Source organism: Sapajus apella, unplaced genomic scaffold, assembly GCF_009761245.1.
Source record: "Sapajus apella isolate SASKATOON/1434 unplaced genomic scaffold, GSC_monkey_1.0 scaffold160, whole genome shotgun sequence".
NCBI lineage: Eukaryota > Metazoa > Chordata > Mammalia > Primates > Cebidae > Sapajus > Sapajus apella.
In genome coordinates this window covers 589,258-659,961 of record NW_022437100.1, presented here as the reverse complement: position 1 = coordinate 659,961, position 70,704 = coordinate 589,258, and the positions used below count along the sequence as shown (strand labels likewise).

At 48.6% G+C, this 70,704-nt stretch overlaps 2 protein-coding genes across 9 annotated transcripts in view; both read right to left on the bottom strand.

Annotated features, from left to right (window-relative positions):
* Nucleotides 1-14,502: 14,502 nt before the first annotated feature.
* Nucleotides 14,503-38,726, bottom strand: CSF2RB (colony stimulating factor 2 receptor subunit beta). 6 transcript variants are annotated; one of them, XM_032266659.1, is made up of 14 exons: nucleotides 38,626-38,726; nucleotides 30,890-31,137; nucleotides 29,799-29,922; nucleotides 27,122-27,315; nucleotides 24,862-25,019; nucleotides 24,615-24,783; nucleotides 23,925-24,060; nucleotides 23,617-23,774; nucleotides 21,972-22,111; nucleotides 20,877-21,039; nucleotides 19,458-19,689; nucleotides 19,213-19,270; nucleotides 18,257-18,360; nucleotides 14,503-17,526 (listed from the first exon to the last, which is right to left on the bottom strand). In XM_032266659.1, exons 2-14 carry the CDS (start codon nucleotides 30,963-30,965, stop codon nucleotides 16,401-16,403), a joined length of 2,838 nt encoding a protein of 945 aa, XP_032122550.1. In that variant the 5' UTR covers nucleotides 30,966-31,137; nucleotides 38,626-38,726; the 3' UTR covers nucleotides 14,503-16,400. The 6 variants fall into 6 exon arrangements, with proteins under 6 accessions (XP_032122550.1, XP_032122553.1, XP_032122552.1 ...); XM_032266662.1 differs by having other exon boundaries at nucleotides 19,458-19,548; XM_032266661.1 differs by having other exon boundaries at nucleotides 27,122-27,312.
* Nucleotides 38,727-64,569: 25,843 nt separating this feature from the next.
* The window catches only part of NCF4 (neutrophil cytosolic factor 4), a 21,130-nt gene continuing 14,995 nt past the window's right edge, over nucleotides 64,570-70,704 (bottom strand). Inside the window, exons 8-11 of one of the 3 annotated variants that reach the window (XR_004265046.1) lie at nucleotides 68,092-68,222; nucleotides 67,782-67,847; nucleotides 65,951-66,257; nucleotides 64,570-65,379 (exon numbers count right to left, since the gene is read on the bottom strand). Coding sequence is in view for 2 of the 3 variants with exons in the window: in XM_032266651.1 (XP_032122542.1) it covers nucleotides 66,062-66,257; nucleotides 67,782-67,847; nucleotides 68,092-68,222 (393 nt within the window). In the remaining variant the exon portion in view is untranslated. Of the gene's footprint in view, nucleotides 65,380-65,861; nucleotides 66,291-67,781; nucleotides 67,848-68,091; nucleotides 68,223-70,704 lie in introns of those variants that run through there. The other 2 variants (XM_032266651.1, XM_032266652.1) reach the window with 2 other exon arrangements.

Genomic DNA, 70,704 nt, shown 5'->3' with positions numbered 1-70,704 from the left:
ATAAAAATATATTATTTATTATCCTTTTTCCATTCCTCGTTTGGTTTTTGTTGCTGTTTGCCCCAGTCCAGGATCCAAATTGCCATTAAGCGGAAGAGTCTAAGTCCTTCCATGACACTTTTTTTTTTTTTGAGATGCAGTCTCACTCTGTCACCCAGGCTGGAGTGCAGTGGCACAATCTTGGCTCACTGCAACCTCCACCTCCTGGGTTTGAGCAATTCTCCTGCTTCAGCCTCCCGAGTAGCTGGGATTACAGGTGCATGCCACCACACCTAGCTAGTTTTTGTATTTTTAGTAGAGATGGGGTTTCACCATGTTGGCCAGGCTGGTCTCGAACTCCTGACCTCAGGTGACCCGCCTGCCTCGGCCTCCCAAAGTGTTGGGATTACAGGCATGAGCCATCTCCCTGGACTTCCGTGATACTTTTAAGACTACTGTTAGCGTTCAGAGGGTGTAGGTCTGTTGGTGTCTTCAAAGTGAAACAGCTATAAGAGAAACCATCTAGCTATACAGGATTGTGCATGTCAATTTCCTGTTACCACCATTCCCTTCACAGGTTCCTCTAGATGGCAGAGACTTCCCAGAAGCCCCTTCCCTGTGGTTCTTTGCTCCCCAGTGAGAGGCTCTAGAGAAAGATCTAGAAGACAGGAGAGAAGGAGAGGACAGTGTCTTCTGAAGGCGCCAGTGGCCAGGCGTGGAGCAAGTGAAATGCCCAGCTCCTCCCTTGAGAGCTCTTGAAAACCATCCTTGCCCCTCTCCCATGCAGCGGTGGCTTCTCTGGCATTTGCTCTGCAGGCTCTTTCCATAGTTGTTTTGGTTTTAGGAGGGGTTTTTGGAGAATAAATATTTAAATATAGGAATCTGGAATTGTTCCTTTCATCTTTTTAGATGTGAAGACCACAGTGACATCATTGCCAGTAGAAAGTGAGACACTGGTTCATGACACGCTTTGACAAATCAATTACCTAAATTAGCATCTGTAATTGCTTGGGGTCAACTGCCTCTGGCAAGCAAGGCCTTGGGACACCAAGAAGCTGTTGTAATAAAATGTTACAAGATTCTTAGGTTAGATTCTTCTCATAGAACGGGCTGGATTTTACCGGAAAAAAGTGGAGGAAAAAAAAAAAGACAAATTTAGGACTGCAAATTTCCTGCTGGAGGCAAAGATAGACAACCAGGGAATTATTAGATTACTCTGAAAGAACTCCTTATTTCTTAGGGTCACAGGGCCAAGATTTCTTTTCTCTGTTCCTCTCTCTGTTGTTATTTTTTTGAGTATGGTGGTACAATCACGGCTCACTGCAGCCTTTACCTCCCAGGCTCAAGCGATCCCCACCTCAGCCTCCCAAGTAGCTGGGACCTCCAGGTGTGCACCACCACACCTGGCTAATTTGTAAAAAATTTTTGTAGAGATGAGGGTCTCCCTAGGCTGCCCAGGCTGGTCTTGAACTCCTGGGCTCAAGTGATCCTCCCACCATGATCTCCCAAAGTGCAGGGATTACAGGCAGGGCCAGGATTTCTAAAAACCAAACTCCAAGTAAAATACAATCGAAATCGATTCATGACCTTGCTAGATCTCTTCTGTAACAGTTAAGGGATTACTCGGGAAGGAGAGAAACTCTAAGAGTTGGAATGTGGACATGTGGGCAGATTTTGATCAATCTGAATACCTTGAAACCCCAAACTTCGTCTCCCTAGTCACCAATAGCAGCTCTTTTTCCAGGCTGCAGGAAGTCAATCTTCTTTTGCCTGAGACTTTCATTAACTCACCTGAGGCCACTGCCTTGAGGAGTCTGCTGATTCTACTCCCACCTTTTATTCTTTTCAGAACCACAAAATCCTGGCAGACCCTCGGGTGATGACGGCAAAAGCCGATCTGGGAGGAGGCGTCCAAACAATTGCAAGACCTCTGCCAATTTGTTGGAAACCTGGGAAATATGTGGACGAATGAATTTCAGGCTGTGAGACCAGGGCAGAAGGAACATAATGTTGAACAAACTGAACTGATGAATATGGAAGCAGTGGCTAGAGAGCCTGGCTTCAATCTGTCAGATGGAGCAGCTGGGGGCGTCTCTCTTAGCTCACTCAGTGCTGTAACCTGGGGCCCGTGGTCCATTAAATGCAATCAGGATGCAGGCATTCACCTGGCTATATTACAGCAGAGGGGCTCCGAGGCGGTGGCAGATAGGAATGTGGAAACGTATTTACGGCGTGTAACCTGCTCAGCCTGCCGGGGGGATGATACAGAGGATGCTTTCTTCATTAAGCCTTTTAAAAAATACTTTGGTGTGATGAGACATAGTGAGGCCTATTGGGGATGGAGAAAGCAAGTTCCAATCGGTCACCTGGGGACAGGGAGCTACACTATGGCGCAGATGTGCAGCTGCACAGAGACAAAAATATTATGTAACGAGCATGCGGAATGCCTGCTCAGAGTGAACGGTTGTTACAACAAGTTCGTAACAAGACATAATTTATAACAATGTGCAAACACTTGCTGACTGCTGGATGAAATACACAGCCTGTAAAATATCTTACCAAAACCAATAAGGAAATGAGGCTGAGCACGATGGCTCACACCTGTAATCCCTGCGCTTTGGGAGGCCGAGGTGGGCAGATAGCTTGAACCCAGGAGTTCAAGACCAACCTGGGCAACAGAGTGGGACTCTGTCTCTACAAAAAAGAAAACCCCCAAAAGAGATAATTAGTCAGGCTTGGTGATGTGTACCTGTAGTATCAACTACTCAGGAGGCTGAGATGGGAGGATTGTTTGAGCCGGGGAGGTCAAGGCTGTAGTGAGCCATGATCATGCCACTGTACTCCAGCCTGGGTGACAGAGAAAAAGAAAAAAAGAACAAAAGGAAGTAGAAATGCTAGTGAGAAAGAAAAAAGGTGAGAATGTTTCTGATGTTTATTTTAACCTGATGGCAATTTAATACTAAGCCTTATAACCCCAGGTGGAGGTTGAATGATAGCAGAAACAGGCCTGACTTTTTTTTCTTGAGACAGAGTCTCACTCTGTCACCCAGGCTGGAGTGCAGTGATGTGGTCTTGGCTCACTGCAACCTCCGCCTCCCGTGTTTAAGCAATTCTCCTGTCTCAGCCTCCCAAGTAGCTGGGACCACTGTCGCACACTGCAACCTCCGCCTCCCGTGTTTAAGCAATTCTCCTGTCTCAGCCTCCCAAGTAGCTGGGACCACTGTCGCACGCCACCACACCTGGCTAATTTTTCTATTTTTAGTAGAGATAGGGTTTCACCATTTTGGTCAGGCTGTTCTCGAACTTCTGACCTCAGCTGATCCGCCTGCCTCGGCCTGCCAAAGTGCTGAGATTACACGTGGAGTAGCATTTGCCTTGGACATAGACCCTTGAGAGGTGAATGCCAGCAGTCACATAGAAAAATAAAGTGTTTTCAGAAAGCAACAAGCCTCCTTTTAAACGGTAAAATACTAAGAAATAGAATAATTACAGAAAAAGTGGAGACGTGTATTTAATAATTAATCACTTATAAATTCATCAGGCCCAGACAGTTTAACAGACAAGCTCTTTTGTTTTTAAGTTCATTTAAAATTTTGAGTTCTTACAAGGCAGATTACTTTTTAAGTAGCAGATAATCCTCATGTTATTTAAATAATACCAGTGGAAAGATAACGATGGAAGGAAAATCCCCCAATCCGTTCAAGGTAGCTATCATATCCTTAAAATATGGGATGAAAGCACACAAGGCCCTCTTTAGAAAGAAAACCCAAGATCAGGGGGATGAAGGCTCTTTGTACAGTGAAGGTCACCTCGCTGCTAATCAGAAACAGCCTGCAGGCTGGAGTTTAAAGCTAGAGAAAAGTCTCAAAGCCAACAGAGGGTTGCTTTACCTGAACTTAAACTCCTGTCTCCCAGAGAGAAAAAAAAAAAAAGAGCTCTGCTGATGTTAAAAAAAAAAAAAAAACACGTGAATTTACTCGTTGTTGTATGTATTAAGACTCTTTGAAAAGTTTAATGATTTCAAATGCCTGCGAAACATTGCTCAGGCTAAATTACATAATTCATGAAAATGGATGATGGCTCAAAAATTATGTCAGTGTACATAAATGATTCACCAGTAAGCTTAGCAGATTTCTACAAAAAAGGCATGATATTCACAAACTGTGAAACCTCAGTGGATACGGCAGCATTAAGAGATCCCTGCTGTTCTCTTTTCACAGCACCAGAATTTTTGAATATATGGTATTTGACAGCTTTTAAAATCTTGAAATCTAAGTGTACAGCAATTCTTTTTATTTTTTTCCCTTTTTATTTTTTAGCGATAGGGTTTTGCTCTGTTGCTCAGGCTGGAGTGCAGTGGTGTGATCACAGCTCACTGTAGCCTTAAACTTCTTTTTTTTAAAATTTGAGACAAAGCCTCACTCTGTTGCCCAGGCTGGAGTGCAGTGGCGCGATCTTGGCTCACAGCAATCTCTGCGTCGCCTCCTGGGTTCAAGTGATTCTCCCCCCTCAGCCTCCTGAGTAGCTGGGATTACAGGCACGCGCCACCACCCCGCTGATTTCTGTATTTTTAGTAGAGAATCAGTCTGATTACTCCTGTAATCAGCCACCTCCTGACCTCAGGTGATCCACCCACCTCAGCTTCCCAAAGTGCTGGGACTATAGGTGTGAGCCACTGTGCTTGGCCTGTAGCCTTGAACTTCTGGGCCGAGCCTCCTGCCTCAGCCTTCCCAGTAGCTGGCACTACAGGTGCATGCCACCACGCCTGGCTAATTAAAAAAATTTTTTTGTTGCCCAGGCTGGTCTGAAACTCCTCTCACCTCAGCCTCCCAAGTAGCTGGGACTACAGGCTGGCACCAACATACCCGGCAGCAATGATTTTTATTATATTATTTTTATTTAAACCCCCTCATGTTCTGTAAATCTGATAAAGGTAGCACAAAAAGCGTTTTATAGACTTAAAATGCAAACACAAAACCATCAATAAAATATTGGAAAATCAAATCTGATAATATTTTAAAGGAATCTGGTCGGGTAAAATTCATATCAACACCACCAACTTAGGACATCAATCAGCACAATAAATTGAAGGAAAAACCCTGTAAATAAACCCCATAACACTAGAAGTCCCCCTATAACCCAGGGCAGTTGTCTCCCTCAAGAATTTGAAGTTTCAAGGGATTGTCCGAACACTGAGGCTTCCATGTCACCAAGCTGAAAACCGTCAAAGCGAAAATTGCACCAGACACAGTTAACAACAGGAAAGACTTTATTCAAGCTACTACAATAAAGGAGAGAGACCAGAACTAAGTCTGGCCTCAGCTTTGTAGAAAGAAGAGTGGGAGGGTGTTTTAGCACTGGGGTGAGAGGGAGATCATGGGCCATTTCTGTTTGCCAATTGGCTTTACCCAAAGGAAAAGTAAACTTTCTTATATCTTTATGACAGGGGTAGTTTCACAAGTACCCAGCAAAGTTAGGTTCCTGCCCTCCCGTGGGACTGAGAGATAGGGTGATGACCTTTTCCTTGATGATTACTAAACTTTGAAGGGATGGCTTTCATGTCCTTGGGAAAGACAGTCTTGGATTGTAACCTAGCAAGATGCTTTTTTTGTTGAGACGGAGCCTCGCTCTGTCTCCCAGGCTGGAGTGCAGTGGTGCAATTTTGGCCACTGCAACCTCTGCCTCCCAGGTTCAAGTGATTCTCCTGCCTCAGCCTCTTGAGTAGCTGGGATTACAGGCATGCACCATCACGGTTGGCTAATTTTTGTATTTTTAGTAGAGACAGAGTTTCATCATGTTGGCCAGGCTGGTCTTGAACACCTGACCTCAGGTGATCTGCTGCCTCAGCCTCCCAAAGTGTTGGGATTACAGGTGTGAGCCACTGCACGCAGCCAGCAAGAGGCTTTTAAAGAGATTTATTGACACCTCAAAGGTACAGAGAAATCATTTTCAATTACCGGTTTTCTAAAGAACATGCTCTAAAATAAGGGAGGTCAGGACCTAGAGTCAGTGAGAAGCTGTCTAAAGTCAAACCAAGCGGAGGAGGACATTCAGGCCATTTTGGTGGGAGCTTCCCGTCACCTGCCACTCGTGCCCAACCACAGGGGCCTTCTGGTGTGGTCTTAGTCTGAGGCTCATTTTATTAAAACGCCTCCTATGGCCTCTTGGAGATGGAGAAAGAAGCATGTCCTTGGACATTCGCCTGGAGCGGTGAATGCCTGCTGTCATGAATAGAATATTTGTTTCAGTGGGATAAAGAGGGCTTTTCAGGAAGCAATACTCAGTCTCTCACATGGTGAAGCATTTATCATTCCCTGTACGATCCCACTGAAGACAGGTGTGTACACCACCAAGAGTTAGTCAACATTGTTTTGAACTTCCTCGCAAACGCGACTGAATAGGAACAATAAGTAAAATAAGTATTAAAAATAAAAGGCAAAGCTTGCTTGTATGTCTAGAAAACCTGTACGATTTAAATAAGAATTATTCAACAAACAAGACTTAAGGAGGAGCTAGGTATAAACTCATTATACAAATATCAGTAGCTTTCCTTCCCATTAATAATAATCATTTGCAATAAAATAGTTTGGGAAGATATTTGCCACAAGAGAGAAAAATGAAGAATGAAAGAGAGAAAGAAAGAAAGAGAGCAACAGAAGGAAAGAGAGACAGGTGGGAGGAAGGTTGGGGGGGGAGGGAGAGAGAGAGAGAGAGGAGGCAGGCTGGCCCTAAAATCTTAAAAACCTGGAGATGAATCTAATAAGAACCTAGGGAAAAAACTTTTAAAATTTGCTGAAGTAGAATTCCCAGCATAAGTGGAAATCTATAATTATTGGATCAAAAGAGCCAGTATTATAAAGTTGTCAAAACTGTCAGATCTTCCCAAATTAAGAATTAAATTTAGCTCAATTCCCATAAAAATTCTAAGAGGACATTTTTATGACTTGATAAATTGATTCTAACGAGAATTTGGAAGAATAATAGCATAATCACATCCAATAAAATGTTGAAAAGGGAGACTAATGAGTGAGCATGCCAAATATCAAAAGGCGCCATAAGTTACAGCAATTGGAAAAGTATGACATAGTCATGGGAATAGAGACGTGTTCAGAGGAACAAATAAAAATTGTCTTAGTTAACTCTCATTATGCATCAAACCTAAGACCCCAGGATACCAAAAGCATCAGAATATTCTTCTTGTGGGAAGAGGGAATCATTCTTTCTTTCTTGTTCCCTATTGTCTTTTTTTTTTTTTTTTTTTAAGCAGACTATCTCAAGGTCTTCATGTCCCTTCCAAGAAAAGCTTGCTTCGACTTTAACAAGAAAGAATTGTACCGCGTTTGCAAGTTCTTTGTTCAAAGCTGCCTTCTCAAAATTATGCCAAAAAGCTGTCCGTGCTTGGAATTCCACTTGCTTGCTGTATATGTATGAATATACGTCTCTTAAAAATCAGAGAAAAGTGGCCGGGCGTGGTAGCTCATGCTTGTAATTTAAACACTTTGGGAGTCTGAGGCATGCTGATGACTTGAGGTCAGGAGTTCGACACCAGCCTGGTCAACATGGTGAAACCCCGCCTCTACTGAAAATATAAAAATTAACTGAGGCAGGCTGAGGTGCACGGATCACCTAAGGTCAGGATTTCGAGACCAGCCTGACCAACATGGAGAAACCCTGCCTCTACTGAAAAATACAAAATTAGCCAGGTGTGGTGGCACATGCCTGCAATCCTAACTACTCTGGAATAGGTAGGCGGAAGTCTCCTAAGGCAGGAGAATTGCTTGAACCTGGGAGGCGGAAGTTGTGGTGAGCCGAGATCTTGTCATTGCACTCCAGCCTTGGCAACAAAAGTGAAACTCCGTCTCGAAAAAAAAAAAAATTAGCTGGGCACGGTGGCACACACCTGTAATCCCAGCTACTTGGGAGGCTGAGGCAGGAGAATCACTTGAACCCAGCAGGTGGAGGTTGCAGTGAGCTGAAATTGTGACTGCACTCCAGCCTGGGTGACAGAGCCAGACTCTGTCTCCAAAATATACATATATATGCACGTGTGTGTGTGTGTGTGTGTGTGTGTGTGTGTGTGTGTGTATGTATGTATATATGTGTATATATATATGGGCCTAGAGACTTTCAGAGCCTTGCTGGCAGCCTCTACCACCCCAAATTTTATGTTTTAAGATTTGCTGGTAATGGTGGTGTGGCTCCCTCCCCTCTATTCCCATTTTAGGATGAAGGGGATCTGGAGAGGTGTACCTGCGCCTGGCCCATAGGGCAGATGCCCGCTGGTCCCCTTGAGGCTTATGGAAGTCCTGGGTGTTGTAGGAAGGTAGTGACCCCACTTAGAATCTGAACCATCTTCATAGGATGTGTCCTAGCACAGGTGGGAGGGGGGTGGACTGCTCGTAAGAGAGGGGCAAGGTGGACGGAGCTTCTAGGGGGCTGTGGGGAGCTGGCTGTTCTTTGGAGGGCTCTGGAGAGTTTCCCCACCCAGCTCAGCCCCTGGGCACTGGCCATGGCTCCTCATTCGATAATGGGGCTCTTCCCCCAGGCTCCCACTGCATCCTCAATGGTCTGCAGACACAAAAGCCCCTTTTCCCGCCAACTTCTCCTCACCCTCCAGACAGTCCCCAGAAAACAGCTTAATACCTTGTGGAAGGATGATTATCCTAATCTCACTTAATCTTCTTGATAGCTTTATGAGGTAGAGAAATAACTATTATTGTTACCATTTTATGGATGAGAAAACTGAGACTCAGAAGCTGTTTAATTTCATTTAAGCCAGGGGTCCTTCAAGCAAAAGCACTATTTAAAACTTCTTTGCATTTTATGAGGAATACATTAGGAGCAAAATGTCAACTTTGTCATGTCCAAATTTCCCAAAGATAAAACAGCTCAAAAATCAAGTACGTATCCCCGATAAATAATCTTTGAGTCAGACATAATAAAGACAATGAAAAGAATGAAGAAAAGGAAGACATCGCTAAAAATAAACAAAGCACACATGTTTTACTCTGATTATTCAAATGTCAAAACAACAGACTTTACAAGAATGCTTTAGGAAGGCAATTCCTCACAGTTTTGAGTCTCTGGAGGCCAATTTAAACAAAATGATTCTAGAAATGACTGCTATAGACTGCCAAACATTTTTGGAAATTGAAGATGAAGGCGTTGGGAATCCCCCTGAGCCATTAATCCTAAGTGCAGCGTTCCCTCTAGGAGCATATTACCAGATACACTGATCTGAATAACGTACCACTGTGCCCTGAAAGATGAGGGCTATTATCCAATGGGATCGTTGAACAGGAGTGTTTATTAAGCATGGCGGGAGTGTGGGAGAGGAAACCCAGGGGCTATATGTAGCAAGCCGTGCTGAGAAATTGGTATTCTTACCCAGAAAAATGTCAACATTTAAAGTTTGGATATCAACATTGGTAATAATGGAACTGTGGCAAGTTTTCGTCTCTGGATTGATGGCATTTCTGATTGATTCTTGTATCCCACAAGTGTGTTCTATAATGATGATGGTGCTTGGAACTTAGAGTCCTGGGCTCTGGGCTCTCCTTATGAGGATGTCAGCAGAACAGAGAGGGCTGGAGCACACCCCGCAGGCTCGGAGGGGTGCTGGGTCACAGGAGGACCAGGCATGGAGGTTGAAGGGCTCCGGGCAGGCACACAGGGGCTGGGGGTTAGGGGCTAGGATATAGACTGGAAAATGCCTTCCAATGCCCAGATTTTACAGATGAAGGGAGCTCAGAGCCAGGTTCAGAGACAGCAAGGAGCGCACCTAATGTTGGAAGTAGTAAAGTTCCTTTTTAAAGTTTCCTTTCTTGTTAAATCATAAGTTTGCTAATAATTTTTGTTAAGCCCTATCCTATGTAGCTGTTAGACATGCCATGCTCACAGGAACATAGGACATTCTATGTCCTTGTACTTTAACCAAGATACCTGTGCTGGACGTGCTCACAGGCATGTCCCAGCTCTCCATTGCTTTTACCTGTTTAGAAAAGTTTTAAGTTGTTAGCCAATTGGGTTTTAGTTTAGATTGTGAGGTCTGGCTCCAGTCAATGGAGATCAGACACAGCAGTAAGGACGACTCCAAATACGTAAGGGATAAATTTGTGCATTTTCCTTTGGTCATTGTACTCTTGTGGAAAGATGGCTAGCGAGAGTACCCCTCCTGCAGTCCAGGAAGTAAAAATTGCATTGCTGAAAGATCTTTTGTCTCAGTGCTAATTTTTCTTTGCAGCACTGAACATCCATTTCCAACACCTAAGTTTACACAGCCAACCAGAGGATAAGTTAGGCTGGAGCTCATCTCTCTTGGGAAAGAGAACATGGGTCCTTCCTGATGCTTCTAAGGTGTTTCTCATCATCCTCTTTGGGGCTCAACATTTCTACTGTGAGCTCATCATCTGTGAATCCACCTACGTCTCATCATTCTATTTTTCAGCCTGAACTCACCCTCCACATGTGCCTGCCCAAATATGAGAAGGTCTCCAAGGCAACTTTCCTAAGAAAATGGCTACGTCTCTATCTGACGCCCAAATACTCAAGCACAGGGTCCTGCAATTCCCTTTACATTCGGTTCCCTTCCACCAAAGAGGCTTTCTATTCTGCCACCATCTCAGCCTCTGGGAGGTTCTCCAGGAATCTGTCTGGAAACCAGGACTTGGCACTTATCAGGAAGAAACTGGCATCAGCTTAGAAAACCAGCAAGGCAAGTGGAATGGGAATGAGGGTGGGTTCGAGATTCGCCCCTTCCAAAGAGAGAGTAGATTCCACTCCATCACCCCATAGTGTTTTTTAAGGACATACAGGCCAGGAAGCTTCTCATCTCAGGATAGGCTTGGAGCAATTCTCAGACCAGGTAGCCTTGGCACATGAATGAAATGAGGAAGCATGACTGGGACCCAGGCGAAAGGGACATTGTTGTCCAGGGATTGAAAAATGGGGAGTCCCAATGCTATTGGGGTGCCCACCAGCATCCTCACTGATAAACTAAGTCATGTAGACTAAACACCTACATGCTGTGATCTGCCCAAGTGCTGGGCTTCATACATACCTACTAATAAATCCTTATAATAATCCTGAGAGTGGGGGGCTCTTATCATCTCCCTTGTACAACTCCATTTTCTACTTTGCATCTCCGGTTCTATCCAGCCGGGTGTGAGGCTGTGCACACACACTGGGTGACCTCACTTGATGACATTAAGACTGGGTGCCCTGTGTAGTCCACAGATGCGGGTACCACTGAGTCCTGATGTTTAGAATTCAGACATTGGGGTCCATCTTTTCTTCCTGTGTTTTTCCTGTGTTGGGGAGAAGGGCAGTGAGGAGGAGAGGGAAAGGTGGGAACCACTGGCATTCTGCCTTGATGATTCTTGAATTACTTCCTGCTAGGAAGGGGACCTGGCTGGGAACAATGCAGGACACCCTTCCCTGGAGGGGAAAGTCCTGCCAGGAGTGGGGGACTAGAGGGTGCTCAGGAAATGCCTGAGTCACCCTGAGGACGCTGAGCTCTCCTTGGCACCCCTGCATGTATGTGAAATCACGGTGCTGGCATGGAGAGGGATTCAGAGGACACAAAGGGTCTGAGCTAATTCCTGTCCCCAGCCTTCTTTCTCTCTTGGGTGGTCCCACTTGGCTTCTTTGAACCCCTTTACTGCACTGAGAATGCAGACAGGCACCGGACCCAGGGCTGGCCAGGAGGAGATGAGTCTGGGGCGTGCATAGAGTGGAAGTAGGAGGATGCTTCTCAGAGGGTCACTGGCGCCGGACTCATCCTTCGTGCCCTCCACCCACGGCTCAGCCCTGAAACATTAGGTCCTATGATAGGTCCAGTGATGATAGGACCTGCCATGTTTGTTTTCCTTCTCTGAGAGATCATATAGAAGGAATCCTCTTTTCTAACAGCTGAATACAGGTTTATAATATCTTTTGTCCAGTGTTATACTTCTAAAGTAGAAGGCTAAACCTGGTCCTGGTTATCCTCGTTACTCCATCACAGCAGGAAGGAGAAGCCCCTCCTCCAACCCATGCCTGTCTTTTGCCCCTCCTCCTCCACTTGGAAACTTTTGGCCCATCTGGGTGTTGACTCTGATGCAAGTCAGGGGTGCCTGCATCGGCGTCTGTGCGTGTGGTTGTGGTTTGCGTGTTTGTGTAGCGTCTGGTTATGCAAGAGTCCCTAAGGTGGAAGTGGGGCGTGGGAATGGAGTGCAGGGGAAGTGGAGGTGTAAGGGAAGTGAAGAGGTGTGACATAGCTGCTTAGGAAGGACAGAGTTCTTCCTAGCGACTGGGAAGTTTCATTTGGGGTTCTGGCAGCATTAAGAGCTCCTCCCCCACCCCCTGGATGGTAATTCTGAATTTAAGTGAGACCAGCTGGTGTGGTTTTGTTCAGCTGAGCATGGGCAGGGCAGGAAGACTGAGAGTTTGCTATTTTCTGTCCTGAGAAGCCGCTCTGCCTCCTCAGGAGCTCCATCCCTACCCTGTCCTCCTTCCTAGCTCCTTCCCAGGGTCCTCAAGATTTTGTAAGCACCCTCGCAGGGGTGGTCAGGTCCCATCAGGGTTGTCTGGGCATGTGTGTGCAGGTGTGTGTAGGTGTGTATGTGGGTGTGTGAGTGGGTGGAGGCTTGTGTGTTTCATAGGTTTCAGAAATTTTGAGGAAGAAGAAAGCATAAGACATCTGACGTCTCTTGTGACATCACGAAGAGCAAGAAACTAAGAAATGTCTCAGGCTCTTGCAGGGAAGAAGAGTTGGGCAGTAATAGATTGGGGCAGGCGAGGAAGGACCGTGGAGGGTTTGGTGTTGAGTGAGGTGGCCCAGATGGTGTCTGTGCATCCTCAAGACCTGGGAGGAGGAAGGCTCCATCTGTGGTGGCTGGATCCACAAAGCTTATCCGCCAGAATCACTTGAAGAGCTTAACACAGTCTAGTTGGGCATCAGCCCAGTAGCAGCCAATACAATCACACAGAATCTACAGCAGCACTGCAGGGATGAGTGACAGTGGCAGAGGAGATCCATGCCAGGTGAAGAGGGCACAGGCCCAGGATCCTCGGACTCCCAACATGGCCTTCTCCCCCCTCATCGGCCATGTCCCTGGGGAGATGAGAGGGGTATGGGACTTATGCTGGCCCATATCTCCTTTCTCAGGACCTGGGGTAGGATGGCCATTCATGAATGGAGGAATAAGAAGATCTGGTGAGATAAGCTTAGCCTGGCTCTTAGCTGGGCAGGAACACAGGACACCAGGGCATTGAGGACCCCACTCCCACTTATGGCCAGTACCAACTTGACCTGGCGCCTGCCTGTCCAGAGCCGACCAGGAAGATGGCACTGGCCTGGGATTGGCTCCCTATGGCCCTGCTGGCCCCCACTGGTCCTCAATGTCACCAGTGGCATTGGCCCCTAACAAGAGAGCCCGCCTATCCTTTGAAGCATTGAAGCTTCAAATAAAAGGCATCTTCTTCCAATAAAAGGCTGTTTTGTCTACACTGAATATCTATGTTTAGCAGCTACTCAGGGAAGCAGCCCCTTCATTAATCGTCCTGGCTGGATCTTCTGGATAACTTTGTGTAGCTTCTCCATCAGCACTTGCTGCTTCACCTTGCTCTTTATGTTACAGAGATGACTTCTTTCCATTCAGTTTTTCACTCTCATCACTAGGGATCAAATACTGGATGTTCAGTTATGTTGGAATTTCAGATTATAATGAAGGACTTTTAAAAAGTGTGCTCTTTACCGTCCTTTCCCTCACCATCTTTCCTCTTCCTCATCCCTCCTGGCCTTTCCCAAGAGCACCCTGCGTCTCCCTCCGTTGCATGGTGTTCCACAGGCCGTCATGTACCCACTGTAGTGCCCCAAAGACCAAGGGCCCTTCTGTTTAACAGAATTCATTTCCTCAAGTTATAAAAGTTATTAAAAAATTATTTTAGGCAGATAGGAAAAGGGGTCCTTGGGAAGTTTTTGTTCCTTTTAAAACAGCTCCAAAAAATGTTTCTTGTCTAGCAGGAAAGCCCCAGCTCTTGGAGTCAGATCTGCAACCTTTGATATGCAAATGGAGGCCATTAGAAACTGGGTCCACTCAACGCGGGGATTCCCACCATCTTTTCCTTGCTCCCATATGTGCCTGGCAACATGGCCGCCCCCACATAGCCCCACATGTGTAGAACATCTTGGTGCCCTACATTTGCATATTAAAAAAACTAGGGTGAAAGGGCCAGGTTTTTCAGGGGTTACATGAATGACATGCCTGGTCAGAACAGTGCCCTGAGCCCTATGCAAATAAGACACTGCCTCCTCCAGCCTCCTTATAGAACTGGCTGATTTCCAAGGCACTCAGGGTTTCTTCTCTCAACTTTGGAGTCCCCCCTCCCTCTGTCTCTGTACAGAGGAGCTTCTTCCTTCTTTCTTGCCTGTTAAACTCCACTCTTTAAAACCACTCCATGTGTTTCCATGTCGTTTTATTGGTGCAAGACTAAGGACCCTGGTGTTCCTCCAGTCATCGGAGCCATATCACTTATAATATATGCAATCTTTTCCCCTTTAATAATGTCTGGATATTTTGGAATTAATCTCTCAGACTTCTTTCTAATACATGTTGTTCATTATGCCATCTTGTTTGTTATGAACAGACGATTCTACTTTATGATGTACTAAAATGTTGTTATGAATTTCAGCACTATTGAACATTTAAGTTGTTTATCATTTTCTTTGACCACCAACATTGCTGTAATGAACAGGGATTTAAGAGCAAAAATAACAAGAACAGTTGCTTTAGCACTTATTAAAACATATCATAAAGCTACAACAATCAAAACGGTGGATGCCAGACAGACAACAAGGTAACAAAACAGGGAGCCTAGGAATTGATACAGTATATATACAAAGATTTCCTATATCACAAAAGTGACACTTTAGATACATAGAAAAATAATTTCAACAAATACCAAAGGCACCTCTAACATCCACCCATTCAAAAGTAATTAAAATTTTACATGAAAAATTTGAAACACAAACAGAACTAGAAAAACATATATAAATTACAACAAACGCTGCTTTGCAGTGGGAAGACCTTTGTAAATTTGGCAGTAAAAGTGAAGAAGGAGTTTACTAGGGAGCTCTTTGACATCACAGAAGCATTCACATTTGTATACCAAAAAGCCTCATATACAACATTATAAGACAAACCCACAGAGTTGGGGGAAAAACACTCCACCATCTGGCCATATGTAAATAGTTGAAAAAACTTAATGAGAAAATGATAGCACCCAACAGAACAAAGACCGTAATGGACTTAGCCCAGTTAAAAAATACTAACCAATGCCTAAGACACCTATAAAGATATGTGCAAACTGGATAATTAAAATAATGCAAATTAAAGCAATTTAATGCCATTATTTTTCATGTATCTGAAAGGGAAAGATTTAAAAGAACCATAAGCACTGATGCAGGCCCAGGCATAGACCAGCAGCCCCTCATCTGTGGCCCGTGGAAGTGAGGGTTACAGGGTCTGTCTGAAAGAGTGGCCACTTGGACTAAAAGCCTGAAAGCATATATGCCTTTAGGAGAATTTTCCCTTGTTTAGCAGTTTTTCCCCACTTTTCTGCAGTAGATGTGGGTTCTGGACTCCCCTCCTGATGTTCTCCAGGTCTCACAAGCCTGCCCATCACTTGGATCTTAACTTCTCTACATGACATGGGGTCTCAGGGGACTGGAGCCCCACAGACATCACTGAGACAACCAGCAGGGCTCCCCAAAAGCTCCCAAACAGCCTCTCATGTGTGTGCCTTGCACACACACACACACACCCCATTACCATGCCCATTTCTCGGAGTGACAGTCGAGGCTAGTCTGAACTCAGAGCCCCACTGAGCACGCCCAGACCTGTGCCACTCTTCCAAGCCCTAACCCCCACAGTGCCCACCTGGTACCTCCCGCCTCTGCATGTATATGAGAATCATGTCATGTGCATCAGTGCCTGCCGGGGACAGGCAGCCCCCACAAGTCCTAAACACAACCAGACGCGTCTCAATCTGACAAGGCTCAGCTCAGACCTCAGCCTCACTCTCATAATAAATCAGTGGCAAAAGAAGGAAGAAACATGGCAAATGCAAGGAAACTTGATAAAAAAGAAAATGAAGGGAAGATGGAATGAGTATGTCTAGAAAGCTCTAATAATTCAGAAGCTAAAAATAACCGGAAAGAAAAAGTGGGCGTGTACGTGTGTGCGCGCGCATGCGCGTGGGAAGACAAGTGATTTGCTGAAGGTCAAGGGGGCCGGAGCAAGGCTGACTCCTTTCCCACGCCTGCCTCCGGCCACCTCAACAGGAGACGGCCCCTTGACTTTGCAGAAATGACTGAGGAAGCCCGGGCGGGAGGGAAGGCAAGCCCTCTCGGTCCCCTCGCCTGTCGAGGTCTGAGGGTCTCAGCACACCTCCCCAGGCCTGCTGACCTCCCAAGGGGGCAGCGACAGGTAGTCCTGCTGCTTCAGGGCTTTGAAGAGCTGAATGACGGGCACCTGGGGCATGCCCTGGCCTGGGGGCTTCTTGACTTGCAAAGCCTGGTCTGAGTCCCTGATCTCAGGAGAGGGTCCCGGGGAAGAGGGCTTACTCCGGGGTGAGACAGGGCCAGCCCCCAGGCCGGGGAGGAAGCAATACTCGCCCACCTGCTGCAGGACAAGTAGGCCCTCGGAGTGTGGGGATGTTGGGGATACATCTGCCCGGTGCTCCCCTGGGTTCAGGACAGGGCTACTGGCCTCCGGGGGGACAAGATTGTTCAATGGGGACCTGGGGGACTGGGCCTCAGTTGGAGGGAGCGCCACATAGCCCTCAAACCCTGACTTCACAGGGCCTGGGGCTCCAGGGTGTCCACCGGCCAGCTCAGGACAGAAGCTGGGGGTCTGGTCTGCAGGGAGGCCCAGAGAGGGAACCTGGGAGACAGGTGAGGCCCCTGACTGTGGGGGGAATACCAAATCTGCAGAGCAGACGTAACCAGAGGCCACTCCAGGGTCCTCAGGGTCCTTAGAGCTTGTGGGCACAGCCACAGGGCTGTCCTCTGGGTCCTGTCTTCCCACCCTTGTGGTAAGAGCAGGAGGGGCAGGGCCTCCCCCGGACTCCAGGGAGGGGCTCCCCTCAGCCCCCCGGCTCGGCCTCCTCTCCACATCCATGGCCTGGCCCTGCCCGATCGACTGGGCCAGTGGGACCAGCTGCACCTGCCCCCCAGCAGGCAGACATAGGTACTCCAGGGATCCTGGAGGCAGGGGCTTCTGGCTCCCACCTGCCTGTGGGGGCTCCGGCTGGCACAGGCTGTCAGGCAGGGAGTGGCTTTGGGGCGACCCCAGGTAGGGGCCATTGAAGTCGAAGCTGGAAGCCTGCTTTTCAGGCGTGTGGGAGGGGGCAGGTGGGCCTGGCCGGGGACTGGGGGGCTGTTCTGTGGGCAGGTCTGAGGCAGCTGGAGTCGTGTCAGGCCCAGATGGTGGATCACAGACATGCTTGGGGTCCTCTGTGGTGAGAGGTGACACCTCACTGTCCTTGAATCCTACAAGGAACACTCTGTGGGGAGAATATGGGCGGAAGAGTTGGGACCACCCTGAGCAGATGATTTGGCTCAGGTGCAAGGGTCTTGGCAGGGTGGGGGTAGTTCTCTAGAAGCCCTCATGTGCCCCAGAGCTTGCAGTGAGAACCTGAGCAGGGCAGGGTTGAGGGCTCAGGGACCCCAGAGAAGGACACAGGACATGGATTCAGTCTCTCTGTGGCTCAGGACCTCCGTCCTCTGTGTTGAGCTCAAGGTCTTCCTCTGCAAGGCTGGAGCCCTCTCCCTTTTGACCTTAAAGTCCATCCTCCTTCAGCACCAGGTTCATGCCCAGCCTGTGCACTGGGCAACCCCTTCCATCATTCTACCAACCGTGCCACACCCCGCTCCCGACCGAGCCAGCGGTGAGCTGCCGGCTGAGGCGCTGAGGCCCTGGGAGTTTGCAGTCCCAGCTACCCCATGAGGCCTCTGCAGTGTGATGCCTCCCGAGGCAGCAGGGCAGGGGAGGGCCATCTGCTCCCCTCTTCCACCTCTGGTCAAGTCTCTTGTCTGGGCCTCCCTAACCTGGGGAGAGGAAGTTCTTCCTCACATCCACCCCAGGTGCCTCCTGCTTTAGTGCAAACCAGCCTCCTTGGATCTCTTCACAGTGAGCCACAGGGAACCTCACTTGAGTCCCTGATTGGCACCATGGCGTCAGCCCCCTATTTGCTCCCCACAGGTCAGGAGCGATCCACAAGCCCAGACACTCACCCCTCCAGCTCAGAGAAGTGGCTGTTCCACGGCCCCTGCTCTGGGGGACTCCTGCTGGTGAAGGCCGCCACGCTGCCTGGAGGCCGCCGCTCTGCAATCCCGTTCTGCAAGAACAGACACATTCCAGCCTGTGGGCATCAGGAGGCCTGGAGGTGGGGCAAGGCAGAGGGTGATGGGGGTACAGGGGATCCAAGGAGCCCCCAGATAAGAGAAGATTCCCCACTTCTTTAGGAGTGGCCATGGCCTTTTGACACTGGCAAAGTGAAGCCCAGAGAGGGGCTGGGACTTCCCCCCCATCCCTGATACCTGAGGACAGGGCGCTGTTCCTGTGATTTTTCTTACCTGGGGTGTCGCTGTCTCCACGCTCACCCCATTTCTCCTCCATACCAGCCAAGAGACCCCTCCACAGGCAAAGCTGGCCGTGGCTGCCTGACCGAAGGGCTCCCACCACCCACATGCTGGTGTTCTCCCCATGGTCATCTCGGCCTCCTGTCCCACCTCCTCAGCTCCCTTCCTGAAGGGTTTCTGTCTCCACCCTCGAGATGCCCTGAGGCTGAGCAACCTTTGCCACCTGGTACCACTGGCACCCTCAAAGCTTAGCCCAGGTGTCCTGTCCTTGGGGAGCCCTTCTGCCTGACACCCATCTGTCTTGGTAGCAGGAACCCCCTCTGTGAGCCCACCCTGTCCCGGGCATCCCCACACTCAGTTCTCTCCATTGGGGTCCTTGCAGATCTCTGGCAAGCAGGGCCAGGCGTGGGCAGTCCACGTGCCCAGGGAATCCCAGGAAGGGATTTCCAAGTGCTGGTCCCACTCCCAAAGCTTCCAAAACCCCTCTCCAGTCCACTTACCTCCTGACCACCCAAAACCCACAGGAAGAGATGGAGGAGGTGGGGACAGAGACAGGAGAGGCAGGAACAGAGAAGCCCCCCACCCCACCCCTCGAAGCCAGTTCCTACCTTGAACAGGTGGCTCTTGCTGGGGTTGGGGATCGTCTCCTCCCACTTTCTGCTCAGCCTGGAAGACACCAGGGAGGTGACAGCCATCAGAGACCTCAGAACCAGCTGCTCCCATGCTCATGCCCAGGGGGGAAACTGAGGCCCAGGAAGTAGGTGGCAGAGTAGGGCTTGGAGGGAGCTGGGTGGGATTCCCTGGTGCCCTCTGGGGTCTTGGTTACCACTCCAGCCCCACAGAGTCCCCTCACCTGTACCCATAGATGCCACAGAAGCGGAGGGCCACGAGCACAGTGAGGGTAAGGAGCACCACGACGAGCGGCAGCACCCACACGGGCAGCGCTTCCAGCAGCCAGGGAGGAAGAGCAGCATCAGCATCAGGGAGGGGAATGGACCTTGGGGCACGGAGCGGGGTTGGCGCAGTATCCCCCAAGACCCTGCTCCTTGCAGGCCTAGGGCTCTGGAACTTACTGCCTCGGGGGACTAGGGGAGAGAGGCCAGACTCATGCTGAGAAGGGCATTGGCCCCTACCCCCACAATGTTCAAAGAGCTGGGAGCACACAGGAAGGTCAGATCCTTTCCAGTCACAGGAGGTGCTATGGGGAAGGCAAGAACTACAGTTCATGGCAATCACAGGGGACTTCGTGAAGGAGGTGGCATAGTAGCTGGGCCTTGTTAACAGGAAGGACTAGAGAGGTAGAGATGGGGAAAGGCATGCTGGCAGAGGCACCAGCAGGTGCAAAGGCCCATCCGGAGGCCCCGATACCTCCTGTTGCCCAGCCCTGAGCCTCTCGAAGGCCAGGTTCCTCCAGGACTCCCCTCTTCCTCCTCCCTTGGGCCCATTGGTCAAGCCTCTTTTCTGTTTGGTTGGGGCCCTGTCCCTGGGCCCCTGCAGCTACCAAGTCTGGCTGTGGACTTGGGCTGCTCGCAGTATCTCCTGTGTCCTCACTCTCTCTGAAAGCATCCGTGGTCTTGTCTTGTTCTACAGGAGTTCCCTGGTGGCCACTATGGTGAAAGGTGAGGGGTAAGTGCACGCAGCAAGAGCAGGGAGGTGGGGAGATGAAGGGATCACAGCAAAACCTTCCAATCCAAAGACCCAGTCTGCGGCTCTAGATTTACTTGCTTCCATGGTGACAGGGAACTCGGAATGAGCAATCACAAAAGCGTGGTAGACCCCAAAGCTAAGAAACCAAAGGCCATATTAACAAAGGCCTAAGTCCCAGTTTAAAGGAGGAGTGTTGGTGAGATCTGTTCTCCTCTGCTCCCTCAAGTCCTCACTTGCAGTCCGTATTACACACCAGGTGTCACTTTCCCAAGGGAGGGAAGGGGGCCTGAGTGGGGTGGGGTCTGGAGCCCCACATCTCTGTACCCACACAGTCTGCATCCTCTGCCTGGCTGTGCTGTCTCATGAAGAGTGGGTGGAGAACTGACTCCATACCCAGGTTCTGCTTTCTTTACCCTTTGCTCTTCCATCGTGCGGGTCTGCCAGCCAGGTGGGAGGTGCTGCCTGCAAAGGCCTTCCCTTTCTCTTTGGCCACCACCTAACTGGGAAGAGGGCTCATCTACAAGTCATGGCAGGCCTGCTACTGCTGCTGCATTGGGGATTTTCTGGCAGTGAGAAACTCTGAGCTGGTCCCGGCCAGAAGCTGTGGACTCCGGCCTGCACCTACCCCACTCGGTTTCCCAGGAGCGCTCCTCACTCCACTGGCTCCAGATCCCATCGTAGCCGCTGCGGGAGGTCCTGACCCTCACCCTGGCCCAGTACGTGGTGGAGGGCTCCAGAGCTGGCAGGGCCATGCTGTGGGCATTCTGGAGGGTCTCAGTCTTGCTGTCCTGTGGGTTGGCGCTGAGGGTGAGGCCTGGCCCTGTGGCCCATGGGCGTGGCTGCAAATCCCTCCCACCTGGACCCCCAGTGTTGCGGGCTCCCAGCTCCTGCCCTGCTCAGGCCTGCTGCGGCTTCTCTCTCACCACCATGGAGCCTCCCCAAGGGCCACCCAGGGACAGCACAGCGGATGGGACTGGGGACTCCGCAGCCCCCGACATTGACAGCACTGAGGCCCGGAGTGCTGAAGCCACCTCCCCACCCTCTTTTAAGCCTCCTCAGCTCCCAGCCCTTCTGGGGCAGCCTGCACCCACACTGTGGCCTTTCCAGGAATGTAGTGCAGGCCGGCTGGACTCTGGACCCCGAGATGGGGATTCAGGAGCCCAGGGCCCACTCCCAGCCCCACCACTGGCCCACCGCTGGCCCACCGCCCTCCTGGCCTCAGTTGCTGCATTTCTAGGCTGAAGGTCTGGGATTGGTTCTGTGGTTTCTTCTCTGGCCTCTGTGGAGGCAGGGGACTGAGCCCTGGCCTGGCCCCCCGACCCCCGCCACCAACTCAGAAGCAGCTCTGTCTGAGCCTCAGTGTGTGTCCAGATGAGACTCCTCTGAAGAAATACCCCCAGGATTTCATGACTTTTGAAAACCTTCTTCCCAGTGGCCTTTCAACCCCTCCCTGCCCAGAGGGTCCCCTGTTCCCTGGGGACTCAGGTTCAGCTGTTCATTTTGGCCAAGCCACGCCACTTTCCCGAACCTCAGCTACTTCACAAAGAGATGGGACAGTGACCTGCTGACCACACAGCCCAGTGATCACCACGTCCCAGTGGCTCCCTCTCACTGGTCACCTGCCAGAGGCCCAGCGCCTTGCAGATGGAACCCCTCTTGGTTACTTCCCCCTCTCCTGCCCTCCCCAGTGTTTCTCCCCTCCCTGGGCGAAGGCCCTCACCTCCCACGTGGTGGAGTTTTTCCTGTACTGGATCTCGAATGCGTGGTCTATGTGCTCGTATTGCATTTTCATTGCTTTCCAGCGCAGGCTGTAGCTGTCTCCATCCTTGCTGACGGTGAGGGACGGAGGGGCCATCTGGACTGGAGGGAGGGAAACTGTCAGGAGCATCACCCCCCTCTGCAAAGGAACATTCCCTGTGTCTCATGCTAGACAGTGGGGCCGTCTCCACTGGCACAAGACCCCGCTTCTTGAGCTCCTGACCTCATGTGATCACCCGCCTTGGCCTCCCAAAGTGCTGGGATTACAGGTGTGAGCCACTGCGCCCAGCCTGATTACGTTTTAGGCGCTGTCACACATGCTTATTCAACAAGAATTATCGTGCTGAATTCTAACAACCCTATACGGCAGGTACTATTAATCTTCACATTTCACAGACAGGGAAACTGAGTCACAGAACCATTAAGTAACTTACCCTAAGGAAAGGCAGCTAAGCAGTGGCAAAGACAAAGATTACCACCCTCCCCCCCACCCAGTGTGATGGACTCTCGTTTGACACTCCCAGAGGTGTAGGGAATTGGGTAAAGGCTAGGACCGGATCGCACGTTCTCACTGCCAGAAAGTCCCCAATACAGCAGCGGGAGCAGGCCTTCAACAACATCTAGATGAGACCCAATAGAAGGTGGCCAAAGAGAAAGGGGAAGCCCTTTGCAGAAAGCACCTCCCACCTGGCTGGCAGACCCACACATTGAAAGAGGCAAAGGGTAAAGAAAGCAGAAATTGGGCATGGAGTCGGAAGTTCTGAACCCTAATCTTTATCTGCCTACTCATAGCTGTGCAATTTTAAGTAAGTCACTCAACCTCTCTGAGCTTCAGTCTTCCCAAATGAAAAATGAGAATGCTTATAACCTTGATGCCTTCACAGTATAAACATAATACGAATGCCCGTAATTTGTTGAGGTCACTTATGTGCCAGGCATTATATGAGACCCTTAATATATGTGTGCATTTGAACAATCAGAATTCCTTTTTCCAGTGAGGATCCCAAGAGAGTTAATGATAAATTCAAACCCAGGTAACTAAGACAAATTGGCCTCTGCTCTTCATATATACTAAAGACTGGACAGAAGAACTTGGTCATCAGGAAGCAACGCGAGAGGTTCCATTGCACTGGGGTCCTTGCTACGTCATAGAAATGAGGGATATTAACCTGGGAGGCTCAACGCTATCTGCATACACCACAGCCCCCAGTTGAAAAGTACATCCTGGATCAGTTACACTGAAGATAGAACATCAGTCGGAGGGGAACTTCGGAAATCAGAAAGAGGAAAATCCGATGAGGAATGAAAGGGCAGGTTTTGGTGGCAGGACCAGGAGGGGGTGGCCAGCAGTGGAGCTTTGGGGAGCTGCAGGGTAGGAGAGGGAAGCAGGAAAGTGGACAAGAGATCAGAGGTTTCAAAGGCCTGCTTTCAGCCACTGCCTTTGTTGTTTCATTGCTTCTCTGTTCACTCGTGGTCACTGGACTGCATCTCTTTGAAAGTGACAAACATGAAGACCGGGCCAGGAGGAGCCCTGAGCTGATTCGGGTTACACAGTGAGGGCGTGCTGGTCCCAGACCATCCCCACAGAGGGCTGGGAGTAAACTCACTGTGCTCTGAGCTCTTTATGTGTTTCTCTGGCCTCCTTGGCTGAACGGAGACGACGTACCGGCCGTGGGTGCTGGGGTCGGGCACGGGAATCCCACAGTGGTGTCTGATGTGGAGGCTGCCGAACTCCTCCCTCAGCACTGGGGAGCACTCTTTCTCCCTGAGGAGCACGGTAGAGCTGAGGGAAGGGGGAGGGAGGGCCCATGGGAGGGAGGAGGGTTGGGGGTAGGCTGGGGCCCCAGGGACAGGAGGAAACCTGTAGAGAGCAAGGCCAAGAGGAGGAGAGGGGACGGAGAAAGGAGATGCTCACCCTGCTTCTGGGCTGGGCTTGTAGAAGAGGCCAAAGGAGACGGAGCTGACCACCTCCCGCCTCACCTCCCAGGAGCAGCTGAGCACGGCGGCCCCGTCGAAGAAGCACTGCAGGTTCTGGGGCTGGGCCTCGTCCCCTGGGAGGGAGACAGGTCCTCATGTGCTCCCCCTCCACCCCTCCCAGAGCTCTCAGCGGGTGCCCACCGTGCGATTCATCACCCAGAGGTCATGGGCTCTGGGGCCAAAAGACCAGGGCCGAGACTTCAGCCTGAACCTGCCAGCTGTGTGCCCAACAGCTCTGAGAGAGAGATCTGTGCCCTGCACACCCTCCCGGGAGGATGGAAATAGCATCTAAGTCTCAGTGTTTGGGGACTGAACAGAATAACCTGGGTACGCCCTGCACACCCTGCAGCCTCCGTTAACACACAGCTGCTAATAGCGCTGTTGTTGTTATTGCAATTGCCACTGGCAAAGGGTGAGCAGAAAACTGGAAGCCCAAAGTAAACAGATGCAGAGTCCCACCAGGCAGCGGTCACAGTAGAGGTGGGACGGCCCAGGGACGCTACTGGATAAACGGCAGCAGGAGATCCGGGAAGCCCCCACGTGGAGCCCAGGACCCCTGCTGTGCCAGGAGCCCCTGACGAGCCTGCCCTTCCACCATGGGGCATTTCCTGGGCTCTGGCTCCATTACCTGGCTGGGAGTCCCACTTAAACTCTGGGCTCCACTTGCTGGGACGTCCTGAGAGCCGAGAACCTGGGGCCAGGCGGGTCCGCACTCGGGCCACATAGGTGCTGCTGGGCATGAGGTGCTCTGGCCCCAGGGTGGCCTGGGAGGCATTGGAGAGGAGGGTGGCCGCATCCTGTGGGAGACAGTGGGAGCTGGAGGAGGGTGCTATCCCGTCCCTTTGGGCTGGGGCAGCGCTGGCTGTGGTTCCTACCTCCCAAGAGTCCTGGAGCCGTTTATAGACCACCTCAAACTCCAGGTCCCCCTGAGACAGCCACTGGCTCTGGGGGCCCCCCAGGGCCACACTCCAGGTCAGCAGGAAGTGGTCCTGGTGACTGCTGATCTGCAGGTCCTTGGGCGCAGGAGGCTGGACTGGAGGGAGGAAGTGAACGTCACCTCAGGCTGGATGGCTGGGGCAGTCAGGGCCTGCGTGGCCTTTTGTGTGGACACGGGGTTCCAGGCCACCCCTGCCTCATCAGGTGAGGGACCTTGAGCAAGACCCATCTCCTCTGCGGGCCTCAGCCCTTCAGCTGCAAAACTGTAGGGTTTCAACGTGAAAGCCATGGAAAGCCATGCCTCCCACTGCATCGCCCCAGAAGCCTTCCTGGCTGCCAGGCTGTCATCTCCAAGGTCAGGGTTGCTGAGCAGTGTGTTGACCGCTTTGTTGGTATACGTAGGTGCTCAAGGAAAGAAGGCTGAATGAATGAGTCATGTGTATATCCTAAGTAGGATTTCCATGCCCCCATGTCCCCATCCCCCGGCCAGTGTGGCCTTGTCATTTCTAAGGATGAGCGTTTAGGTCACATTCTGGGCTTCAACATCTTCCCTAACTCCTGCTCCTCCAATCCACCCTGTAAGTCCCTGTCCCTAGCATTCGCACCCCCACATCTGATCATGTCACTCCCTCAGTGCTCTCCATGCCTAGAGGACACATGCAGTCTCCCCTCTGCCCTGAGACTGCAGGACACAGCGGCCTCTCCAGGGCCAGCCCCTGCCTGTGTCTCCTGCTTCTCCCCACTGCTGTCTAGCCCTTGAAGCGGATGCTCCCTGGACACAGTGGTGAGCGAGTTTCCCTGCTGCCCATGCCTTCCTGATCCCCCAGCATCTGCATAGCTCTTACCCTGTCAGGGAGGCTCTTCCCGCCCTCCCCTCCTGTCTACCCTTCAGATCTGAGGTGCAAAGCTCCTCCCTCTGGGAAGCCTGTCCTGATCTCCTGGGGGCCTTGCTCTCTGTCCCCTGCATGAGGCACCCACCCGCCGCTGTCAGTAAGTTCTCACGGGGGACAACATCCAATGTTTCCCCTCCCTCCAGCCTGGGCTCTCTGAGCTCTACTTGGGAAGGAAGGGACTCTCATATCCATCAAACCCATGTGTGGAAATATTGCTTCAGATGGATTCCTGGTGGTCCAACCCATCCCCTGCTCTGGAAGCTGCTTAATGATGCTGTGGCAGAAAGGGGCAGGAAGCCTTGGCCAGAGCCCCTCCGGTGTGACCCTTGCCAAGAGAACCAAGTGGCCCAGTGGTTAGGACTAGAGACTCGGACTGTCCTGGGCCGGATCTCAGCTCTGCCAGCAGCAGCAGAGAGGCCCTGGACTAGTCACCTCCTTCTCTGTTCATTTCAGCAGCAGCCACAGACACCAGTAGCAGCACCAAGCCTGCTGTGGCTCTGCGTGCGTCTCTAGTGACAGCCTGCAGGGCCTCCCACCAGCCTGCCACTGGGGTGGGCTTTTGCCACATCAACGAAAACTTTCATAAAACGCCTCCCCTTCTACGTGTAGTTTCATTCTACAATGAATGAATGTAATTTTCATTCTACAATTCAACCGTTTCCTTGAATGCAGGACTTTGAAGTGCACGTTATATTTCTTTCTAATACAGAGTCAAATAAAACCTCAAGATGTAAAATCATCATCCACCCCTCCCTAGACCACGGACAGCTTCATGGGCACTGTGAACTCGCAGCCCACCCTGGAGCCCCTCCTCTAGGGCAGTAAGGAGACGAGCTCCTTGTCTACAGGGCAGAGCGCACCCGGGAAGACTGACCCGACTCTGTCATTACTGCTCAGTGTGGACTTCAGAGGAGGCATCTGACCTCCTGGGCCTCAAGGGCCACATCCAGGAAATGGGTTGCTGCAGAAATGAGATGAAGCAACTAAGTTGAAAGAGTTTTGAACCAGGTGGGTTTCTAACAGGGTGGCTAGAGCGGTTTTCTTTAAGGGCAGCCTGCAGAGCTGGAAGCGCATGGCTTGGTGGGAGGTGGGCGCAGCCAGGGGCAGGGGAGCTGCCTTTGTCAGGAGCCCCTCACACAGTCCCTGCTCTGATGCCTCCCTGTAAGCAGACCACACCCTCATCCCTCAAGAGACCCTCACCCAACCCCAAGGCACAGTCTCCCACCTTCAAGACTACCCTGGCCAACCCTGGTATCCCCCATCCACACAGGACACCAAGCCTAGGGCAGGGCCTCCAGCCACTCACCATGCTGGGTCAGAGTGACGGTGAGCTGGGTGCCCAGAAGCCTGTCTGGTTCGAATGAGAAGCGGTCAGTGTCAGAGCTGACAAAACTCTGGTAGGGAATGACACATTTCCTGGGCACGCAGTGGGGATGCGGGCAGGCTGACCAGGGCATGTCATCGCTGAGGTCGCAGGACACTGGCTCCGAAGGGTCCCTGCTGGGAGAGGACATGGCTTAGCGCAAGGTGCGTAGGGACTGCTCACTCCTCAAAGGTGCATTGAGTGCTCACCACATGCCCGGCTCTGTCCAGAATCAGGGACCAGGCAGAGGCAAAACACACACAAATCCCGCCCACAGAGCTGCCATCCCTGGAGACGGGGACCCGCATGGAACAAAGTGTATAGCGTGTGCAGTAGAGAGAACTTCATGTGGATAAAAAAAGCAAGAAGCGGGTGAGGCAGGAGGAAGGGCTGGGATGAGGATGCAATTTGAAATATGGGACAAGCAGGCCTCTCTCAGGAGGTGACCTGCGGGCAAAATGCTAAGGCGATGAGGGAGGGACTACGCAAATCTCGAGGATTTCAGGAAACGGAACAGCACGTGCAAAGGCCCTGGGGCAGGCAGAGTTTATGTGTTGCATGGCTTGGCCTGAAACCAGTGTGTGAGGAGTAGAGCATGGGACAGGGAGGTCGAGGAGACCCATCCATCAACGTGACGGGATTGGATCTCACTGTGAGTGAGTGGGCAACAGTTATGAGCAAAGGCGTTGTAGATTTTGATGAATGCTTTGAAAGGATTCCTGAGGGTCATCGGTTGTGAACAGATCGAGGTGGGAGTGCGGCCATGTGGGAAGCAGGGAGACCAGTTAGGCGGCTTCTGGAATACCCAGGTGACAGGAAGTGCTGTGCACCAGGGCAGTGGGGCTGGCATGGGCGAGGTTCAAGTTCTGTTTGAGGTAAGGTTGGCGGTGTTTGCTGGTGGGTCGGACGCTGCAGTTGGGAAGGAATGGTGGCACAAGCGCCTTAAAAACAAGACAAAATCCTCCCAGTTGTTTAGCTTGAGCCACTAGGAGCTCCCATGTGGCAAAGGGAGGTGGGGAGGACGGAGGCAGCAGAGCCCTGGGTGAGGGCGGGACTTTGGCTGAGGACGTTTGGAGTTGGAGTTGCCTGTTGTCTAAGTGACGGTGGAGAGGCCAGTGCACCTGGAGGGCTGGAGCTTAGGGGAGGTGTGGGCTCAAGGTCGCCTTTGGGAGATGCCCCCGTGGCCGCAGGGGGTCTCTGTTGGGTGGATGCAGCAGAGAGGAGGTCCACGGACCTGCTCCGGGGTGTCTCATCCTTGGCAGCCAAGAGAACCAAGAGATAGCAGACAAGGAGAAAAGGGAGGATGGGCAGGGCCCCGGGGGTGCTGGGTGAGCTGTGGGCAGAGGCAGGTGCAGGAGGCCAGGTGGTCCTCCTTGTCAGGGGCTGTCCTTGGGTCAAGTAGGAAGAGGGTTGAGGCCCGACTGTGAGATCGTGCTCCCTGGGACAGTGCTGACTTGGACCAGAGCAGTTTGGGTGGCCTGGTGGGGGCGGCCTCCTAGGGGATGGGCTCAGGAGGAAATGGCTGGAAAGACACTGGGTGTGGTGAGTGTGGACAACTCTTTATGGGCCACTGCTGTCAAGGGAAGCAGAGAAAAGGGGGCTGTAGGGCTTTGGGGTCAGGAGACACCCGGGTGCTGTACTCCTGTGCGCACCTGTGAGGGGGTCAGGGCAGGTTTGCAAGGCAATTGGGAAGGATCCCGGGGTGGGGCACGGTGGGTGGCACAGGGCGGAGTGGGGACTTGGGGCCCCTGATGTTCCTGAGCAGCAGGACCAGACAGGATCCTGGCTCAGAACCAGGCCCAGGCCCCAGCGGTCGGCAGAGGGGGTGGTGAGTGTGAGTGTGGGTGGGCGGGGAGCTTCTCCTGGTCCGCTGTGTGTCACAGCAGCAGGAAGCAGGTCACAGCGAGGGGCAGGATGGTCTTTGAGTAAAATGGAGAAGGCCCGATGGAGGCACCCCGGGGAACTGAAGACGGTGGAGGGGTGGGGAGTGGCAGAGCTGGGCCAGTCGGTTGTCACCTGCCTCTCTGGTTCCAGCTGTTTAATTATTTCATTTAAGGCTAATTTAGATCCTGGCCAACACCCCAGAGCGATGCTGGTCCCCTTCCCGTGTGACACGTGCCCAGGAGAGCTTGGGTAGAGGGGCAGCAGCCCATCCTGTGGCCAGGGCTGGTGCCTCACCTCCGGGGCCTCAGTTTCCCCATCTCTGAACTCGCAGGGCAGCTCCCAGGCCAGTGCCATCTCCCTGGTCAACTCTGGACAGGCAGGTGGTGGCACAGCTGGGGCATCGTGGCCTGGCCCTGCCCACCTCACAGTGAAGAGGGAGTAAGGTCATGTGGGGCAACTGCGTTAAATTGGGAAGGAATAAGAGAAGATTGTCACCACTGTCACCACCACCCTTATCAACAACATCAGCATAGAAGGGCGCTTCCCAGAAACCCCACGTCAGATGACAGCACCTGGCCTGGGCAGGTACCTGGAGGGGCAGGACAGGTTCCTCTGTCCTCTGTCCGCTCCCACCCCAAGGCTGAACTGACCTGTCCTTGTCTACACCGCCGTCCCACACCAGGCACAGAGGACACTGTAGCCCCTGCCCATGGACCCTGTGCCCGGCGTTACTCACTGATTCACCCTGCGAATGAGGGTCACATTGACGAGCCGCTGGGCATCCCACGTGTCCGCCCACCTGCAGGTGATGTGGCTGGTGTAGTCATTGTAGCAGCGAAGCGTCTGCATCGGGACGGTTTCTGACAAGAGGAACAGGAGGGGGTCACCTCTCTCCCCTGCAGGGTCCCTTGTCACCACCACCCCCCTCAGCTGCTTTGGGATGCCCAGCACTGAGGAGGGGGTCTCCCAGGTCCCTGCAGAAGCCCCAAGTGGCCAGGCAGAGGTGCCCTAGGTTGGGAAGGGGGTCTGCCGGAGTGGGCTCCTGACTGTGGACCCTCTTCTCCTGACAGAAGTGTGCTATTCTGTTAGTTCTCAGCACACTTTCTGGGCCTCTTCTGTGTGCTGTTCCTGGGCACGGTCCCCTCCACCATCCCTGGACAGAGACATACACCAGGCACAGCCCTGGCCTAGCCCCACTGTGCAGCCTGGGAGGGGCACACACACAGCTCTGGGCTGCAGCATGGCAGAGTCCTACCCTGCGCCCTCCCCCTGCCCTCTAGTCCCCAGCCTCGGGAGCCTGGTGTTTGTTAAGCAGACTGTGGTCCCAGCATTGCCAAGAAGCCAGATCTCTGGGAGCCCTTAGGAGGGACCTTTTCACCCCAAGAGCCCGGGAGCATCCCAGCAGGGCCTTCAGGCACAGGAGGGCTCTTGAGGCTGAAGCAGGGAGAGAGGCCCAGGCTGAGGCCCTGCAGGAGCAAAGCCCTGGAGGTGGGAACCACTGAGGCTCGGCGAGTGTCTGCTGGGGAAGGAGGGGCAGGGAGACGGCCAGAGCAGCCAGCCTGGAGCCTGGAGCCTGGAGCCGGGAGTGCCTGGCTGAGAAATGTGGGCTGGGAAGCCAGATGCGCTCAGCTGCACTTTCCAGGACAGGGTGAGCAGGAATGTGCGGGAGGTGGGAAGCGAGGGAGGCCCAGGGAGGGCCAGGGGAGAGACAGAGGGAGGGGAGCAGAGGAGCGTGGGTGGGCAGGGTCCTGGGGACATGCTGCAGGCCTCCCTGAGGGTGCAGCAGTGATGAGGGGCACAGGGAAGGGGTTATAGCCACAGACTCACCTTCTTCCCCTGCCAGGCTGCGCCCCCAGCACAGGGCCAGCAGGGCCATGCGGAGCAGCCCCCGGGCCAGCGCCATCTCCCTGGTCAGCCCTGGACAGGCAGGCGCCAGCACAGGTGGGTGCTGGCCATGGGCCGGGCGAGGTCCTCAGTGTCCTGGAGTCCTGTGCTCCTGCCCAGCTGGGAGCCAGGCCAAATCCATTTCACAAGCTCCTGGGACCTCTCCCTCCTGGCCTCTGCCTCCTCCAGGCCTGCAGGAGGAGATGTCAGCAGTGAGCTGCCCCTCCCCCTCCACGTGCCCCAGGGACACCGCCCATGATGTAGGGACAACCCAGAGAGGTGGCCCTCATGCATGGCCCCTCAGTCTCCTGGGACATGCAGGTGATGGGCGTGGGCTGCATGGCCTGAGGCACTGTGTCCCCACTTGGGTCACTGACACCTACCACCTCACAATGCACTAGAGAGCACAGCAGCAGGGCTGGGATGTGACTCCTACTAAGCTCCCCATGGGCTGCTGGTCCCTAGTCGCTCCGGGGTCTCTGGGTGTGGGATGCCACAGTGTCATTCCCTGGACATGATCACATGTGCACACGCGTCCCGGCTTACACACAGCTGTGCTCTCCCCACCCCCGCTCCATTTACCGTCACCTCCCCACCCTCTGCCTGCCGGTTCCCTTTTCTCCTTGGAGGCTGGGGGTTTCCTGCCTTTCATTTCACGGGTCTGGGAAGTACCCAAGAGAGCAGAACAGACGACTGCGGCTGCTTTCCTTCTGTGAGATTGTTGGAAGCTTCACTCAAGATGCACACACACACACACACACACACCACACATATGTACAACACATATATACAGACACACAAAGATACATATATACACATAAACATGCACACACACATATATACACACAAACGTACACAGACACAAACACACACATACACAGACACAGGCACAGAGACACACACAGACACATACAGATACATACAATATACACACATATACACACAAACATTCATACACACATACACACAAATACACACACAGAGCCACAGACACAGACACATATGCACAACACAGACACACAGATGCATATTCACACATATATACACAAACATGCACACACATACACAGACACACATACACACACGCACAATACATACCTAAACATATATACACATGCATATACCATCTACACACAGACATATGCACATACAGATACATGCACATACACACACACACACACACACACACACACACACACAGAATCTACCAATGGGCATATTGGCTGGGAACAAACTCTACTTGACCCCAGAATGTACTAATATATGATGAAAGAAGAATCAGGAATCAATGTGGCATGATGAAATATTCAATTACAAAATGCTAAAATAATTGAGTAACAACATAAAAATGTCCATCTAAAACCCCATTTTACACCATTCCCCAAATAACAGGTTAATTATGCCTTTAAATATAAACAGTTACATTCTAGGAAACCTGCAAACCATAGGCGTGAATGCCTTTGAACTTTGTAAGCTTAAAAGCATAGGTGACATCACAGAGACAAACGCTGGCAGCAGGACATAAAAGTGAAATCGTCTGTATTTTGTCAAACTGACTGAAGCATAAAAGCAAAGGACAGAGTACAAACAGAAAACATTTGCACCAACGTATTAATCTGTTAGGACAACTGTAACAACTTTCCATAGAGTGAGTGGCTTACAAGAAACAGAGTTTATTTCTCATCATTCTGAGGCTGGGAAATTCAAGATCAAGGTGCAGGCAGATTCGATATCTGGGGAGGGCCTGTTTCTCACCGTCTTCTCACTGTAATCTCACATGGTGGAAGGAGCCAGGGAGCTCGCTGGGGTCTTTACAGGGTGCCAGTCGTGTTCTACAGGCACTACCTCCAGAGGGTCTCACATTGGAGATTAGTTTGTGACATAAACTTAGGAAGACTCGAACATAAAAACCATAGCGACCAGAATTATGGAGGACCGGTTAGTGTCTTTTACCGTAAACGGTTAAAACAAATCAGTTTTATCAAAGAGCACAAACAATATTCACATACGCAGAGAGAATTCATGATGGTGGCTGACAGTATTTCAGTGTTTTCCGTGAGCCAGGCATTGTTCAAAAGGCTTTACAGATGCGAATGCTTCTATGTATAGGATACCACTAAAATCTCCACTTTATAGATGAGACAACAAGGGTGGGACGTTATGTAATTGGTCCACAATCACATGGCTGGTAAGGAGCAGGCTGGGATTCAAGCCCATGGCAGGTTACCTTTAGATGCTGTCCCTGACCACTAAGCCTACAGTGGCTCCATTTCCCAAACATCAAAACAGCGCACGTCTATTCTGACATTTACTGACCCAGCAGACGCTTCTACAGACATGCACAGATACAGCAAAAATAAAAGAATACATTATGACATCTAAATCAGCATTCTCAGGGAGATTTGAGAAATGATAGCCATTTGAGAGAAGACACGTCTATGCAAAGAACAGAGTTCTTGGAATTTGAAGATAGGAGAGCCATCATTTAAAAAAGAATCAATCAAAGGCCGGGTGTGGTGGCTCATGTCTGTAATCCCAGCAGTTTGGGAAGCCAAGGCAGGTGGATCACTTGAGGTCAGGAGTTTGAGACCAGCCTGGCCAACATGGTGAAACCCTGTCTCTACTAAAAATACAAAAAAATTAGCTGGCCATGGTGGCGCGTACCTGTAATCCCAGCTATTCTGGAGGCTGAGGGAGGAGCATTGCTTGAACCTGGGAGGCGGAGGTTGCAGTGAGCTGAGATCGTGCCACTGCACTGCAGCCTGGGTGACAAAGAAAGACTCTGTTTCAAAAACAACCAATCAATAATGGGCCAAACCACAGAATGGATACCACACATGCAAAAGATAGATACTGAAAATAGAGCAAATGGTCAAGAAGATGAAAAGGCTTGGGAAAGAAATCCAAGAATTCCAGCATCCGGAAGCAGGCGGTGGAGAGAATTAAGAGCACATATATCAGACGGCATTAGCTACCTAGTCTGAAAGACAGTGGAAGACCTTGTCCCTTTCCTCCTGGAGGCAGAAGCCAAGGTTTTAGCTGAGTTTATTGCTACACAGAATAAAAAGTTATATTTCCTATACTCTCTTGCTGCTAGGTGTAGTCAAGTGACTAAATGTGGTCCAAGGAAATGAGAGTAGAAGCATTGTGTTTGTCTTCCAAAAAAGGCTGCTTAATGGCAGTTGACTCGGGTGGGAGGGGTCCATTTTTGTCCCTGTCTTTTTTCCTTCTTCCAGCCTGCAACTTGGAGGTGACAGCTGGAGCTTCAGCAGCTATTTTGGACCATGAGGTTACCTTGAGGATGGAAGCCATATGTGAAGATGATGAAAAGAAAGAGAGGAAGCTGGATTCCTACTGCCACTCTGGAGCAACCACACTAGCCTGAAACTGCTTCTTCTGGGCATCTTTTCTATGCCGGGAAAAAGAAACTTCTATGTTGTTATGCCACTGTTGCTTGGGAATTTTCCATGTGCAACCAAACAGATACAATAACAAATGGGAGAAAAAGTCACAGGGGTTTCAAGCAGACAATAGGCCACTCAATAAAGAACAAGATTCCTTTTCAGAATATTTTTTAAAGACAGTAGGAATCTGTATTTAAGGGAGGCTACTACAATGGAGTTTTGAAGTAGGGGACAGAGATCCGGGTTCACTCCCAAAATTCCTTTTAATAGACCCATACCCAGTTCTCACTGGTAAATTTTCCATCTTGCAAGAATTTGAGGACAAGCCTAGAAATGTTTCCAGAAGAAAGCATATAGGATACTTCGAATGGAACAAGGGTCAGATTGGCAAGAGATTTCACGTGAGAGACCCTGAACTTTAAATCGAGGTCTTGAAAATACCAACGGAAAATATGTTTAAACCTAGAATCACAAAATGCCAAGTTTTCTTTGACATTTAAAGGACACAAAAAATGTTTGCTGCCTAAGGACAAAGAAAGTTTTTCAGATCTTTTCTGAAAAAGAAATAGTCGAAGTTAGATTTCAGGAAGAAACATCCAAGAAAGGCTGAAATATTGAGGCAAAGAAACCAACACTTATAGGTAAGTAAAGAAGAATATTGAACTAAAACTCAGATGATTTTAACAAGAGAGTTGGCCATGAGGCTGGGGTGGAGAGTGGAGGAGAACTGAAAACTTGCTGAAGATCTCCTCTTGTTTTGGAAGGCATATATGTGCTAAATAAATCCAAATGCTGGTGGCCTCCCAAAGTGCTGGGATTGCAGGCATGATCCACACGCCCAGCGCAGAAAATATAAATTCAATACATTTTAAATACAGTTTAAAAAATATATTATTATTATTTTTGAGATAGAATCTCACTCTATCACCCAGGCTGGAGTGCAATGGTGTGATCTCAGCTCACTGCAATCTCTGCCTCCTGGGTTCAAGCGATTCTCGTGACTTAGCCTCCCGAGTAGCTGGGACTACAGGCATGCGCCACCGCACCCGGATATTTTTTTGTATCTTTAGTAGAGCCAGGGTTTCATCATGTTGGCCATGCTGGTGTCAAACTCCTGGCCTCAAATGATCTGCCTACCTTGGCCTCCCAAAGTGCTGGGATTACAGGCATGGGCCACTACGCCTGGCCTTGGCAAACTGATCTAAATTCTAACAAGCCAAAGATGAGAGACTTGCTCCATTCGCTAGAAAAGTAATACAGAATGTGGTGGTAGCCAAATGAACAGAAAACAATAAGGAAAATAACCAGCTGCATATAGAATCTTAGGAAGTAAGAGGGGCATTTCAAGTCACTGAGGAGAGGAGAAACCGCACACTCATAATTAGCAATGTTGAGACAATTAAGACGGTAATTATTTTTAAAAGTTACTTTACACATTATTTATCCCTCTAAATTCTAGCTGGACTAAAAATCTAAAAGTCAAAACCAAAATAATAAAATGATTGTAACTCTTTCTATAATCTTAGAAATTGAACAAGACGACAAAACCAGAAACCATAAACTAAAAAGTAATGACAGGCTTGACTTAACAATGAAAACATTTTTATATGACATAAGACTTATCTTAAACATGATAAAGAAAAAGATAAGCGATAACCTGGGAGAATACATTTGAACACATAGAAATGGATTACTAATACACATAATAAATGAGTCACTCCAGAAGTTAAGATGTAAAAGACAGAGAACTCAACAGGTTAACAAAAGACTTCTCCACATCCACCATAAATGAAATCCAAAAGACTAATCTACATATAGAAAATATAAGATTTCACCCATTATCAGGGAAAGAAAAAAATCAAGCAACAATGAGAATTTTCATTTATAATATTGGGCAAAATTAGAAGATTGATAATTTCTCTAATGGTAAGTTGCCCCCTCCCCTTTTTTTTGGAGATAGAGTCTTGCTCTTTTGCTCCGGCTGGATTGCAGTGGCATAATCTCAGCTCACTGCAACCTTCGCCTCCTGGGTTCAAGCAATTCTCCTGCCTCAGCCTTCCTAGCAGCTGAGACTACAGGTGCACGCCACCATGCCTGGCTAATTTTTATTTTAGTAGAGACAGTTTCACTGTATCGCCCAGGCGGGTCTTGAACTGCTGAGCTAAGGCAATCTGCCCACCTCGGCCTCCCAAAGTGCTACAATTACAGGCATGAGCCACCACACCCGGCCAGATTGGCCCTTTTATGCATTACCTTGGGTGTGCCAGCTTAGCTCAGTTACTTTGAGGCTGATTTGGCAATACCTATTAAAATTTCGAAAGTACAACCTCTTGCACAGTAATTCTGCACTTAGTAATTTAGGCTACAGAAACACTTTCATAGAGGTGGAAAAACTAAAAAAAACCTAGTTGTCTATCAACATGAGATTAGGTAAATTGTGGTGTTCCCATCCTAATAAATGCCACAGATTTCTTAGAATTACATAACGAGTTCAATCTATATGTATCATTGTAGAAATTTGGAAATATTCATACACACACACACACACACATATTATAATCCCATTTCTGTAAAAAGAAAAACTATCAGCTAGGTGCAGCGGCTCAAGCCTTTAGCAATTTGGAAGGCTGAGGCAGGCAGATCACCTGAAGTCAAGAGTTCAAGACCAGTCTGGCCAACATGGTAAAACCCATCTCTACTAAAAATACAAAAATTAACCGAGCATGGTGGCAGGCACCTGTAACCCCAGCTATGTGGGAAGCTGAGGCAGGAGAATCGCTTGAATCTGGGAGGCAGAGATTGCAGTGAGCTGAGATCATGCCACTGCACTCCAGCCTGGATGACAAGAGTGAAACTCAGTATCAAAAAAAAAAAAAAAAAAAAAAAGAAAAGAAAAGAAAGAACAGGAAAGAAAGAAAAGAAAAACTATATGCTTATATCATGCTTAGAAAATGTTCTGGAAGAATACACGTGGTGGAAAGAGTAAGGTATGGAGCTAGGGAAAAGAAATTGCCGGGGACTTTGTCTCTTGTGCTACGTAATTCTAGATTATTCTAATTTTCCTTAAGGCCGGTTTCTGTGTAGTTGCATGTTTAGCATTCAATACATTCCTTATATGACTCATGAACTACCCTGTGGTGTTGGTGTGTCTGTATCCTGGAACAATATAAATAAAACTGCTGAATGAGAAAAACAGTGACCAAAAGCCAATTAGAAATGTTTACTTATTATAAAATGATTAAAAAGCAGGAAAGATGATAGAAAAAAATTAGAACTTGGTTATACAAAAATATAACAGCAGGGTCTTTGAAGACTAAAAATTGCACATATGCAGCTCGTCACCAGCACCTGTCTGACAAGGTCCCAATAAAACACCTGCCCTCTCATTCTCAGGGTCAGTCCACACACCTGCACGAGCCCTGACACAGACACGCCGGATGTCCGCCCACCCGGCCGACATACTTGGGTACAGAACACACACGCCTGGGCCCCAACCTAAAAAAGCAGGGCAGAGTGTCATAACTTAAAAAACAGAGAGAGAGAGAGAGAGAGAGAGAGAGAGAGAGATTGCTGGATGTGCCTGCTATGTCTCTGGGCAAAGGTTGGGCTCTTAAGTTCTAGGTGAGTTTAAGCCACACCATGCCCAGCACTGGGCCTCAGCGCAGCAAAGTTCCAGGTTTCACCCTCTGCCTCTCAGTCTCTCTGCTCTCTTGCGTCCCCAGGGATAGGCACATGCACAATACACACACCAGCACACACACAAATGCACACACCGGCACACACACAAATGCACACACAGGCATACACACAGGCATCCATTCTCTCTCTCTCTAAACCATGCTCCCCATTCCACAGACGAGGAGACAGAAGCCCAGGGTGGGGAGGGGGTGCTGTCACTATCACCAGAATCTTAGTGACAAAGCCAAGACAGGCCACCGGTACCTGACACGCAGGTCTGAGCTCTCTCTACCTCACTAGGCGTCCTCCCGCCAGGACCAACCAGATCCCGCTGGTGACGCCGAGTCCTCCCCAAAGCTTTTGTCCAACCCCCAAGCAGCTCGGCACCCCTGGCTGTCTCCCCACCCACTGGCTGCCCCAGGAGTCTGGACTCAGGTCATGCCAAGAGTCCAAGCCCTAACTCCCCTAAGTCGCCAGGGCACAGCTGTCCACAGGATGCCCCCCAGGCTCCCCCTATCCTTTTCCATCCTGGACTCCCCACATTCCCCCCTGCTCTGACCCCACCCCTCAGCCCTGCTCCTGGACGCCGGGCCATACCTCTGTGTGGCGGGAGAGATCAGCCTTCATCTGGAGCCTCCAGCCAGACTGAGCCTCCCACACTTCCTATTTATGTGTCGTCAGAAACAAAAGCAGAAAGAGGAAGCAGTACCAGTCCAGGCCCATTTTGCTGATAGTGCACGTGACTTTGCTGACTTCCAGAAGGCCTTCTACGCCAATTTATCTTTCTATAAACTCCTAGGGCTGCTTCAAGCCTTAGCTGACGCAGGGCCTCCTCCATGGAGCCTTCCCTGACTCCCTGATGGGGATGCAGGTGGAAGGGGCTGCAATAACCACAGCTGGTTTGAGCCCAGAGCCAGACAGACCCCGGTTGGACTTCCAAGTCCACTGCTTCTTAAAGCGTGTCCTTGTGCAAACCACCTGCACGTTACTTCTCCAAGCCTCGGGACATCCATCTGTCTGCTACTTTCACAGAAGCATCTGCAAACCTGGAAGGACTGTTGAGGGAATCCAACCAGATGCTGTGTAGAAAGACCTTAGCTCAGAGCTGGGCACATGAGAACCCTCTATAAGTGGTAGCTGGTGGCATTTTGATTTCCCTGATGTCCTCTTTGCCTGCCACCCCAACATGTGCAGTATGGTCATGTGTGTTCATGGCTGTCTTTCCCCTAACACTATCTTCAGGGCTGGCTTGTGTCCAGCTTGCATTTCTCTCCCAAATACAGACTAAAGGTCTCCTCTGTACCTAGCACATGGCCTGGTACAGACGAGATCCTTAGTGACTGTGTGCAAATGAATGAATGAATGAATGAATGAGTGAATGAATGACTAGCTCCCTGAGCACAGTAGGGCTGACAGAGTTAAGGTAAGGTGAACGAGGCACTCTCTCAGGCTCAAAATGTAAACAGGCATCTCAAAATTCAGTAATTGAGATGTCATATTTTAATGCAACATGGTTTAAAAAAAATCCCAATGAATGCAAAAAATATTCACGGTGAACCAAATATGAAAAGCCTGAATAAAGACAGGATGAGTCACAGTGCCAAGACACAACAAAATGCAACCATGTGCCTCCTGTGTGGGGCTGCCTTACAGGGGAAAGGGTAGCCAGTAGGAATGAGGGGAATGGAGGGCAGGAATGAGGGGAATGGAGGGAATGGAGGGACAGGAACCTGCTCTGAAGCCACTGGAATTCTGGCTTGATTGTTCTTTGCTTTCCTCCTACCAGGAAGGGCAGGGTTGGCCAGGAATAGCTGGTGGGGCCTCACCCTAGCAGAGAAAGCCCAGGGTGGAGGAAGGCATGGGTGGTTCTCTCAGGTACTTCAACCAGACCAGTGTGACATCCATACCTGGCATGAAAAGGCCCTGCAGGGGTTTCTCTGAGGCTGGAGAGGATGGAATTAAAGCAACATCACGGCCTTTCTTCTCTCCCAGGTGTCCCCACTCTGCCTGTCTTTCCTGAGCTCCTCGGTGGGACTAGGAGGCTGCGGGGCTGGAAGCCCGCAAGGGCACAGAGGATGCTGTCTGCTGGAGAAATGAAGACCCCGAGACTCTAAGTCAAAATGACTCCGAACACCAGACCCAAAATATGAAGAAGCCTTAGGAGCACCTCAAACAATTCACTTGACCGATCCATTCCTTTTAAAAGTCATCAGAGCAGCAGAGGATAAAAATCTACATTTGAATAAGTCTAAAAGACTTCTCTCAATAAGTATTAAAAGTTCTAAGTGAGAAGAATCACGCTGTCAGGAATTCATTGAATCTTTTCCCCCTCAGTGGTATTTAAAATACCATGTCTTGCAATTGATGATCTTTTAGAGACTAAGAAACCCAAGAAACTGTTGGCAAGAACGTAGGAGTCGTAATCCAGGGCTTGAGCATTTATGCTGTGAGTAGATCCTGGATTCAGTGCTTCTCCTTCTCTCCCCAATAACCTTCATGTAGCTGTTACTGTCCTCAACTTACAGAGGAAGAAAGCGAGGCATGAAAAGGAAAATCACTTGTCAAAAGTAGTATAACTAGTATATGTTAACATAGCATTTTTTTCCATTTCCATTTTCATTCTGAAACTATTTCAAAATACACAGAGTGTTAAAAGGACAGTACAGAGAACTTTCACATACCCTTCATGTGGAAACCCCTTTTGAGTTTCACTAGGTGTCTCAATAATGTATTTTGTAGCAAAGGGTCCATCTGGGACAGTGCATGGCTCTTAGCTGCCATGTCTTTCTGGTCTCCAATTTGAAAAAGTTTTTTTTTCCTTGACATCTTCAAGACTGTAAGCTAGTTGTTTTGAGTAATGTCCCTCGATTTGGCTCTGTCTGATGATTAGACCTGGGTTATACTTTTTTGGCCAAAATAACATAAAAGTGATGCTGGATTATTCTCGATGAGTCCTATCAGCTTTCATTGTCAACCTGTTCCACCACTAATGTTGTTCGCTCTGATCGTTTGATTAGCTTGACATCAATCAAGTTTCTCTACCGTAAAGTTACTTCCCCTTCCAAAATTTACAAGCATTTGGTAGGGAGATACTTTTTAGCTTTGTCAGCCCACTCCCACACTCCAATAATTTCAATATGCAATGATGCTCTTCATTTAACAAAACATCATGATGATCATTGCCAAATGGTGATTTTTAAAAATTCTGTCATTCAGAAGCCCTAGCCAGAGCAATCTGACAAGAGAAAGAAATAAAAGCCATCTAAATAGGGAAAGAAGAAGTCAAACTTTCTCTCTTCCTTGATGATATGATTTTATACCTAGAAAACCCTAAAGACTCCACCAAAAGTCCCCTTCTGTAAAGTTGGGAACAAAATCAATGTGCACAAATCAGTGGCATTTCTACACACCAATTAAGTTCAAGCTGAGAGCCAAATCAAGAATGCAATCCCATTTGCAATAGACACACACACACACGCACACACACACACACTTCTCAGGAATGCAGCTAAACAAGGTAGTAAAAGCTCTCTACAAGGAAAACTACAAAGCACTGCTGAAAGACATCACAGATGACAAAAACAACTGGAAAAACATCCCACGCTCATGCGGTGGAAGAATCAGGATCATTAAAATGGCCATACTACCCAAAGCAATCCACAGATTCGATGCTATTCCTGTCAAACTACCACTGCTGTTTTTTACAGAATTAAAAAACACTATTCTAAAATTCATATGAACCAAAAAAGAGCTCAAATAGCCAAAGCAATCCTTAGCCAAAAGCCCGAAGCATCACATTACCTAACTTCAAACTATACGAAGGCTACAATAATCAAAACAGCTTGGCGCGGGAACAAAAGCAGGCACATAGACCAATGGAGCCCACAAATAAAGCTGCATACCCGTAGCCATCGATCTTCAACAAAGTTGACAGAAATAAGTAATGGAGGAAGCACTCCCTATTTAGTAAGTGGTGCTGTCATAGCTGGCTAGTCATACACAAAAGAATGAAACTGGACCCTTACTTTTCACCATATACAAAAACTAACTCAAGATGGATGAAAAGTTTAAATATAAGACCTCAAACTATAAGAATCCTAGAAGAAAACCTAGGAAACACCATTCTAGACATCAGTGTTGGGAAATAATTTATGACTAAGTTCCCAAAAGCAATTGCAATAAAAACAAAAATTGACAAGCCGGTCCTAATTCAACTAAAAAGCTTCTGCACAGCAAAGGAAATGATCTACAGAGTAAATGGGAACATGGAGACAGACAGCCCTAAAGATGAAACAACTGAGGACACACAGGAAGAGTCATGTGACTGGCAGGATCCCCAAAGTTAAGGATCACTAAGGATTGCCAGTAACCACCGGAAGCTGGAGAAAGGCAGGAAGCATTTTCCCTAGAGACATCAAAGAGGATGGCCATGCCGGCACCTTGACTTTGGACTTCTAGCCCCCACAACAGTGAGACAAGACGTTGCTGTTGTTCTAAGCCACCCAGTTTCTATTATGATAACCCTAGGAAATTGACACTCTCTCCTTGTTTGAGTCCTGGCTACCCTTGAACTGCCTTCTGGCCCTTAGCCGGCCTGCCCAGTGACTTTGACCGAAAAGGAAGGAAAAGAGAGAGGGAGTCTGGAATCAGAATATTCATGCAGACCCATCTGCATCCAAAGGCTGTGTTCCTAATTCGCCTTTTCTTTTTATAGACTAATAGGCGAGACCAAAATAAGCCTATTAGCAAGCCGATCTTAGTAAGCTCTCTAGCAGGTGCTGGTGCACTCTGGTCTACACACTAAAATAGAATGCAGTCTCTTTTAGTTCAGCCCATGAGCTAAAATTTAAAAAAAAATTTTTAATAGTTGTAAAAATAGCAAAATAAGAATAATATTTTGTGATGTGGAAATTATATGAAATACAAATTTCAGTGTCCATAAATAGTTTCGTTTCTGTTTTTGTTTTTTTTGAGACAGTCTCACTCCGTCACCCAGGCTGGAGTATAGTGGCATGATCTCAGCTCACTGCAACCTCTGCCTCCTGGGTTCAAGCTATTCTTGTGCCTCAGCCTCCCGAGTAGCTGGGATTATAGGTGCCCTACCATCACACCCAGCAAATTTCTGTATTTTTAGTAGAGACGAGGTTTCACCATGTTGACCAGGCTGGTCTCAAACTCCTGAGTTCAACTGATCCGTCTGCCTTGGCCTTCCAAAGTGCTGGGATTATAGGAGTGAGCTATCGCACCCAGCCCATAGATAGTTTTATTGGAACACAGCTACATTCATTTATGTTCTCTGTGGCTGCACGATGTTTTTGTGCTGCAATCACAAAGTAAAGTCAAAAACAAGAGACTTTATGGCTGACAAAGCCATATTTACTATCTGGCCCCTAACAGAAAAAGTTTGCCAGCCCTGTTCTAGCGTAGGCATTCAAACAGCATCCTATTGGAGTATGGGGAAAAGAGAGATGACTCTCCATAAAGGAGGCATGGGAAGACTTCCGGGGCAGTGACATGGGCACTGGGTTGTGGAGGATATGCGATTTGACATTTGTTAATGTCTTCATCCATTCAAAGAGCACTGAACTCCTACTATGTGCCAGATAATTAAATATGGAGATGACATCATGGAATTTACAACTTACAGAGGGCATGCTTCTACTCTGAGTCAGGGGTCCTCTCTGACCCATGCACCAGGAGGATGAGGACCCCCACTCAAAGTAGAAGCATGTGGAAGCCAGAGACTCATCTCGGCAGGGATCAGAGCAGAATCCACAGAGGAGGCATCCCTGGAGCTAGACCTTGGAATCTGTGGAGGTTCTTGCCAGGCAGGGCAAAAGGTGTATCTGGCAGCCTTCCTGGAGTTGGTGGCTTTTGCACTCCAACTCATCATCCTTGGGATCTACTCTCTAACCTGGCTAATGGTGAGAACACCATGCAGTCAAGGGAACCTCCCACAGGACTCGCCTCAGACCCACTTCCAGGCTCACAGATAGCAGGTGGCACCTCAAGGTCACAGCCACTCGGGGGCTGAGTTTAGGCCAACGCTACCTCTTATGGCCTTAGTGAGGAATCCAGGAGTGAATATGGGATCGGAGCTTTCTATTCGTTCTTTGCCTGTAGGCTTCAGTTCCTGGGACTTTGGGAAGAAAGATGGCCAAGGGAGGCTCAACATTGCCCCACATGCACGGGAAACTTGGTGAGATCCCGCCTCTGCCCTCTCCTGTTCCTCTGCAGAACCCCTAGTTGAGCATCCTCCATGTTCAGTTGTAGCTACTTGAGTTTCTGTCTCTCCATTGGCTAGCCTGACAGCCAATCAGGAGTAGGGATTATACCACTTATTTTTTTATCTCCAATGCTGAGGAGTTGTAGACGCTCAATTAATGTCTATTGAATGGACTAGAATATAGTTGAATTGAATGGAGCGGACAGGACGCAACTGGATCAAGTAGGAAAGACACTTAAAGATGATTTTAGTAGGACATGTGTGGCCACCCTACATCAATCTCAAAAGTCCCAGATTCTTCTAATAGTGCTTTTTGGGGTAAGAGCTAAATTCTCTCTATGGGTCTTATGTGGGAATTATTTATTATCACGGCTTTTTTCAATGTTACCATATCTAAGTGGACTTCCTTCTTTGTCCTTGAGCAACTGCAACTATCAAAACCTCAATTTATTATCTCCCTAGCACAGCCAGCCCCTGTCCTGAAGGCCCTCCCATAAACAAGTTACACCCAGGCCCTTCAGCCCTCTTCCCTTCCCACCTGCTGTCAGGTTGACTTGTGATCATTCTGCTATCCCTTCTGCAAACCCCTAGTAAGATCTTAATTAAGTCTCCAAGAGCTTCCCACCAGAGGGTCCTGCCTCACATCCCTCTTAGCAGCTGCCCTTCCTCACAGGGCTGCCATGTTGCACAACTCCAGGGGGCGCCATTCACATTGTATTCTATGGGATTGTAAATGGTGTCTCCTGAGTTGTGCAGCACAGTGACCCTGAGCTGTCACCAGAGTGATGTGTTGCTTCCTTGCTTAAAAAAAAAAAACCCACTTGAGGTCAGGAGTTCAAGACCAGCCTGGCCATCATGGTGAAACCCACTCTCTACTAAAAATACCAAATTAGCCAGGCATGATGGCGGGCACCTGTAATCCCAGCTATTCCGGAGGCTGAGGCGGGAGAATCGTTTGAACTGGGAAGCAGAGGTTGCAGTGAGCCGAGATCACAGTGCTACACTCCAACCTGGGCGACAGAGTGAGACTGTCTCAAAAAAACAAACAAACAAAAAACTCATCACCCAGGGAATTCCCAATACCCAGGGCCTTGACTCTAAACCCCTCACAGTTATTTAAGACACCCCAGAAGCCGCCTTCCAGCCGTAGTTTCCTTCACTCCTCCCAGCTTCCCTAAACCAGGTTGTTTTCCCCCAGCCTGCTCTGAAACTCACCTCTGCTAAGACCTTGTGTCACGAATTCCCATTTCTCTCTTCTAATGCTTTCAAAGCAAGTTGTTTTCCTCAGCCATAAACAGTGAGGCTGCACACAGCTCTAAAAGCAGAGCCTTCCCTCCCCCGCCCCCCCGCCACCAGCCTCCTTCCCAAACCCTGTGGTTCTCCCTATTCAGTCATTCAGTTCATTGAACCGACCCTCCTAAACACCTACCGGGAGCCAAGCCCTTGCTTTGGGCACTTAGGACATATGGTGACCAAAAGAGATGTAGGTTTCTGCCTTTGAGACTGTTGTAGTCTGGCAGGGGAGATACACAATCACCAGTGAACTTACTACATTAGTAAAGAACACAAGGCAAATGGCATTTTGGAAGGTGAGTGTCAGTGCAATGGAACAAAGAAGCAGAGACATTTTAGGGGAAGGGATGGGTGATGGGTGGGCAGGTTCCAGCATTAACTGGGACGGTCAGGCTACACCTCAGCAGAGGAGGCGCTCATCATTCCTAAAGGCCCCATCTGCACTCACTGTCCGCATTTCTTCCCTCTCACTTATTTTCCAACCCAGTGAAACCTGCTCCACAAATGCTGCTTTGTCGACAGGAACCTTCCTTTTGCTCAGTTCTAGAACTACTTTCTATTCAGTGGCAGCAGAATTTGGCACTGTTGACCTTTCATTTCTGGACAACTGTTTGTGCCTTGGCCTCCAGGATACCACCCTTTCCTGTTTTCTTCCCTTTCTCTGGCTCAGGGGTGTCCAGTCTTTTGGCTTCCCTGGGCCACATTGGAAAAGGAATTGTCTTCGGCCACACATAAAATACGCTAACAGTAACAACAGCCAATGAGCTAGAAAAAAAAAAGAAATGGACCAGGAGCAGTGGATCACACCTGTAATCCCAGCACTTTGGGAGGCCGAGGCGGGTGGATGATGAGGTCAGGAGACCAGCCTGGCTAACATGGTGAAACCCCATCTATACTAAAAATACAAAAAATTACCCAGGTGCGATGGCTGGCGCTTGTAGCCCCAACGACCAGGGAGGCCGAGATAGGAGAATCACTTGAACCCAGAGGTGGAGGCTGCAGTGAGCCAAGATCACGCCACTGCACTCCAGCCTGGGTGATAGAGTGAGACTCCATCTCAAAAAAACAAAAAATCGCAAACAAGTCTCATAATGTTTTTATGAATTTGCTGCATGCGGCCCGAAGGCCACAGGCTGGACAAGCTCACTCTGTTGGCTCCTGGACACTCTCCATCATTTACTCTTTCTTTGCCCATCCCTTAGGTGGTGGCGTGTCCAAGGCCCCATACGTGCTCTTGGCTCATCTCACGCTTTGTGTCCCATAGAGAATTTCATCCACACACTCACTGTGAAACCCAGACCTCTGTTTCTCACCCTAACCCCTGGATACATAAACAGTCTCCTTTTTGTTTATGAAAGACTAAGACCTTGCCCTCCTGCCACTCTGACTTCCTCTGTGTAACTAAATCTCAGGAACTGGGAAGGGGTGGGGGTCCTGGCAGATCAGGTAGAACGCAGGGTGTAGGAGACAGAACAAGGTCGTCTACCTGGCTCCTGGCTCCTGCTTCCCATAGCTTCCCTCAAGGCAGCCGCGCTGACAGGGAACAGGCATGACAACATGGACGTGTAACCACGTGACTCACTACAAACATCGACTTGACCAGTCACCCGGAGAAGCAATGAAAGAGCTGGATTCCAGATGTCACTCAGGCACAAGATTCTGGTTGACTGTAGAAGACACCATCTCTTTTCATTGAACCACGTTGACTTTCCACATAGCCACATGCTTCCACGTAGGAGCCCATATTAACAATCACTGAACTCCCAAGGAAACAAGCCACCGTGGCTGAGAGTCGCAGAAACAACCAACAATAGATACAGACCTCCAAGAACCAAAGATCTTGGACACATTAGATCTTGGATATAAAATATATTCCTATCCCCAGTCCCAAGAAGGTGGAACTTGATTAGTTGAAGGTACTCACAGTAATTTTTTCTTTCGTGTGATTGGCGTAGGAAGGGACATGCGACCTCAACCTGGCCAACGAGACATAAAGGGAAACTTTGCAAGGGAAGATGTTGTTTCTACCTCTGGGCATCGTCCTTTGCATGTGATACCTGGAGTCCCCTCGGCCATTGTCACTCCCATCTGAACTGTCAGAGCGGAAAGAGGGGAAGCACCTGGGTTCTTGAAGAGGCTGAGACGCTACGCGGCCCTGCGTGGCACTACTGTGTCTCTAGACTGTGTCTGAGCAATGACAAACCCCTTGTTCGTTGGCTACTTTCAGTGGTTTTTCAGTTGCTTGCAGCTGACGGCACTCTGCTGTACTCACTAACATGCTGTGTATTCTATTCCCCTTCGTGAAGGCCTTCTCTGTCTGCTCCACCTCCCCGTCGTCCCTGCACCATCTCAGTGACTTTGCCCTGAATCTTTAGCTCTTCCAAAGCCAGGAAAGTGCCCAACACATCTCACCAGCAGGAGTAGCCCAAGTCAAAAACAGGGAACCCAAACCTCCTCCTCCCAAAACCATGTTCTGGTCTTAGGGCTGGGCCAATGTAGTCAAGGAGATACCAGGAACCGAACTGTGTGGTTTGGAGTCATGAGGAAGATAAGAGCCATCCACATCTCATCTACCACAGAGGCAGATAAAACAACTGCTCTCGAGTGAGAAGTTGCAGGAAAACACCTTTTCAAGAAGCGATGCTCCCTTCTTAGAGATGGGGCTCTCTCAAGCTCTCCAGGTCGGAGGCTTCAGGGCTAAGGGACTTCAGGCCATTACTGTTGGCAGGTAAAAGCTGCCCAACGACAGGAGTATCCCCACCCCAGGCTGATGACAGTGATGGGAAAAGCAGGTTGTTCTGAGGGGCTGGCTGTCAACAGGGAGCTGCGTCCCGGGTGCAGGGGTAGGAGGGGAACTGGAATGGGGAAGGGCGAGGCAGTCTCCACTCTGAGCTTTCTAGGCCATGGGAAGGGATGTAGGACTTCGGCTGTCAGGTGTAAGTGGCCCCGCTGTCAGAATCAAAGCTGTTACCAGAATGAGACCCGAGAATCAAGGAGCACTGGGAAACAGCAAGTTTCCTCCCGGAAGTCCCTCCTTACTTGGGTCAGGGCATGTCCCAGGGCTGGGGATGGATCTGAGCTGCCATCTGGGGATGAGGGGCACCAGGAGGCAGGAACCAGGTAGGTTGTCCCCTGGCAGGGACCTGTCCAGGATACACGGAGTGCTCAGACTCTGTCCCTACTTCCAAGCACAAGTCCCCTGCGGTCTCCGTGAGACCCTGCTTCTCTCTGGACTGTGGTTTTACCCGACCTCTCTTTGTTGCATAATTTGATTCCTTCAAATTGATAGTTTCCTTAGTGATAGTTTGATAGTAAGACAGAGGAAGTGGTAAGCATGTGTCCCGGGGTGGCTGGCATGGGGGCGGGGAGCTTGCTGGACACATGGGGCCATTCACACCAGATGGACTTATTTGGCAGGACAGGTAGGAGTTGAGGTTTGGTGGGACGCAGATGAGGAGAGCTGAGTGGATTCAGATGGTGTGGGACCATCAAGGTCCCGCCCACCTAGGAGCTGCCTCAGGGACTTGACCCCCAATGGCTCCTTCCACCCAGCCCAGCCCATGCGGCAGCCTATAACGCATCTGCAGCCGGCCCTCCTGTGGGTGCCCAAAATTCCCCGCATTGCCCGCCTCAAGGGGCCCCGGCCCCTGCAGCCTCAGGGGTTCCTGGTCCCCTGTATCAGGGCACCTCACACCAGCCAGGAGGGCCTTCTAGATTCTTAGCCTCTTTGCTTTCTTGCTGACTACAGGAGGGAACTTGACAGGTAGAAAATCTGATTGATTGACGGGAGTCACAAAGGTTCCAAAACCATATTCCCTTCCCTTGCTGTGTGCAGAGCCGTCAGGGACATTCAGTGACACCAGCTCTGCTTTTGTGGCCCTGGAGGAGACCTCCTGTCCCTTTATTTCCAGGAGGATGAACCCCTACTCTCAATGCTGCCCAAGGGAGTTGGCCCTGAGGAGGCCTTTACTCCCCATTTGACCCCAAATTACCAAGAATGGAAGAAAGGCCAGCTGTCTGGTGGCCCCAGGCCAGGCAGAACTGGTCACCACCTTCCCCAAGGTTACCCTCATGGCCAGGCACAGCACATCAACTTTCTGCCTCTCCCTAGTCACTGCCAGAAACCCAGGCTCCCAGGGCATCCCTCAAGACCCAGCTCTTCATCCCCAAGCCCTCTTACCAGGACCCCCGTCTGATCCCTTTCCAAGCCCTTCCCTGTTCCTGTGGGAACTCATGGTCTAGAATATCTCCTGCTCCTTTTCTCTGACTGTTCTCTTCATTCCTGTTATGGGTTGAATTGTGTTACCCCCAAATCCACATGTTGAAGTCCTAACCCCCAATACCTCCGGATATGTCCTGATTTGAAGCCAAGGTCTTTACAGACGTAATGAAACTGAAATGGGGTCATTAGAATGCTTCCCAAATCTAATATGGCTGGCATCCTTGTACCGAGGAGAAATGCTGAGACACACACACATTCTGAGACGGCACCATGTCAACATGAACATACCATGTACAAGCAAGAGGAGGGGCCTGGAACGGGCTCTCCCTCATAGCCCTTGGAAGGAACCATTCTGCAGACACCTTGGTCTCAGACTCCCAGCCTCCAGGATGAAGACAACATATTTCTGTTGTTGAAGCCACCTGTGTGGTACTTTGTTCTGGCAGCCCTAGGACACTCATGCAACCCTCTTGTGCCAACTCAGGCCTGTCCTCCCTGGGCACACTGCTTCCTTGCAGCCCGATCCATTGGAGGGCGATTCTCTCCCTCATTCCTGCCTTCTAGAAACCTTAGCTCATCTGCAGCTCATTCCACAATGATCTGGCCGGCGCCCAGCAATCCTGATGATGTCAGCACCCAGCCCTTGGGCTCCTTCCCTCCACATCCTCAGCTTGCCATCTCCCAAGAGTCACCCAGCCAAAACCCCGACCTCTTGGTCATTCACCTTCTTAGTGGTGGAGCTGGGATTCAGAGCTGGTTTCTTTCCACGCCAGCAGCAACCAACCAGTGAAGAACAGGGGCTCTGGGGTTAGTCCACCTAGGGCTGATTTCTGGCCCTGCCACCCACAGCTGTGTGTCCTTCAGCAAGCGTTTTCATCTCTGGGTATTAATGCCTTTGTCCGTGAAACAGAGACAATACTGATAATAGTATTTACTTCATGGGGTTGTTATGAGGACCAAATAAGAAAATGATCATATGTGGCACACAATAAACTCTGAAAAGGTAGCATCTATAAATTAAAAAAGGTATTATTATTTCCTGGAAATAAGAGCATTCTAGCTGGTAGAACGTTGTAACCCAAGAGGACAGGAATAGAGTTAGGGAGAGGCTAGTCCAGGGGACTGTTTATTTGATTAGTTTATATAATAATAGTATAATGAGGTCTGAAATACAGACCTTTTAAGTGCCAGGCAATGACATGCAATAAATACGATTAATTCATATTTTTTTGTATCAGTCAGGGTCCAGCCTATAGACAGAAATCACACCAATTATCTGACCAGAAAGAGCTTAACATAAAGATTTGTTAATTAAGTATAAAGCTGTTAACTAGGTAACTAAAAGATTAAGAGAGTGAGCCAGAGGGAGAGAGAGAACTGTAAGGTATCACGGTGGTAACAACTGCAGGAAGCAGCTTTGACCCTTTGCAAAAGGGAAGAGGTTAACCTTATAAAAACTGAAAAATCAGGAGGAGGAAGATGAACCTGAGATCTGTGAAGAGGGGCAGCTGTTCAGCTGGCATTTCAGTCTGTTCTTGTGCTGCTGTAAAGAAATACCTGAAACTGGGTAATTCATCAAGAAACGAGGTTTCATTTGCTCGTCGTGCTGCAGGCTGCACGGGAAGCACTGTGCCACGTCCACTCAGCTTCTGGGGAGGCCTCAGGGGGCTTTTACTCATGGAGGAGGGTAAAGCAGGAGCAGGTGTGTCACCTGGCAAGAGAGGGAGCCAGAGAGAGCAAGAAGGGGGAGGTCCTAGACTCTTTTAAACAATCGAATATCACGTGGGTATTTAACTAACTGAATGAGAACTCACTCATCACCACGGGGGTGACTTCCCCTGCTTTCCTTCATTATCTTCCTAGCCACCTCTAAGTGGGCGGCTGTCTGCCTTTCTTTTTTAGCATGAACTGCCCCCTCTCCACCCCAACTCCCATACCCAGCTGAACCTGTCCTTCCTCTCCTTCATCCCATTCCTCATTCTCCCCAAGGAAAAACCTCCAACCCATGGTTATTATAAGGTTATTCCCGGTACTTGTTCGCAGGGAAACAGAACATGAACCAGAACTTCAAAGGTGGAAAGTCCCGAAGTTTTCAGCCTGGGAAGAGAGCTCCAGGTCCCTCCAGCTGGCAAGGCTAGACTTGGACTCCTGCCTCACCCTTCCTCTCCACGGGGAGGCTCGAAACAGCCTCATCCCAACCTGTCTTTCAGGAAAACCCCATTCCTACCACGTGGCCAGCAATGCTCTCCTGGCATAACAGATGAAAATAATGCACTTATGCAAAAAGAAGTCTGTCAGGCCGGTTGCCTCGCCAGGAGCTCGGACACACCCACCTCTCTGGGCACCCAAAATCGACGTCACATCTCTGCGCCCGGCACCAGGTTCTGCACTCAACACCTCGCTCTGCCACGTAGCTCCCCCAGCGTGGCAACGCACCCACCTCTGCACTCAGCACCTAGCCCTGCACCCGGCACCAGGCTCTGCACTCGACACCTAGCCCTGCGGCGTCTGCCCGCCAACCCGCCAACCAATGGCGGCCCGACTCCATTTGAATCTCTCTCCCCATAACCAATCAGAGCACCCTGCGCCCCCTCGCTCACTATAGCTATAAAAGCCCTACGCCCTAGGAAGTCAGCGCGACTTCTCTGGCCCCTTCTCTGGGATTATGGAACCTCACCTGGGAGCTGAATAAATTAGCGTTTAATTTTCTTATACTGGCCTCAGTTTCCTCATTTTAAACTCGGCAATGACCCTTACAAAGTCAAAGTTCCAAAAACTGAAAAGTAAGAATCTTTTATAGAAACCAATTTTTAAACTTGTAAACTATATGTTACCTTTAATGTCACATTTGTTACATACAAGATTATGTGTAATGTATATTTAAGCCATATAGCATAACAAACAGCTGTGAACCCACTCCCCCCACTAAACCCCAAGTACTCCAACAAATAGTACTGGTTACTGATACCTACCTATGTCTTCCTCTCCTATGCATTTGCTACCTCCCTCCCAGAAATAACTACTATCCTAAATTTTGTATCTGCTATTTCTGTTCATAATTCTTGATCTTTAAAAAATAGAATCTTCTGATAGTTGAGTTTTCATTCAATGACATTTCTAAGAATCATTCATGTCGCCATTGTGTTGTCATAATCGCTATATGAACCTATTCTCTGGAGCTATATTTGGGTTGCTTACATTTGCTGGGGGCTATTAGGAAGAGAGTTGCCATGAATGTTTTTGCTTATGTCTCAAGGTCACGTGCAAGAGTTCACTGCTGAGTCATAAGATATGAGAACGTTCAACTTTACAAAATTAATGCAAACTGCCTTCCAAAGAGATTGAACTAACTGTATTCCCCTTATCACTACTATCTTTTTACATAGTTATTGACCATTTGTGTTTTTTCCCCCTCTTTAGTGGAATATCTCATCATGGCTTTGCCCATTTTTTATATAGTTGTCTATTTTTCTTATTAATATGTGAGAATTCTTGATATATTCTAGATACTGATCTGTTGTCAGTTACACATTGTGGGAAGTAGAAAAGTTCCTCTTCAAAGTTTCTTTTCTTGTTAAATAATAATAACAATAAATGTTAGAAATAATAGTCTCTTTTAAAGACTTTTTTCAAAGCCTTCTGGCTTTTTACTAGTGACTCTTTGTTAAGCCCTGTCCTATGTAGCTGTTAGATACAAAAGAGTAAGTGCATTCTGTGTCCTTATGCTTCAACCAAGATATTTATGCTAGGCATGCTCACAAGCACGTAGAACATTCTGTGTCCTTGTACTTTAACTGAGGTATTTACGTTATTACTTTTCTAAGTCCTTTCGTAAGCAACTTCCTGTCCCTTCCATAGTTAGACTTCCTCTTTTCCTTTTGTTCCCACTGTTTTTACCTGTTTAGGAAAGTTTTAAGTTGTTAGCCAGTCGAGTTTAGTTTTAGATTGTGAAGTCTAGCTCCAGCCGACAGAGATCAAACATGGCAGTAAAGACAACCCCAAATAAGGAAAAGATAAATATGTCTGCTTTTCCTTTATTTGTTATGCTCTCGCAGCAAGATAGCTAACAAAGCACCCTTTCTCTAGAAAGTAAAGACAAGGTTTCACTGTGTTAGCCAGGATGGTCTCCATTTCCTGACCTCATGATCCACCAGCCTGGGCCTCCCAAAGTGTTGGAATTACAGATGTGAGCCACCATGCCTGGCTCAGTGTCTTTTAAGCCTCTGTTTTATCTATAATTATGGTCCGTTTACATTCCTAATACTATTTTTTCTTCTTTCATTTTACCTTCATCAATTTTATCATAGTCTTTCCTAAGACCCAAATTTTGGCTTTGTTGACCTTTTCTGTCGTATTTTTTGTTGGTGGTGGCGGTGGTGATGTTGAGTTCTTATCTTATCTTTATGAGTCTTTACTTCCCTCCTTGAGCTAATTCTATTGTTCTTTTTTTTTTAACCTCTGATTTCGGAAGTTTAGCTTGCTAATTTTCAGCTATTTTTCTTTCACGTACTTTCTCTATTTTTACATCTGACCATTAAAATTTTTTTTTTAAGGCTGTACATGCAAAGAGACCCACAAACATAGGAGCCAGGAAACCAGAGAAGGAAGCAGACAAATCCAGCTTGTTATGGGGTGGTTTTATTTGAGAACTTAGAGACAGAAGCATGGTCTTGGACAGCTGTGAGACAGGTAGATCTCCACACCGTTATCCCCAGATTCAGGGACTACACACCGTAAAGAAAGGATACACATGCTTAATTTGATCAAAAGGCAGGATTTACAGTAGGCTTGTGTCCTTACACAAAGAACAATAGATAAAATGAAGTCTGAGGGGCATTCCAGGAACTGGGGTTAATCAGAAGTCAACATGGTGGATCAGCTTCCAAGATGGAGTCACTTTAGCCTCCACACTATGACTCTGACAGCTGCATTTCCCTTGCTGTTTATTTGGGGAATGTCTCTCTGCTGCCTTCATGTGTCCCCCCAGGGAAATGCTGCAGATGCTTGAGCAGTAGCAGCAGCCTCACTGTCTTGGGGTTATTGTTCTCATTTACTTTCTTGTAACATCCTAGGGCAGTGAACGCTCCGGTCATCTCTTGAACATACTTTCTCATTTCATGAGGCTATAAGGAAGAGACAAAGTGCCGTATCGCCACATGCCACAGGTGTTAGGCCTTATACCTGAGGACTCATGATGTTCTGTGGAGGTGGCTTTACCTGACATAAACAGGATATTTCAGTTTGAGAAACCTCACCCTTGTCTTCTGTTGACTTTGATTCATTCCCTTAGCTTGGCTAGGTCTCTACAACTGACGGATATGAAAGACAAATGAATCTACATAAAACGTGCAAGGATACTTTAAAAACAAAAAAAGTGTTTTTATAAAATCCTCACATGGCCAAGTGTGGTGGTTCATGCCTGTAATCCCGGCACTTTGGGAGGCTGAGGTGGGCGAATCACTTGAGGTCAGGAGTTCAAGACTGGCCTGACCAACATGGTGAAACCCCCGTCTCTACTAAAAATACAAAAATTAGCTGGGCGTGGTGGTGCACGCCTGTAATCCCAGCTACTTGGGAGGCTGAGGCAGAAGAATCGCTTGAACTTGGGAGGCGGAGGTTGCAGTGAGCTGAGATCACGCCACTGCGCTCCAGCCTGGGCAACAGAGCAGTATTCCATCTCAAAAAAAAAAAAAACAAAAACAAAAGAGAGCCCGAATAGCCAAGTCAATTCTAAGCAAAAAGAACAAAGCAGGAGGCATCACGCTACTGGACTTCAAACTATACTACAAGGCTACAGTAATCAAAACATCATGGTACTGGTACCAAAACAGAGATACAGACCAATGGAACAGAACAGTGGCCTCGGAGGCAACACCACACATCTACAACCATCTGATCTTTGACAAACCAGACAAAAAGAAGCAATGGGAAAGGATTCCCTGTTCAATAAATGGTGTTGGGAAAGCTGGCTAGCCATGTGCAGAAAGCAGAAACTGGACCCCTTCCTGACACCTTACACTAAAATTAACTCCAGATGGATTAAAGACTTAAACATAAGACCTAACACCATAAAAACCCTAGAAGAAAATCTAGGCAAAACCATTTAGGACATAGGTGTAGGCAAGGACTTCATGACCAAAACACCAAAAGCATTGACAACAAAAGCCAAAATAATCAAACTCCACAGCTTCTGCACAGCAAAAGAAACAGTCATTAGAGCGAATCGGCAACCAACAGAATGGGAAAAAATTTTTGCAGTTTACCCATCTGACAAAGGGCTGATATCCAGAATTTACAAAGAACTAAAACAGATTTACAAGAAAAAAACTAACAAGCCCATTCAAAAGTGGGCAAAGGATATGAACAGACACTTTACAAAAGAAGACATACATGAGGCCAACAAACATATGAAAAAATGCTCATCATCACTGGTCATCAGAGAAATGCAAATCAAAACTACATTGAGATACCATCTCACGCCAGTTAGAATGGCGATCATTAAAAAATCTAGAGACAGCAGATGCTGGAGAGGATATGGAGAAATAGGAACACTTTTGCACTGTTGGTGGGAATGTAAATTAGTTCAACCATTGTGGAAGACAGTGTGGCGATTCCTCAAGGACCTAGAAATAGAAATTCCATTTGACCCAGCAATCCCATTACTGGGTATATATCCAAAGGATTACAAATCGTTCTACTATGAGGACACGTGCACACGAATGTTCATTGCAGCACTGTTTACAATAGCAAAGACCTGGAACCAACCCAAATGCCCATCGACGATAGACTGGATAAGGAAAATGTGGCACATATACACCATGGAATATTATGCAGCCATCAAAAACGATGAGTTTGTGTCCTTTGCAGGGACATGGATGAACCTGGAAACCATCATTCTCAGCAAACTGACAGAAGAGCGGAAGATCAAACACCACATGTTCTCACTCATAGGCGGGTGTTCAACAATGAGAACACATGAACACAGGGAGGGGAGCACTACACACTGGGGCCATTTGGGGGGAAATAGGGGAGGGATGGTTGGGGGTGGGGAGCTGGGGAGAGATAGCAAGGGGAGAGATGCCAGATGTAGGTGATGGGGAGGAAGGCAGCAAATCACACTGCGACGTGTGTACCTATGCAATAATCTTGCATGTTCTTCACATGTACCCCAAAACCTAAAATGCAATAAAATAAACGGGAAAAAAACCCCAATAAACAAACAAATTAAAAATAAAATCCTCACTTTTGGAAATTTTAAAACACACTTCTAATAACTGATAGCTCAAATAGTATCATCCTAATTGAATTTAAAGAATAGTTACAATCAATGACAACGGGACATACGAAAACTTGTGGCATATACAAAGCGACTTTTTTAGAAATTTGAACCATTTGACCCTCCCTGTGCCATTGAGCCAGTGGTGGAGAAAGAGGTCACTGTATGGTTGGAGTAATTGATCCTCGCTGCCAAGGAGGAAATTAGGTCACTGCCGTAGAAGGGAGGCAGAGAGGACTACGTCTGATCCCTCTGTGAGTCACATGGGTGCTTCTTAGTATTTTCTTACCCAATAATCCTGGTCAGTGCAACACTGAGACAATCTGATAAAGACAAGGCTAACAAGAACTCAGATCGGAATGAAGTCTTGAGTCGCTCCACCACATAAACACTAGCGGAGCAAAGAGGAACATGAAATGAACACTGGGAACAGGTAGCTCAAAATATCCACTTTGGACACGTGACCAGCTGTGGATGCGGGGACTCCAACAGCTATGTGTATATTACTTCGGTCATCACCCTTCCACCACTTTATAGAAAGAATACCTGTAGCAGCGAACACTTTCAGTTTCAGGTGGGAGTCTGTCTGTATTAATATGTCCCAGTGCCATCAGTTCCTGTGTTCCCTGTCCTGGGAATGTGGAGTTTTCACTTGGCTAAAGGATAAGCGTATCTAGTGAGGGGCAAAAGGTGTGGGTGAGCCAGATGTCTTCATTTCCCCACTTACATCTGCTCCGTCTCTCTTCCGCCCTGCTCTCTACCTTGGGAAGCTAACCTGTGTGGACTGTAACAGTCCGACCCTAGGGCTTCCAGCTCTGTTTGGCAGTGGGGAACCCCTCCCCTGAGATCAGAAGGGGGAAGGAGAGGAGTGGGGGGCATTTGTTCCTCTGGTCCCCTCCCTGAAGGGTTACTTTGGGTCAATCTCACTCACCAGCCAAAGATCAGCGGTCCTTCTAAGGAGGTCCTGTCTACACAATCCCCTCCTTTCAGGTTTTGTAGACACTCCTTCCCTTCATTCCTTTGGGCCCAGGAATGTAACAGGTCTGAGGTCCGATCCCTGGGATACTGAACTATTCCTCGAGGTTTTCCTGTGTGACGCCTATGTCTTTGTAAACAGTCCCTTTATTAAATGCACCTTGAATTATCTTAACTTGAGGATGCCACACTTTTCCTACTGGACATTTCATGATGTACCAGGAACAGGGTCCTCAAACCGAGAAGCATACTCCCGTCAATTGCCTTTTTAATCACTTCCTCCAGGGTCCTATTCCATTGGATGCCTACTTGAGAAGTCTGTTTCTAATTGGGTAATTTTCCATTATCTCCTGCTCACCATTCATTGTGAATAGTTCAAGGCCCATAATTAACCAATTAGATATTCACCATATCTTTAATGGGAATGTTTTACTCAGTGTTATTTGCATCGTCATTATCATCACAATTACCGTCAACCCTTATCTGTGTTTGTCAGCAACTTCCCCACCATGCGAAGAATGAACAGAGTTGCGGTATTCAACATTTCTTTGGTATCAGTTCTTCTCAGTTATTTCCACTTTTAGCTGATAAACTTTGTTTGCAAGAATGAAGTCTTACGTCATCATTTTCTCATTAGTCACAAAAAATTCTGCAAAGCCTTTATGTACAGACTTGTTTGCAAGCATCCGGATGGTGAGAGTCTGTACCAAGCCTGTGTTAATGTTGTCTTACCAGCATCATTCCAAACGCTGTCAACTGTGTACATAACATTCTTAACTCTGGACTCTTTCAGGAGTCATGGAATCTTAGGCTCTGTGACTGCAGCAAGCACACAGGCTGAAAAAAAGTGTTTACCCTTCCTCTAAAATTCTTTGCAGTCAGGCTCAAATGCACGTATTCCCCTAGGGGAAATAAAAGCTGAAACTGCTTTTCCACAAAATGTTTGGGAAGGAGGTATGTGTAACAGTTTCCAGGAATGATAACATCTAACAACTGATTTTTTGTCCAAGCCAGAATCCTTGCAATGAGTTTGTACCGCTGGTATGAAAAGGTTATTAATCCATCAGAAAATGTGTCTCTGGTTACCCATGGTGTCTAGTTAGTGTACTGACAGACGGTAAATTGGATGCATCCTACGAAGATGGTGGATGTTGGCTTTTTCCATTTACCTCCGACTGTATCCTGTGTGTTCCTGTAGCACGTGGTACACCAAGAACAGTCAACAAGGGGTAAGCAATTGGTGGACCTTCATCAGCCATTCTGCAGAGCAGTCTGATGCTCACTGCCAATTGATCGGAGCCAAGGTTTTCATCAGATAGCATTACCTAGCAAATCCACCGATGCAATTTTCATCAGGTTCATTATCAGCAAAAGCTTTCCACTTCTGATTTTGACGTGTTCTTACTTCAGTTATACATAAAATCAAAAGTCATCCTTCCAAAAGCAATAAAATATAAGGGAATAACAGCGACACGTATGGCTGGTAAGTGTAACTATTCAGTTCAGGGTCAAGGAGTGCCACCAAGTGAGCCCGAGTGCCAAGTCTGCACAAAAGTAGTCTGTGAATCTGTATAGATGTTCCAGCTGTCTTTTGGTTAGCAGTTTCCAGAATATCATTTTCATACATTTTTTTTTTACTTTCAATGTTTTCATGATCTTTTATGTGTGTTTTTTATATGTGACACTTACATAGATTTAGATTTTTTAAAATTCAATCTTTTAACTCATACATCAAATCCATCTATGTTTATGGTATCAGAATTACTGATAAATTTGGGCTTTTTACCAACTTACCTTTTGAATAATATGTATGTGTGCATACACACACATACACACACACATCGATACATTCATACCTTCTTTCCTTTACAGTTCTGAAAACTTGCCTGCTCATTCTTTTTTGCTTATTCATCTTTATGATTACGTTCTCTATTTCTTTAAATATTTCGGTCACATAATTCAGTAATCTATAGTCCCCAGGGCTCTAAAGCTACTGTTTACTGCCTCTGCCTGTTCTCACTCACAGATATGGTGATCTTTGAGTATGAACCTCTTGCTTGATGTTAATCAGGATAACACTCCTGTCAGCCTAAACTGGAAATACTTCACTCCACAGGAGGCTTTCTTCTGCTTCTGCTGGAAGCCAGGAATGCCACCGTCTCAGGATCACCTCAGCTCTCACCTCCAGGGCCTTGGACTGGGACAGAAGCCGCTAGCCCAGCCTCCTGACCTCATGGCCTCCCCATGGCTCTGCATTCTGTACTGGCTCTGCACACCAGAACAACGCCCCAACCGCTCTGTATTCTGGTTCCTGCTCCTATCACAGTTTTTTTGGTGGGTGTAAGGGTAGCCAAGAGAAAGGAGAATAGACCCAAAGTCAGGAAAGCAAGTTTTATTAACCTGCTGGGCTGCTCCGTAACAGTCAGAGGAGGCAGCCCTGAGCTTACAAAATGAGGGGTTTATATGGGGTGAGAGGGGCATAAGGGGGTTTTAGGACTGAGGTCATCTGTGCACTGGTAACAGGCACAGATATAGTTTGTCAACTTGTAACAGACCTACAATCCATCATCCTGTGTCTTTTGTGGTGGCAGTCTTTCAAGAAACAGAGAGAAACCAGGAGTTTTTACAGATATGTGTCAAACAAGAATTTACAAGTATGGATAACCAACATGTTTTCCCTGTCCTCCCTTGAGTGCCTGGATCAGGTTTTGCTTAATTGTAGCACGTCTGGCAGCCTTGATGTGGCACCTAGGTGGGGGTTCAGGAAGGCAGCTGCAGAGCAATCAGAGTGGGGGGAAGGGGTCAGCTTGCACAGCTTGTCCCTGAGTGGGGAGTGGAAGAGTCATCGGAGAACTCCTTTACGTCTTGTGTGGCTCATCATTCCTCAAAGAATGTGTCCTAGCCAAGGTCTGGTTGTTTTGCTGCAGAACATTTTCTTGGTGAATATGGTCAGGCAACAAACTAGAAGCCAAATAGCTGGGTTTGGGAGAACACATCTTGCAAGGTCTTAAAATTTTTCTTAAATGGATATTTTCTAGCATACTGTTTGGTTTGAATTGTATTTTCCCCTAAAACATATGTTGAATTTCTAACCCCAGTATCTCAGAATGTGCTCTTACATGAGATAGAGCCTTTACAGAGCTAATCAAGTTAAAATGAAGTCATTAGAGTGAACTTTTTAATTTTTTGTTGTAAAGCAAGTCTGCTTAACAATGAATATTCTCAGTTTTTGCTTATTTTGGAATGTTTTAATTTCGCCTTCATTTTTGAATGATAGATTTTTGTATGTAAGATTCTTGGTTAACAGGAAATCAGTTGTTAGTCTTACTGAGGTTCCCTTTTATGTGGTGAGTCATTGTTTTCCCTTTCTGCTTTCAAGATTTTCTCTTTAAGTTTGGCTTTCAACATTTTGACTATGATGTGTTTAGGTGTGGCTTTCTTTGTATTTTACTACTTGGAGTTTGTTGAGCTTTTTGGATATGTAGATCGGTGGTTTTTAAAAATATGAAAATTGGAGAGTTTCCAATCATGATTTCATCTTTTTTCTGTCTCTTTCACTCCTCGCCGTCTGGTACGTCATTATGTACTTGTTGGTGCACTTCGTGGCATCCCACATTTCTCTGATGCTCTGCTCATTTTTCTCCTTTTTCTTTCTTTCTTGAGATTGCATCATCTCTATTGATCTCTCAGTTTGTTTTTACTTTATCTGCTAACATTCTTTTGCCAACTCGAATCTACTACTGAGCCTCTCTAGTGGATATTTTATTATTATTATGCTTTAAGTTGTAGGGTACATGTGCAGATCATGCAGGTTTGTAACCTACATATACACGTGTCTTGGTGGTTCACTGCATCCACCCCCTTGTCATCTATATTAGGTATTTCTCCAAATGTTATCCCTCCCCAATCTCCCCACCCCCTGCTGTCCCAACCCTAGCCTCCTACCCCCGACAGGTGTATGATGTTCCCCTCCCTGTGTCTGTGTGTTCTTACTGTTCAACACCCTCTAGTGGACTTTTCATTTCAGTTATTGTTCTTTCCAACTCTAGAATTTCAATTTGGTTCTCTTTTTAAAAATCATTTATGCCTTTGTATTGATATTCTGTATTTGAAGAGTCATTGTTATAATACTTTCTTTTAATTCTTTAAACAGGGATTCTTTTAGTTCTTTAAACATAGTCCTAATATGAAGTCGTTGTTTGCTAAGTCCAGCATCTGAATGCTCCCTTCAAGGGTGGTTTCTTTTGCCTGCTTTTATGTGCCTCCTGTGTATGGATCACACTTTGCTGGGGTTTTTTTTTTTGCAATTCTCATAATTTTTTGTTGAGAACTATATTTGCCTGTTCTCGCACTGCTATAAAGAAATATCTGAAACTGCATAATTTATGAGGAAAAGAGGTTTAATTAGCTTTGGGCTCTACAGGCTATACAGGAAGCCTAGTGGCTTCTGCTTCTGAGGAGGCCTCAGGAAACCTTACAATTATGGTGGAAGACGAAGGGGAAGCAGGCAACTCTTATATGGCATAGAACAGGGGGAAGAGAGACAGAAAGAGGAGGCACCACATGCTTTTAAATGACCAGATCTCACTCACTATCACAGCGGCACTGAGGGAATGTTGCTAAGCTATTTACGAGAAACCACCCCCATGATCCAATCACCTCCCACCAGGCTCCACCTGCCACTTGGGGATTATAATTAGACATTGGATTTGGGCAGGGACACAGATCCGAACCATGTCAGGAACTGTTCTGTAGCAACTCCAGATGCTGCTCTGCTATCCCCTCTAGGGCTTAGTGCTGTTATTTGGTTTGTCATGTGTTTACTTGTTTAGTGACTTCACTGAACTAATTCTGTGAGATCTGTTTCCCCTACAATGTGCAGCTCATGACGTCCCTGCTCATATGTTTTCCTTGTTTTTTTTTTTTTTTTCTCTTATCCTGGCTTTCTAGAGTTTGTACTTGAGTCTGCATAAACCACTTATTGGTGAAAAGTGTGCTTAAGCCCCCTTAGTTAGATTGGTTTCACCCTTTACTTTTGGCTGCGAATGTGGTTTGGAAACATCTCTCACAGCTCAAGGTTCAACTTTGCCCCGTGTTCAATCAGGAACTGATAGCCCAGCATTTTTTTCTCCAGTCACTCCTGAGGGTGACCAGCCTAGGCGTGCACAGTCTTCCAGACCACCAGGAAATGAGTGTAATTTTATTTTTAAGCCTGGCTTCCTAAGAATCCCCTTTGAGTCAGATTAGCGTATTGTTCAGCCGAGGTTATGCTTAATTAAGCCTCTTGAGCTAGTGTGTTTTGCTGATGGGTCTGTATGTGATTTAGGAAATGATTTCAAATCTGCCACACTTTCCACTCTGATTTGTCCTGTGTGGGTGCAGCCCGGCATGGGAACACAATCTTCTGAGTCCTCAGGGATGACTGTAGTCCTGGAATCACTATTCTTCGTTATTTCCTTTTTTTTTTTTTTTTTTTTTTTTCTGAGATGGAGTTTCACTCTTGTTGCCCAAGCTAGAGTGCAATGGCGCGATCTCGGCTCACTGCAAGCTCCGCCTCCCGGGTTCAAGCGATTCTCCTGCCTCAGCCTCCCAAGTAGCTGGGATTACAGGCATGCACCACCACGCCTAATTTTGTATTTTTAGTAGAGATGGGGTTTCTCCACGTTGGTCAGGCTAGTCTCAAACTCCTGACCTCAGGTGATCCGCCCACTTCGGCCTCCCAAAGTGCTGGGATTACAGGCGTGCGCCACCACGACAAGCTTCTTGGTTATTTCTTTACCTGGTTCTCTGTGAAATTTCTGGGCTTACATTTCACTTGATGCCATTAGTATCTGGTCCTTCCTTAACTGCTGGCCATCAAGACTTCCATTATTTTTGTCAATTTCTTCAGGATTCTTTCCAAATAGAGTTAGTCCCCTCAGGAAAAGCTGTGGAATTCTCCATCCTGAAGTCTTGACTCTCTCCCTGGGCAGAACTTCTGCACCATGGCACCAGAGCTGGGGATAGGCAAATCAGCCTGCTTCTCTGAGAGGGATATCCGTTCTGTGAGTGGGCACTGGAGTGGAGGGTGGTGTCCCTTGATCTCAGGTTGGCCCTCTCAGCACGGCCCTGCCCTGACAGGGAGTTAAGGTCTAGCATTCCTGGCCTGCTACGCCTGTTGCAGAGCCCTTGCCCCAATGGTGGGAGCTGAGTGGGTAAAGGGAGTGTCATGGGTTGAAGTGTTATGTTGAAATTAAAAATGACATGTTGGCTGGGCGCAGTGGCTCACACCTGTAATCCTAGCACTTTGGGAGGCCGAGGTGGGCGGATCACAGGTCAGGAGATTAAGACCATCCTGGCCAACATGGTGAAACTGCGTCTCTATTAAAAATACAAAAATTAGCTGGGTGTGGTGGTACGCGCCTGTAGTCCCAGCTACCCAGGAGGCTGAGACAGGAGAATCGCTTGAACCCAGGAGGCAGAGCTTGCCGTGAGCCGTGAGCTGAGACCGTGCCACTGCACTCCAGCCTGGTGAGAGAACGAGACTATGTCTTTAAAAAAAAAAAAAAAAAAAGACACGAAGTACTAACCCCTAGTACTCCGGAATGTGGCCTTATTTGGAAATAGGAGGTTTCTACAGGTAATCGAGGTAAAATGAGATCATTGGGATGGGCCCTAGTCCAACATGACTTGAGTCCTCATACAAGGGGGAATTTGATGCATCAACAGATGTGCAGAGGGAAGACAGTATAAATGCACACAGGGAGAACGCCATGTGAAGACAGAGCGATACCTCTGCAAGCTTAGGAGCACCAAACATTGCCGGCAAACCACCAGAAGCTAAGAAAAGGCAGGAAAGCATTTCCCTACGGATTTCATAGGGAGCATGGCCCTGTGAACACCTAGCATTCAGAACTGTGAGACAATCCATTCTGTTGCTTAAGCTCAATTTTGTGGTACTTTTTATGGGAACTGGAGGAAACTCAGTCCTCTGCTGTGATAACCTGGAATAGTGCTTCTACAGCACAGAACTGCAGAGAGAAGAGATTCTGGCAGCCTATTCCTCCTGGGGTGAAACTGCGGAAGGTTAGGAGCTGCGGGATGAGGGAGCCCATCTTCCTGGCTGCATCCATCCAGAGCAGAGGATCTGGCGTGGAGTTCCCATCACATGGGGCTGGGGGTGGGGGATGGGAACACGTGTGTCTCAAATGCCACTGACCTGCTGTTCTGAGACGTAATGATCTCCATGTGCTCAGTGCCCTTAGAACAATTTCTAGAGACTTTAAATAGTTGATTTAAAGTATTTCTCATCAGTTAAACTGCTGTTTCCCTGGGGAGAGGGTCCACCAAGCTCCTCACACCATCACTCTGGGGTTCCACCTGTGTATTTTTGGCAGATTAGGATAGAAGGAGATTCAGCTCAGAGAAGGCTATCCCGTCGCTTTGTGTCCCCCTCCTCTTGGATGAGACCAGAGTCCTCCCCCAGTCCCTACTTATAGTGGAGACAACCAACCCCGAGACCTGCCTCCCTGCCCCACAGAGCAGCAGGTACAGGAAGGCAGAGGAGAGCTCCTGGCCCTCATCACGCAGCTGAGGACTTGGCATGGGTGTGACCCCAGAAGGTACCCAGAGCAGACCACTTCTGTGGGGAGGGTGGCAAATCCCAGGAAAAGAGGAGCAGTGGGAGGGAGAAGGGATGTGGCTTGGGGACCCTCAGGTTTCCCCCCACAAGGGACAGAGCAATAAAATGGGGTGGTGGGACAGGGGTCTCAGAGCCAGGACCCTGCCGGATATAAATGCCCCACCCCATGGATGCTCATGAAATGGTATTTTACTCCCCACGAAAGACCTACTCTGTCCCCTAGCCTGCCCCTTTGAGATGGAATGGTTTATTTAAATCAGATGTAAAGAGTAGAAAGAGACAGAATACAAGCCCCACAGGTCCATTTGCCTCGGAGATGGGAAGTCTGCCCCATCCTCCCAGGTGTTCCTGGTCCTAATCTCCTCTGAGGGCTGAAGGCTCTTGCTGGTGACCCCTCACTGCTCCAGCGACGGCGTCAGCTCAGGGCATTGTGTTGTAGACCCTGTAGTTTTCCTTCTGCGTGACGTGCAGCTTCCAGGGGAAGAGGCGCTTCTGGGAGGGGAGGCTGCCAGCCTGCCTCACCATGAGCGCCACGTCCTCATCCGACAGCAGCCGAACCAGATCCCCCTCCGCGTCCCGGTAATTCAGGGCGATGTCCTCCCTCTGGAACTCCCGCCTGCACGGGAATGGTCAGGGTTAATCAGAGGGCCTAAGCGTAGGGGAGGGATAGGAAGAGGGGTAAAAATAATTTTATGTCCTGAAGCCAGGAGTTAGAAAAGACCAGAGCCTGATACAAGCCCGTATCATCCAAGTAATCCAATCTCCCATTGTACAGATGGGGATATTGAGGTCTAAAAGGGAGAAGAGGATGGGTGCGGTGGCTCATGCCTATAATCCCTACACTTTGGGAGGTCAAGGAGGGGGAATCATCTGAGGTTAGGAGTTCGAGATCAGCCTGGCCAACATGGCGAAAGCCTGTCTCTACTAAAAATACAAAAATTAGCTGGGTGTGGTAGCACATGCCTGTAGTCCCAGCTACTCAGGAGGCTGAGGCAGGAGAATCACTTGAACCTGGGAGACAGAGGTTGCAGTGAGCCGAGATTGCACCACTGCATTCAAGCCTGGGCAACAGAGTGAGACTCTGTCTCAAAAAAAAAAAAAAAATATGGAGAAGAGACTTTCACAGGAAATTAGTGGCGCAGCCTGAAATGTCTTGTATATAAATGTGCAAAGGGCTTTGGAGTTGTTATAAAGAAGAGTGGGCCTGGCTGGGCACAGAGTAGGGCTGTAGAAAGCCTCAGAGAGATGCCTGCATGGGGCTATTGAGGAGAATCTTGTAAGGACAGGAACTGTCTGGCATGGCTGCAGGAAGATGCTCGTTCTTCTACGTGGCTGGAGCACCTAGAAATTGACCTGCGCTTTCTACCAGTAATTTGACAGAAGCCTATGAGACTTGCAAATGCTTTAATCCCCAATTCCACTTCTTGAAAATCATTACAAGGAAATAATCAGATAAGTCATTGAATAGGTGAATGAAGATGGTCTGTACAATGTTGTTTAGAGCAGTTAAAAGACGTAGAAGAAATCCTAAGAGGCCAGCAAAAGGGCGAGGCCACATTAATGACGTAGCCACAGAAAGGTTTTGTGCAGCCCAAGTAGCCTTTGTGTGTGCACGTGTGTGTGGGGCTGTAAGTACTGAAGAAACCTGAGTGTACGTCACGTAATGAGGCGGTAAAGCTAGGAGGTGATTTCACTTCTTCGTACCTTTCCGGCTTGATTTCTGACATTTCTTTTTTTATATGATGAGTTGGAACGACTTTTATGGTCAGAAATGTCACGATGAGATTACCATTTTATAAAAGAACGTTTAACAATGTCCTGGACCTGGGGAGGTGGTGAGTCCCTGATGGTGGATGGTTCAAGTCCAGGCTTTTAGCCAGAAAGACTTTAGCTCCAGCTGCAGATCCGGATTTAAATTCACAACCTGTGTGAGCTCAGCCAAGTCCCCCAACCTCTGCAGCTTCCCAGCTCATCTCTAAAGTGGGGAGGCGCTACCTAACCTACAGGCTGAGCTGCGGATAAAACGAGAAGGCAAAGTACATGCAAAACCCCCAGCACCTTCATACGAACGCTTGGCATTTCTCCCTGCTTTCCCTTCTCCAGAGAGTCTGAATCCCCATCCCCGTTCCCAGCCCCTCACCTCGTGAGCTCCAGCAGGTCTTTGAATAGGGGAGTGCTGCTAAGATCTTCCTCCACTGCGATGTCCCTGTGGGGGTGACAGGTTGGTGTAAGGAGGCATCAGGCTGGAAGTGGGGTGTAGGGTGGGGGAAATGGTAATGAGGCTGGCCAAGCTATCCTGAATGTTGAGGTCTTGTTACAGCGTTGTGGCTCATCTGGAAGCCACTGCGGGCTTTGGAGTGGGAGAGGGACCCATGGGAGGGTGATATGAGGGGTGGTAGTGGGAGGGATGGCAGGAAGGCCGGACAGGCCCCTCCCTCCAGGCCACAGACTTGATGGTGCTGATGGTGTCTTCATAGTAGTAACAGCGCAGCCAGTTGGTGGGGTCGTCCTCCTCAGGGAAGTCTTTTAGGATCTTTACAAAGGAGAGAGGGAAGATTCCTGTGGCTCCCCGGACAGTGCCCTGCAGGGGAAGGGAAGGGACGACCAGTTGGCAAGAGGAGAGGCAGCAGAGCCACGCCGTGGAGCCCCCGGCCCCGTTCTAATGATGGGGAAAGGCAGGCGAGGTCCGGGTCTTCTTCTGTAGAGGGAGGAGAGAAAGCAAGGAAGTTCGTTGAGCTGGTCACTTCTAAGAAGACTTTATTTGGGTTTTACAATATGTCAGAATCTGAATTTATACGGAAAGCTGCTTTTATCTCACTCATTCATTCAACAAATAATTCTTAAGAACCAGCCATGTGACAGGCTCTGGGATCTCAAAATAGATAAAAGTCCTTGGGCCGGGTGCGATGGTTCATGCCTATTATCCCAGCACTTTGGGAGGCCAAGGTGGGTGGATCGCCTGAGGTCAGGCGTTTGAGACCAGCCTGGCCAACATGGCGAAACCCCATCTCTACTAAACATACAAAAATTAGCTGGGTGTGGTGGCGCCTGCTTGTAATCCCAGCTACTTGGGAGGCTGAGACAGGAGAATCACTTGAACCCGGAGGGTGGAGGTTGCAGTCAGCCGAGATCACATCATTACACTCCAGCCTGGGCAACAAGAGAAAAACTGTGTCTCAAGAAAAACTCCTTGCCCCAGTGGAGTTTCCAGTATGATGAGGAATGGCAGGTCATGCCCACCTGTGAACAGTGACCTATCCAGTGAGTCAGATGGCGGTGGGTGTTAAGGAGGGAAATAGAGCAGAGGAGGAAGAGGATGATGGGTGGTGAAGGGCCTGCTGCTGATCCACTCACTCATTCGCTCAGCAGATACAACTGTGCCCTCCGCTAGACCAAGTAGCCAGAAACCAGACCCAGACCCGGCCACTGCCTGGCCTTTGTGTGCATGCTCTGTTCATCTTCACAACGACCCTATGGAATATGGATTCTTCACATGCCATTTTACAAACATATTAACCAAGGCTCAAAGTGGTCCCCTCCTTGCCCCTCTGCCCCTGCTTCAGCCTGAGGCCAGAAGTTAGCCAACATACTGTTAAGTAGGACTTTCCGGAAAACAAGAAGGTGATACATGCTTTCGATTTCTGGAAAGCAACCCAGAGATACCCTTCAGGCAGCGGTAGGAGCCCTGAGTTCCTGAGACCGAAATCTATGATTAGGGTAAAATGGAAACTGCTGAATTGGTGAAACCAGTGGCCACTACTAGCTCCTCTCCAGGGCCTGGAGGCCAGGGACCCAATTCAACTTTTAAAGATCCTGGCACCGCTGGGGGCTGCCCCTGCCTCTGGACCTGTTCCAGAACCTTCTTCAGACACTCCCCACAAGAGCAGTAAGTCTAAAGACAGGACCTAATACAAAAGGCCTGCCCCAGGCGAAGGTCAAACACAGCCACTTTCGACCTCCACTCACTGAGTCAGAACGGGGCCCTTCTGTGGGCATTACTGGGACAAAGCAGTGACCGGGAAAGGCCCTGGCTTTGAAGTTTCATTTAAGTCTCCTAAGGACCCTAGTGCCTGGCCAGGCGCCATGCATCCAGGCTCTGGGGCAAGCTCTGGACATCTATCACCTCCTTTACCCCTTCCAGGAACCTGATGAAGAAACATTTACAGAAAAGGAAACCACAAAGGTTGAGTAAGTTCCAAAGGTCCACAAAGCTAGTGAAAAACACAGCTAGGAAATGACCCAAACAGGCTGGCTCTGAGTTCACGCTCTTCACCGGCAGCTTTCATTGCTGCGGGCAGGGTAGGTACTGTTGTCCTATATTACGCAAGTGGTTGCGATTTCACCCCCCAGGAGCAAATGTCTGGAGAGCTCATTGATTGTTGCAACTTAGCAGCGCTGCTGGCATCTAGTGGAGAGGCCAGGGATGTTGCTGAACACCCTGCAATGCTCAGGACAACCCCGCAAGGGATCATCTGGCCCCAATGTCAATAGTGACCCAGCTGAGCACGTGTTGCAGACCAAGAAACTAAACTCAGTAGGTTAACTTACTTGCTCTAAGCAACGCAGTTTTTCAGGGTCAGAACCAAAGACAGGTGCATGAGCTCATGAGCTCCAGAATGTTCCGCTGCCTTCCCAGACACCTGCCTTCCCACAGGCTGTGTTCCTGCAGGCTCCCCAACCTGCCTGGATCTCCAGGACTATCCTCAGATGGCACCTCTTCCCTGAGGCCTTCCGGTACCATCCTCAGTCTCTGTCCCCACACAATGCCTGAAGCAACGTCACCTCCAGCCTCACCTCAACCTTCATTCTAACCTCAAATCTCACCTCCAACCTCATCTCTAACCTCACCTTCATCCTTAACTCCACACTCACCCCCATCCTCACTTCTAATCTCACCTCCATCCTTACCTGCAAACTCACCTTCCTCACCTCTATCCAACCTCCAGGTTTACCTCTAATCTCACCTCCAGTCTCACCTCCATCTTCACTTCTAATAATCACCTCCAGTCTCAACTCCACCCTCACCTCCAATCTCACCTCCACCCTCACCTCCACCCTCACCT

What these genes read in the sequence shown, in the direction of transcription:
- CSF2RB (XM_032266659.1), bottom strand. Translation starts at nt 30,965, where the DNA reads ATGGCGCTGGCCCGGGGGCTGCTCCGCATGGCCCTGCTGGCCCTGTGC. An exon ending in CTCATTCGCAGGGTGAATCA is followed by an intron (nt 27,316 to 29,798) that starts GTGAGTAACGCC and finishes GTCCTCTCCCAG; the next exon opens with CAGGGACCCTTCGGAGCCAG. An exon ending in AAAACTCCACCACGTGGGAG is followed by an intron (nt 21,040 to 21,971) that starts GTGAGGGCCTTC and finishes GCCAACCCACAG; the next exon opens with GACAGCAAGACTGAGACCCT.